The 72,089-nt window shown below is 43.2% G+C and overlaps 3 protein-coding genes across 3 annotated transcripts in view; 1 reads left to right on the top strand and 2 right to left on the bottom strand.

Annotated features, from left to right (window-relative positions):
* The window catches only part of wbp2nl (WBP2 N-terminal like), a 12,127-nt gene extending 9,248 nt beyond the window's left edge, over window positions 1–2,879 (top strand). The window contains exon 8 of the mRNA XM_084328187.1: window positions 1,042–2,879. Within this exon, the coding sequence (XP_084184313.1) occupies window positions 1,042–1,098 (57 nt within the window). The 3' untranslated portion in view covers window positions 1,099–2,879. The remainder of the gene's footprint in view (window positions 1–1,041) is intronic.
* A 3,697-nt stretch (window positions 2,880–6,576) lies between these two features.
* LOC311240780 (heme-binding protein 1-like) lies at window positions 6,577–34,559 on the bottom strand (the record flags this gene model as incomplete). Its single annotated transcript, XM_084329368.1, has 4 exons — window positions 6,577–6,754; window positions 8,735–8,915; window positions 11,736–11,874; window positions 34,482–34,559. The coding sequence occupies 4 exons, from the start codon at window positions 34,557–34,559 to the stop codon at window positions 6,577–6,579; spliced, it is 576 nt and encodes a 191-aa protein (XP_084185494.1).
* An 8,475-nt stretch (window positions 34,560–43,034) lies between these two features.
* On the bottom strand, window positions 43,035–52,842 carry fmc1 (formation of mitochondrial complex V assembly factor 1 homolog). The gene is made up of 2 exons (XM_084328697.1): window positions 52,678–52,842; window positions 43,035–43,764 (listed from the first exon to the last, which is right to left on the bottom strand). The coding sequence occupies exons 1-2, from the start codon at window positions 52,804–52,806 to the stop codon at window positions 43,561–43,563; spliced, it is 333 nt and encodes a 110-aa protein (XP_084184823.1). The 5' UTR covers window positions 52,807–52,842; the 3' UTR covers window positions 43,035–43,560.
* Window positions 52,843–72,089: the final 19,247 nt, after the last annotated feature.

Genomic DNA, 72,089 nt, shown 5'->3' on the forward strand with positions numbered 1-72,089 from the left:
TAGTCAACGATCCCTCCCACCCAGCACATATCCAGTGCATGCCCTCAGGTTGCTACAGGTCTATTTTAACCAGACACACATGCTTCACAAACAGTTTTTTCCGAACACTAAACACCCTGCCCCCCCCCCAAACTTATAGTTTTGATCTTCAATGGGTGGCTACAATGGGGGGAACTCACAGATGGGATCCTCTGGTCTATACGTGCTAGGGCTGGGCGACATGGCAGGAATCAATTCTGAATATACTATCAATACTATACTAATATATAAAATAAATATAATATCAATACTTCTTATCTCTGATCGTGTAACAGTATTTGATGGTATTCAAATGTGAATAATTATACTATATTATTTGGTATAGTGTTTTTGGTGAGTTATTTTCTCATCCAGTTTCCCATCTAATTCTTAAAGGGGAACTATCTTATAAATGGCCTTTTTCAGTGTTTAGCATTGTTTCCTAGCTATGTGGACTTATATTAATATGATCTATGTCTCTAATTCTCATATTGGCGCATTCTTCCAATTCTCCTCTCACAATATTCACCCTCACTGAACTGAGTCATCTGAAAATGTGCTGATTTGTGATGTCAGAGAGACACCGCTGCATGATAATGTTCAGGCGAGGCAGTGGTTTACCATTGTGGTTGGAGCCCAGGCTCAAAACGGCTTAAGATCTTGAGGTAGAAAAATGCTGTTTTTGAGTACTTGATTAGAAATACAAAACAATGAATTAAAAAAAATAAAAAATTACAGAGGTGTTCCATAAACTCACAGGAATTGTGTAAAAGTGCCCAAATAGTGAAAGAAATAGTAAAATAGTTCCCCTTTAATAAAACTGTTGCAATGTGAACATTTCATATTTATAAAAATAAAAAAATACGTTATTTATGATGCCGTTGTAAAAATGTACATCTTTGTATGGATGCGCAATGGTACGTTACACCTTAAACGACGGTGTGCCTCCCAGTCCTAATGCACACATGTTGAAAGAGGGAGTTCTCTTGTGTCTAATAGTCTTTCTCCTTGTTCCTGTGTTAGGAGCAGCCTCCGCCCTACGCTCCTTACCCAAACGCCCCGGAGAAGAAGAACAACTGAAGCTCAAACATCATCTCTATTAGTACCTCATTCCTTCTTCTCTGGCTGAAGTATTCTTCTCAAGCAGTGGTTCTCAACCCGGAGGTCGCGAAAAGATATACAAATACATCACAATGTTTATAGTCTTTGGTGCATGTGCTTTACCCCCCCTCTTATATAAGGAATATTCTTCTATAAGTAATGTTTGAAGTCTGAAAAGCCCTCTTCCAATGATTACTCAAGAAAAAGCCTATAAAGAGGAACTGATAATAATTTTATTATAATTCTGATAATAATTCTTACCATTCTATTTACCCTCGAACATGTTGTTTTTAGGGGTCACGTGTCAAAAAGGTTGAGGACCACTGTTCCAAAACATGTGATAATGATGTTGACTATGATTATTATCACATAACTACTTTATTATAGATTGCAGTAAAAGAAAAATAATAATAATAAATGGTTGGTGAGTGATGGAAAGAAAGAGAGAAGATGAATGATCACAATTCTTTTGGATACCAGAATGTCTTACAAAGTAATCATATATCTTGAAAACCATGGATAATATATTGGTTTCCCCTTTTCCTAAGTTGAATTTAGTTTATATATTGTGGAATTGACTTTTTGAGATCAATATTAACCTTTTTCAGGGTGGAATTCTCTTCCCTTTTGAAATTGCAGTTGCTCTGTATTTAGGAAAAGGGCATCTTATCTTTACTGCTGGAGCTGAGAAGAGGGCAGAACGGGGAATGTATTTTTAAAGTCAAGAGATTTATTACCAAAACATTTTGTAGCAATTTATTGATTGCAATTCCTATGCTTATTAACAATAGTGGTTTATATTCTAACCCGGCATTGTCAAGTATTTTTTTATAGTCACACTGCAAGTCTGTGGTGCGTTTTGCATCTGTATGTTATGTGTCTGTGGTTGAAAAGTGTTAACTATGTTAACTATGATTCCATATACAATACTAGAACTGGTTTGAATAGTGTTTTGTCATTGTTTCCGGTACATGAATTGACTCATTGAGTATGTTTGGTGTAATGGTGTAACTATTAATTTTTTTGGGACCCCTTACACCAGTCTACACTACCCTGGTTTAATTACGCTCAGCTGAATACATCCAAGTACTATCCAATCCAGATCACATCATCTCCAGCATAATTTATTCTAGAGTCATTGCTTTTTATCGATGGATGGTTGTGCATCTTTGACAAAGGGATCAGATGAATTTCTTATACAATGTTAAGTCGATGTGCAATTCCAACATTTCACAACAATATTGATTGTTGACTTGATAACCCTGAATAACCCCGAGCTCTCCCTAGCCTGACACGTCAGACCCATGGGACGTACGCAAGGTAGCTCTTCACTGGAGTCCATTGGAGAGTTCCATTGCGTAAGTTCTATGGGTCTGAAGTGTCACGTTAAACTGAAACCAGAGCTCTCCTCTCTCTGTAATTACACTAGTGTGGGGTTACAAAGCCCCGCAGATGTATCACAGCCACACATTGTTTGACCTGCAGTTGAAACCTGTGAATGCAATCCATTTATTCCTGCTTAAATTGCAGGGGAAGCACCTCACAGACCATGTAATTGCTTCCCCATTTGTGTGCATCGATCAAGAACTGTTTTGGAGGACTTTTTGCACTAGCTTTAGAGGATGGAGGATTGGTGGGTTTGGCTTTAGTCTGCTTGAATTAATTAAATATCTGTGTAATATCTTGTTTGTGATTCTTCTTCCTTATTTTGAGTTCCTTCTATATTGGTTTAAATTCTAATAAAAGTCTATGTAAAAACATTCCAACTGGTTATTACTATTGTGCTTGTGATGACTGGTACTATTATAGACCTTTTCAAAATAATTTCAATGCTATTCTGTTGCTAGGGGAACAGCTTTGGCCCCAGTATTATGTCAGCTATTGTATTAGAAAACATGCAACAGGAAATAAACGTGTGCTCACATAGAATGTTTGTGATGTCAAGTTAGAAAAGCTCTAGACTTTGACAGGACGTTTCAATGGAATTCTGTTGCTAGTGAGCATAGATTTGTAAAATGTGCAACCCTAGTTTCACCTAGTGGTATGAGACGTATTCTTTGTATGGCTGCGCGTGACGCCCGTACCGTAAACTCGCGGGACGAATACACGTACCATTACACTGTAGTTGCTACAGTTTGTTGCTAGGGAACAGCTTGGGCCCAAGTGTATTTCCTGCCAGCTACTGATATTAGCCAACACTGCAACAGGAAATAAAAATGTACTTCACAGAATGTTTAGAGACAGCCAGATAAACGATTTACATTTTGCACAAACAAACCAAGCTCTTTAAGTGGAATAACTTATTTATTATGATGTGAAACACTATCAAATCTCAATGATATCTTCTTCACTATATTTTCACAGAAAATCACACACTATACAGAGGTATTCCATAGTACGGTTTCAAGAATCATAATAAATAAAACATTACATTTTCAAAGACTCCAAACACCAGAGATACTAGGAAATACTCACTACACACAACTGCTTTCTGGAACACTCATAATCATATACAAATAAAACGCTCTGTGTTAATTTCAGGGCTTTTACAGACTGAAGCGTGGCCCCATTAATTTACATTAGTTGTGTGGCTGACTAGCTGGAGCTGTGGGCGTCCCGTATGAAGAACACGTGCTGAGAGAGGACAACATCATTGTTAAGTAGGAAATAGGGTTCCAAAATTCTGAACTTACCCTTTAATGTTCAGGCATTTTACAACACATAGTTAGCTACCTAATACACCCTTTACATCTGCCATGAACTCGTAAAATTAAAACAAACAAACAACTTAACAACTACTAACGACTAATTCTACTTTATGGCTCAAGTCCTATTTATTTCCAGTTCCGTGTTTAGGAAACAGGAATTGTGCTTCACTTTTTTTTGTATGTATCTCATTTTGATTGTCAGTTCTGTACATCTCTACGTAGATTTAACTATATTTCAATAAATTAATGAATGAAGTTTTACGATGTGCAAACTCCTACTTGATGATAGTTACTTAAGGACAATAGGAGATGTACAGGAGGTGAGCAGCTACCCTTAAGGATAAACATATTGTAACTGGAATGAATTAATTAAATGGATTCTGGCTGAAATGAATGACGTTGCATGTTCTTTTCTTTGCGTCACTCAGTGGTTCAACCAGTTTTTTGTATTGTTGGGTTATTCTTAGAGCAAAGGGTTTCAGCACTGCCCTGACAATAATCCTCATCCTGTATCCCCAAAACACTGACTGAACCAAACATCTAAGCTCTTCCTCCATATCTCGTATACTGGTGTGGTACAGTGTTTTCAATCATCAATATTTTCAAATGTACAATACAGAGTACAGGTGCTGAATATACTATGGGACTCAGGATTAAAGGGGAAATATGGCCAATTTAAGAATCTAAGACGGTCCAAAAATATTACCCAAATCACCAATCACATGAGTCAAGACATTGAGTATAAAGTCTGAAGCTGATCCATAGACAATGAATTAGCAACAATGGTGAAGATGACACTGAGAGCACACAGGAGTGTATGGGTAAAATGTCCATTTCATAACTGAGAAAACTACAGTAGAATAAAGCTCATTTAGGTATACAAAATAAAACAAACATTCTGCGGTTCTACAAATTTTGTCTTCCATTAATTTCCTACGGAGCAGCTCCAGACTTGGCTTTGGGAGAGTAGCTCATGTTCATAAATATTTACTGAACTTTCCTTGGCCATGGAAATGTTTGGAGTTCTTAATTTGGGTGGTGTTCCCCTTTAAGGATTAAGAAAGTCCTTATGGCCAGGAAGAACGGTCACAAGAAATCCTTTATTCCATTAGCTGTGTCCATCTTCAATAAAAGCCTGTTTAAATATACCCACACGCAGACACACAGGCACACATACACGCACACACACACGCACGCACGCACACACACACACACACACACTTGCTTGTTTTTTAACCCTTTCTCCTAAGGCCCCTCCTTTTTTTTCTTATTTAAGGCTGCCCTCTGGGACGCCCCCCTCCTCCACCCAACTACACACACACACACACACACACGCATACACACACACACACACACACACACACACACACACACACACACACACCTATTATAATGTAATGTTAATTTGTTTATTGTTAAGTACCGCTGTGTATTGTGTATTGTTGTGAAGGTTATGAAGGCTTTGCATGCCAATAGAGAAACAATCCACTCATCACTCAAGCTGCCACTTGCCAATTTTAAGATCTTATTCTACCTTAATGTATAATTACAATTAGTGTGTATTGTTATGTATAGTGTGTAGTAAAGTGTGTGTTGTCTCATATGCCAGTGCCAAAGAGACATTTCCATTTTATGCAAATCTAATGGACAAACAAATCTGAATCTGAATCTGAAAGGTCCCTTCATTCAAGTTCTCCTCTTACACTCATCTACTGCCCTTTGGTCAATCTTTGTTCCTGCACTAATCCTCTGTATTTCAAACCAAGTGGCTAGCAGATGATGAGCACAATCTAAAAAAAGAAAAATACTGTATATATATATATACTAAATATATACTAACGTGTGATGAGGGGAGGGAGAAAAAGCCACTGTACTAATGTTGAATTCCAAATGGACCCATTTCCTAAATGGCTAATGTTACCCACTGATAGCTATAGGGCTCGGGAAGATGACGTCACATTTCTCGGATAATCTGCCGTTTGTAGAGGATCACTCCCATTGACTGGCTACGTTTCATTAGTCGTTTGCCATGACCTCCTTCACTTGCCCTCGGCACATTGTAATACGTAACACCTACGTCAAACGAGTGGCCACTTGCAGAGCAGGGTTCGAGGGGGGATTGAAATAGAACGCAACCTCAATGCATTCTGGCTAAGATGTACATCTGAGTGTACATCATTGACTCGCTCCCTCTGCCCTTGAAAGGTTGATTTCACAATGTTGCCTTGAGTTGCTCTGAGTAATGGAACGGCCCTTAAGATGGCAGTGGGGATTCCCCCGAGGGAAAGTGTGAGGGGAAGTCAACAAGGGTATGTTACACGACTAATAAAACAGCCTTTTTCATTAGTCGGAGAGGCAGATTCTTGGGTTAAAAGATGGTTTGGAAGCCTTGTAATGTAAAAAGCGGCCACAAGAAATGTCACGACCATCACCAGAGAATCCTTCCCTCAATTCTTATTTTTTGTAAATTTTGCAATTTCTTGCGATTTCTCAATGCGAATTAATGTACCAAAGATGGCAACCGGTGTCCGTAGCAACACAAAACCAACGTCTTAACTTCCCACCCACTCCCAGAGCCCTATATTTGAGAGGATTAAATATGTGGTCTCCATACAGCCATTTAGGGGTTAAAGGTAGACGAAGTGCCATATTGATTATACTAATCCAATCCTTTTAGACTCACAGAACTGTCAACAGAAAAGGAATGGAGTTCAGCAAGAGATTGGATACAGATTTTGTGGAACGTAACTTATGGCTCTTCCTGTAGAAACCACACCTCGTTGCGGCGTCCATAAGGTTTGATTGGCAAGTCGAAGCTGCAGCAGAAGTACTGTTTGCGTTGGTAGGGGGCGGTCTCGCCAAGGGTCTTCGTCAGACGCAATGCCTCCGCTCGGTACTCACTCTCACCCGCAAAGCCTCCAAACTGCCTGTAAACCGAATTAAGACAGGGATTTAAGGTCAGAGTGGACAAAGAAAGAACAGGGAATAATACGGAAAATGGTAAAGAACAGGGAATAATACATTTGCAGAGTTCCTCAGTGGTCAATACAAAAAGGTATCATGGTATTTCCAAAAGATTATCATATATTCACATATTATTATTATGGTATGTGTGGGAGCTATTAACTATTTTCACATTTATTTAATATATTTATTTGTTATGTGATTTTGTAGAATTAATTTGTTTACAGCCATATTATTTAAGTTCTTATGAGTCGCAGCTAAATGCTTTTACTTTGAAGGGGTTTTGGGCAATTGGGAAGCACAGCTGGGTGTATTTAGGTAATTAGAGACAATAGCACAGTGGGCATCAGGGAAGGTATATGGTTTTTACCAGCGTCAGGAGATCATATAGTTTCAAACATAATTTTTCTGTATTCTTTGATTAACAGACAATAAATGCCACAAAACTGTCAAATGCTGTCTGGACAATGGACTTCCTGATCTGCGTGAGATTCGCTGCCCTGGTGCTTCAGTGGCTTTTTAGTTTTTATTAGTTGTTGTTGACAAATAGCCACTACAGTATGTACATAATATTTTGGTCACTGCCAAAAATACAATCATATTACCATCGCTATTATGGTTTAAATTAGATTATACCATGGTATTATTTAAGTACCAAATTGATTCCAATCTAATACATAATGTTTACCATGACCGTAAATTATTTATACAATGGCCAGTATGGTACAACTAAAATGACCATCAACCATGATTGTTTTTTGTAAGAGCTAATAGAGGTCTGTGGTTGCACAGAATGTGTTTGAAGGTGAAACAAGGAGCTTACCTTGGATAAAATATTCACGAGGCTACAGTAACTACAGAAGAAATTTAAGCAGTTTGGGGAGGAGAGCTTTACGTATTCAAATCCTTAGTGTCACAAACGACTGGATGAGCCAGCTATTGGCCCACGTATGTGAAAAAGAGGAGTACATCCCTGAAAAGTCTTAATAGAAATGGTGCTGAACCAAAACTGAGATTAAAGAATAATTTAATCGAAACTGATGTCCCCTGCTTTATTAACGTCTGAGTATATATCATTGTTGACTCACTCCCTACCCTGTCAGCTTACCCCCAATCAAATATTTATGAAGCTAACTACAGGAGGAAACATGCCTGTTTCCAGATATCAGCCACAGCCTGATTAACAGGCACATTTGATCCTACCGCATCCACAAACTCATTTCCACAAATGTCTGGCCATGCTTAGATAAGTACCAATAGATCAAATTGTTATTATAATCAGGAAAGCTTTTAGAATAATAATGTATTGAGAAATTGGTAAAACCCTTTGTATTAATAGCACTAGTATAGTATAATTTACATTGCAATGCCAACACAATCACATCACAACACCGCTTTCTCCGTATTGAAGCAGGTGCACTGCACTTTATGCTTTTGGGAGAAAGGCTGGTCTGTTTGTACTGTATATACACTTATGTGTATACACATTTGTGTGCACAAATTAACCAAAATGTGAGAACGAATTGTATCTCATGCACACAAATTTATCAAAACGTTGGAACGAATTGTATCTTGTGCGCATGCAATAGCATTTAGAGTGCTCAATGATCAGTAGTAAAATGTGGCCTCGATGTATATTTCTTTCTCTGTACATCCTAACCTCTCAGAAGCAGTGGGCTCCTGGCGACCAACTCCAGTTGTAATGCCGGTACCTTGGTCAAGGATACTGGCAGGAGTTTACCTATGCATGTCTTTTGTCTTTATTTATCTGGGAAAGATTTGGTGAGCACATGTACTCTTTTTCAGCAATGCCCCCCTCTAGTAAGCCTAACATCTCCCTTGACCTGAAGCCTAGTAACATCTCCCTTGGCCTGTAGCCTAATACGCCTAATATCTCCCTTGACCTGAAGCCTAGTAAGTCTTTGGCCTAAAAGGACACCCACAGTGCATAGACGGTCATGCCGGGCCGGTCTACGACCCTGATGGAGGGATCGGTGGGAGCAGGGGGGCTTTGCTGGTATGTGGTCGGGATCCGGATGCTGACCATCAAACGGCGGGACATCACGCCATCTTCGCGTGGGTACACTGTGATCATGAGAGGAGATGCTGTACCCATCGACTCACCTTCTCAGATGGACAGTGTGAGAGAGAAACAGATAGAGAGAGAGAAAAGAGAAGGCACATAGAAGAGAAGACACACAACAACACACTGTTACTTTATCCTGCCTAGGAGGAATGAAGGTCATCGGTTCTTAGGAATAGAGAAAAGATAAGTATAGAAACTGTTTCCACGATATGTTTCAGCCTTTATCGGGGTGTAAACTCACAACACTTTTACTTCCCTAACGCAAACTCAACACTCAAGCCCCCCCTTTAAATAAATTTAGCCCCCTAAAAATACCCCCCCCCCCCCAAATATTTTTTTATAAAAACATTTTAGAACATTAGCCAACTTTTGTGGCCTCTAGCATGCTAATTATTTTACGAAGTGGTATCATATGAAACTATAGACAACCTAAGGAATCCATTGGTAACACTTCATGCTACCTTGTTGAGAAGGGGAGACGGGTTCTATGGATATCCAAGAGTCTCACCATTACAGACATGCCCAACTTGTGCTAATCCCATGCAGTTTTAGAGCAGAATCATGTAGTAAAAATTTGTTATTTTTGCCAATTAAAATAAATTATGTATTTGTCTATTTCTGCATACTGTGGTCCCTAAATAGTCGTGGAATTGCATAAACTGGGTATAACTGGAAAGATGGGACTCTTGTAAATCCAATGAGCTCAACTGTGTTCATGTGTGATGATATTAGTCACCATTAGTAGCCATTTAACACATTGACCGCCAGCAGCAGGGGGCGCTGATTCCCCTTCATCGCCAGGTCTTTATTCAATGGATATAGTTTTAGACTGCGACATTTGCGAGTGCTTAAAATATATCTTATATTATATCTATGGGTCTAATAACGCCGTCGACTGTCAATGAGTTGCTTCCAGTCAACATGCCCAAAACAGATTGTTTTTTCATCCGTACATTTCCGTTTTATACCGGTTTGAATAGAGTATGGTTTGGGTGCTTTTGAGTAATTCCAGGAAAAAGAAGAGAAAAAGGCATTTTAGTGTAATCCAGTCATCACGTTGTAATTTTTCGGCTGATTATCTAATCATCCTGAAATCAACGCTAGATTATCATTATTAGGCGGCTAGGTGGTGTAGTGGGCAAGGCACTCGCCACCAATGCAGGAGACGCTGGGTTCGAGCCCAGCTCTCCGCATTGCTATCAGCTTGGCTGGTCGTTCATACTAACACAATTGGCAGTGTTAGGGGTGGGAAAGCTGATGGGTGGGGATCGGACGTTGTGGACAGCGACTCCTACAGGTCGGTTGGTGCGCCTGCGCAGCAGAATCAGGAAGCGACGGGCGCGGCATGTCCCTCCCACGCAGACCCCCACGGCTGAGAGATCACGCTGTGCAGGTGAAAAGATGCGACGGCTGCTTCCTCGAGTACCGGAGGGGACACGTGATGTAAGGCTTCGTCCACATTGCAGCCGGCTTGTGGGAGGCATGGCCTAACAGCGTTCGAGTCAGGGGAGGGTAGAATTGGACTATACGAAAAATTGGGATGGGAGAAAAATAGAAAATGGGAGAAAAAAGTAGATAAAAAAAAAAGGATTATCATTATTATATCTCGTCGTGCATACATGAAATGGCCATTGTAGCGGGGCGCTCGTCGCCCCCCCCCCCCCCACCGCAGTCAACAGTAATAAGCACATACACCTACACACAGATAGCTTTGATCGCGGTAGAAATAAATATCAAATCAACGCAAGGTTTCATATATAGTGTTCTTACCTTGTCTCTGATGTAATGGAAAAAAAATAATCCAATTATCTGATCGCCATTCCAGTTATCCACAGCGATCATGTCCCTGACATTACCAAGCGTTACACACGGACGGGCGGGCGGGGTTAATAAGCCCCTGGCTCGTTGTAACTTGTAAGCCCCTGGCTCGCCTGAGTATTTAAACCCCACCCGCACGGCTCAGATCGGCTCATAAAACACACCAGCCCATTTACAATGGGATGCAATAGCTCCGCAAGGCAGTAGAGGGCGGTGTTGACCGTCTGACACATTCACCAGGGTATACAGAGGCTGCAGACATGAATTATGAATAGATATAGCAAATAAACGAAATGGCAATTATTGTGTTAATGTAGTGAGACAATTATTATTATATATTTTTTTTTACTTGACCTCAATGTATAAAATTACCTATTGCGACCTCTAGGATAAACACAGCCTCATGAAACCTTACTACCACAAACTAGAGCCCTGGGCCAATCAGAGGGTAAATGTCATGCCTAGGTACACTGTAAATAAAGGGAGAGGGGGTTCTGAGACATTTTCTGAATAGAAGTGATCGCCACCATCCAATCGCCAGACAATTGGCATGTTTATGTGGAACCAATTGGAAAAGGTCTTAGGTTATTGGCCTTATGCATTTTTTTAAATAATTTGAGCAAAAAAGGGGTATCCCAGGGATACCACTAGAGGGGCTAAGCCCCCCTGAAGTTGAAACTCTGCCAACGCCCCTGATCATTGTAATGGCTGTAATAAAACACCAATAGGCTAGTGCTATTGATCCAGAATAAAAAAAGTAAAACACATGATCCAAATGCTATAGAAGCCAAAAAAAATATATATATATATAATACAAGAATAATCTAACTTTAGCAGAGAGTGGTGCGTATTCACAAATACTGACTGTACAGTTGGAGTTTTCTGAATTTGCCTCTAATGGTGCAGTAGCTGTGAGAACGCTTTGGCTGTAGATAAGAACTGCCCCCTCTAGCTTTAATCTCTTTGGACGAGACTCATTCTCATCACATAATTCAAGACCGATCCCAGGAACTCCTCTTTCCTATTTCTGATTGGCTCACCATGTTCGTTGCTCCCACCAATGTACATCAGCAGCTTCCTAACCAGCTCTCCTGTCACTTGGTCGAAGGTCCGCCCCTCTGAGTTGACCATGGCACATTTGGTAGCATCATACCGCCGTACCTCATAGCTCACTCCGTCCTGAGGGAGGGAGGAAGGGAGGTCATCGTATTGTTAGAATCAGCCAGCAAGCCTCAGCTACGACCTAACCCCCCTATCCACACACACATACACACATAGACATAAGTGTCACACACACACACGCACACACAGGGCCGCCTGGGAGAAATGCGAGGCCCTGTGCGAGATTTATACGAGAGCCCCCCCCCCTGGCAAGGCCAGAAAGAGAGAGAGAGAGAGAGAGAGAGAGAGAGAGAGAGAGAGAGAGAGAGAGAGACACACACATTGGAAAGAAACAACCCAAAACCAAAGCAAATTGAAATGCTATTTGGCCCTAAACAGAGAGTACACAGTGGCAGAAAACCTGAGCACTGTGACTGACCCAATACTAAGAAGATCCTTGACTAGGTACAGACTCAGCGAGCACAGCCTAGCCATCGAGAAAGGCCGCCATAGGCAGACCTGGCTCCCAAGCGAAGACAGACCCACTGCACACAAGATGAGGTGGAAACAGAGATCCACTTCTTAACAACCTGCCCACTATACCAAGACATACTTCCCACAAATTGCAAACACCCAAAGAGACTTTGAAAACATCGACAATAACTCAAAACTCCCATACCTACTGGGAGAAATACAAGAATGTGAAATAAAGCCCATTTGAATTGAAGAGAGAGAGATAGATAGAGCATGTCTGTGTGTGTTAGAAAGAGAGAGATAGAGAGAGAGCATGTCTGTTTGTGTGTGTGTGTTAGAGAGAGAGCATGTATATGTGTGTTAGAAAGAGAGAGAAATATAGAGAGAGAGAGCATGTCATTTTGTGTGTTAGAGAGAGATATAGAGCATGTCTGTGTGTGTTAGAAAGAGAGAGAGAGAGAGAGAGAGAGCATGTGTGTTTGTGTGTTAGAGAGAGAGAGCATGTCTGTGTGTGTGTGTTAGAGAGAGAGCATGTATGAGAGAGATAAGTAAAGATGAGCCCCTAAAGGATATTCAACTTTTAATGGAAGAACAAAACAGAAGGAAAAGATAACTTCACAAAGGCAACATGAATATACATAGATCCAAAAGGACAAAGATCAACACTTAAATCCAAAGAGAAGAGGGTCTATACCAGAGAAAACAAAGTAGCAAGGAGCCAATGGCCGACATCAGCTAAATAGGCTAACTGCAAATAGAGTAGCCAGGTACTGACACCAGGCCACACACCGTTAGCTACTACAACAGCTAGCCGGCCCGTTTGGCTCAATATAACGTTAGCTACGTTAGCTAGCCGGCCCGCTTTGGCTCAATATAACATTAGCTACAACAGCTAGCCGGCCCGTTTGGCTCCCGAGAGAGAGAGAGAGATATATCCACGGCGGGAATAGAATAGAGTGCATTAAAAACTCACCAAACGTCCAAGAGGATGGAGACAACCGCGTGGAGTTGACGAAGTTCATCTGCCGAATGACCGTCCTCTTCATCTTGGCATAACAATGCTGCACGCGCTCTCTCTAGGTTAGCTAACGCTAGTTAGCCTTTAGCTAAGCTAGCTACTAGCCGACATCATCATGGCTATCCCGACTGAACCACACGTTAGCACTCGATATTATAACGTAGCTAAAGCTAACTAGCTGTCCCTGCCTTTAGCTAAGCCGACATGGCTAGCCTGACTGAACTGTCTAACATGCAACAACTTTCATCTTCAGTCCATCTGCCGAATGACCGTCCTCTTCGTCTTGGCTGGCATAACTAAGCATAACCTCCAATGCTGCACGCGCGAAATAGTCAAACGCAGCTGACGCACGCCGGCGTACACATGATGTAAGCCCTCCCTTCGTTGAAACCAATAGTATGTCTGCTGCAGAGCCCCAGAGCTCCAATAGTGAGTATGTCTGCTGCAGAGCCAGGAACAAGTCAGACACATTCTACAAACGTGTCTAATGTGAAATATATAAGCATATAAGCAAAACTAGATTTTAGGTCTGTGATGAAAAATATATATATTTTTTTTGTGCGAGGCCCCCCTTCCCGCGAGGCCCTGTGCGACCGCACTGCTCGCACACCCCCTGAGGCGGCCCTGCGCACACACATACACAAAGGTAGGCAAACATTTTTGCATGAATGCACAAATGCACAAACATTCGTGTGCATGTATACGTCGTACACACATGTACACACGTACACACACACAAAGGGAGGACATGAATGTGATTCACCTACAACATCCATGTTGAGGGACAAAAGCCACTCACTGACAAATACTTTAGTGTGTGTGTGTGTGTGTGTGTGTGTGTGTGTGTTGGAGGGTCGGGGGTGAGATGGATAGAGAGTGGGGGCAGGAGAGAGAGGGGGGGGGGCACAGTGGGCAGTAGAATGAGCCTCCACTGGAAAAATATGCAAATGAAACATATTTACACTGACTTGATATAATTTGTGCTCTGCTATGCAGCGCCCTGAAGGACTCAGTCAGCCCAGAGAGAATAATGGCCTGAGATGCATGGTCTTACATAACACCGTACACACATGTATGCACACACACACCGTTGCACACAGAGACAGCCCCCCCTCCCAACACACACACACACACACCGTTGCACACAGAGACAGCCACGCCCTCCCCTCACCAACACACGCACACACCGTTGTGTCATATCATATGATAAAGTGAGGTTAATGTGGTGGACATTCACTATACACTGCTGAACAACAACCATGACAGACTATGAGAGGTCTGGAGTGATTCTAAAAAGACACTAAAAGAACCTCGAGGAATGGTGGAACACAGACAAATGAACTCTTGTGTGTGTGTCCTTTTTTTCCTAGGGCAACCAATTGTCCTGACAATGCATGAAAACAAGATAATGTTTAGCTCTTTTCCACCAAATTAGTTCTGGTTCTTGAACCAGTTGCGTTCAGGATTCTTGGAACCTTGGTTTCCACCAGTTTTGAGTTTGAGGTGAATCTCAGCTTGTTTGATCCAAAGACCAACACAGCAGGGTCTACTGAGTAAAGCCATAGTGGAGAGGCCCAATCATTTGCTTTAATGCAATTGGGGAGCTACTGATAGATGACTTTGGCACAACGAGATTGGGGACAGGCAAGGCAGAGACACTACTAAACCTGAAAACGATAGGTTATGTAGATAACCTAGTTATATTAGTATTGGCTAAGCGTCCCGCTCTGAGCCTTACGAGATACTCCTATCTCCTGTGATACCTAATGTATCTCCCACGAACAAAAACACATGCACCCCACCTGTATGGGGCCCCGCCCCTTATGGTGGCTACCGCCCATATAACCATGATCCTGGTCATGAAACACCCTTCCTCGCCAAAACCCGTCCCAGGAAAAGATCCCTCAAGAGGGAACTCAGGGCGCGCAGAGCGGGACGCTTAGCCAATACTAATATAACTAGGTTATCTACATAACCTATCGTTATATTTCGTATTGCATCGCGTCCCGCTCTGAGCCTTATGAGATAATGGGGAAGAGCGGGCGCGAGACCCGACAGATGTACCCCCTGAGGACCCGTAAGCCCACATCAAGGGGTGCGGGGAGCCCTGTCACCCCATCCTTCCTAACGAAGGGGGGGCGCAGTCAACCCCACCTGAATGCGAACAAGAGGGAGCCAGAACCCCTTGAACACACCGTACAGGCGGAACCACGTGTGACTCAACACACTGCGGCCCATACCCATACACTCCTGCTACCCGACCAAAGGACGGGAAGCAGGAAAGGCCACAGACCCCAGAACCGCCTGGGAGACAGAACCCCCGGTCATGTCCATGAGGAAAAACCTTACAAAGGAGCCCGGGGAGGACCATGAAGCTGCAGCACAGATGGCCTCCACCGAGGCCCCACCCAGGAGAGCGGCAGAGGCAGCCACCCCACGAGTGGAGTGCGCCCTGACGCCCCCAGGGGGATCCTGCCCAGCCAGCGTGTAGCAGAGGGTAACACCCTCGCACAACCAATGGGACAGGCGCCGCTCCGACAGTGCCTTACCAGCACGAGCCCCACCGTAACAGACAAAAAGCTGGTCGGTAACCCTGAAATCCTGAGTACGGCTGAGGTAAATCCCCAAGCACGGACTGGACATGACAGGTGAAGGCCCGCATCTAACTCACCAGTGTGAGGAGGAGGACGAAACGCCTGAACCACAATATCCCGGGAGCGGAAGGAACTCCGGATATTCTTAGGCACGAAAGCAGGATTAGGTCGCAGAGTGACACCGCAATCGGTCCGAAAAGACAGGCACTCTGGATGTACCGAGAGAGCACAGAGCTCACCTACGCGTTTAGCGGAAGTGACAGCCAGAAGGAACGCGGTCCTGAAGGACAGCTGTCCCAACGGCGCCCGCTCGAGCGGCTCAAACGGGGCCAAGGACAACCGACCGAGGACCAATTGAAGATCCCAAGTCGGAGCCAAGGAGCGTTGCACCGGCTTAACGCGTCGAGCGCCAAGCAGGAAACGCTTCACAAGAGGGTGGCTGAACAAGACATCCCCTCAAACCCCTCATGATAGGAGGATATAGCTGCTGCATATACCCTCACCGTCGAAGCCGACAGTCTATCAAGGAGAGACCGGAGGTAACTAAGGACAGCAACCAGGGGGCAGGAGACTGAGTCCTGGCCCCCCGCCTTACACCACACTTGGAACATACGTCATCTGCCCGCGTAAGCGCGACAGTGGAGGGAGCATGCGCATTCCAGATGGTAACACCATCAGGATCAAGAACCTGCGCCCCTCAACGTACCCGTCCCAACAACTGACCTAACAGATGTATGGGGAAGAATCCCTGGCGGCACGGCATCGGTCCCAGACCTGCCTGGCCATGTCCAGACGCAATCCTCACCCGTCAGGATGAGGGCCGCCCCGCGACAGTACACCTGCACCCACATTCTCCCTGCCGGGGATGTGGGGAGCCCTTAGGCCGCGCAGATGGAGGACGCCCATAGCCAGCCGCCCGCCGCCTGGTGCAGACAGGGGGAGCGTACTCCTCCCTGTCTGTCGATACACGACACTGACGTCGTATCGTCCGTCCTGATCAACACCATTTGTGGACCAGAAGGACCGCTTTCAACACCAACACATTGAACGTAGCGCAGACCGGGCAGCATGGTTTGCCAGCTGCCCCCTACTGCGTTGGCCCGACGCATCACCAGCGAGGGAGGCGTCGGTGAAAACGCGACGTGAGACAGCGCCGTAACCGTCCTAGGACGGAACCTCCCGAGCGTGTTGACAACACGCTCTGAGATGGATGCCCATAGCCCTCCAACCGTTGACTGGGAAGAGGAATACTCTACATCCAGTCTACAGCAACCCCAGGCTGGTAGAGACCTGCCTGGTACGAGACCTGACGATCCACCTTGACCGCGAAGGACCAGAACGTCATCACGTAGGTAAGCCCTAGGATGGAAGATCGGGGATGCGCATACGCATCCTACAGGTCTATGGAGGAGAACCAGACCCCCACCTGACAGTGTTCAACAGGTAGGAGACGATCCAAAAAATGCTGAACCTTCCCATGGGACAGGTCCAGCCTGGGTCTTACACCCCTCCCTCCCGACTTCTCGGGCAGAGAACACCGGGAGGAGAACGCCACGACGATGGCTTGCTTCGTCCACAGAGATTGGATCTCGTCGACCAGAGCTGTCCCTGCTGGAGACCCCGACAACAGGGTCTGTACCAAACCTGAAAACGGGTGGGGTTGTGTAAACACAAGTCCCCGCCTCACCATTCTCTCCATCTACCTCGACATATGGTACTGCCGTAGTCATATGTGACGACACTCCCAACGCACCCGCCGTCACGTGGCGCAGGTCCGCCAGGAACTGTAGATAGTTGGCCCGGTCCCCCCCGCTGTGCGAAGACAACCCTGGAATCGTGCGAGGAGCGCGTTCCGTGTCGGAACACCTGACCCTGACACCACCCACGAGGCAATCGCACCCAAGGGGGAACCCCGACAGAAAAAGGGCCTGTCTGATACGGGGGGCTTCCGATCAAAAAAGCCCCCCCACTGAACACCCCTCCAGAACATGCTGAAGGAGTTGTTCTGCAGCCGGACATGCAAGGTGTAAGGCCCCCATGGGTTCCTACACACCGTAGCCCTGCAGTGATATCACTACCACCCCAAACCATGTGAGCTGCGACCACTTGCCAATATTCCAGGAGTGGGAGCACCAACATGATACCTGGCCTGGCGAAGGCGAGGCCGGGGAAGCCCGCACTGTGTGCCTCAAAAGGTTTCGAGCCCCCCTGCTGACAACACTTAAGTTGACAGACGTAACACCAGGCTCAACCAACACAGTTCAAGGTGTGGGAGCCGCTTGACAGCACAACATTCTCACGGACAGACCCAGGCTCAGCCATCAACTGGGTGTCAGCCCCTGTCTCCATGAGAAGCGAAGAATGGGGCTGCATACGCTTCAAGAAGGTTCGCGGCCCGCAGCCAAAGGAACACACCCAGAGCCCCGCTTCTGAGGGTAACAGAAAGCGGACTGAGCGGGGAGCGGGCTGCTCGCGGCAAAATGACGACGGAGTGGTTTACCAACACCGAAATCACCCAAAATGGCCGATCCCTCGGCCGCCAAGACTGTCGGCCTCGCGATACCCTGTCGATTCTCCAACCAGGGCACCACTGGCGGGGGAAACATGGCCGCCTGTCGAGGGCCCCGTCATCGCCGCTGACGAGGCCGTGCTCTCTCTTCTTCTGGCTGCGCGGTGTGAGGCGGTGTAGGGCCTAGGACAATACCGCCCGCGCTCCAGCAGAAGACCAAAATCCCCTGCGGAGAGGGGAACCCTGAGCGGTTATAGCTTGCGGCTGGGTCAAAGCTAATAACGTCAACAACCTTGCGCGATGTGTCGACGTCGGCTGGCCCCAAGGCCCCTCCACCAGACACCATTTTTTTTAATAGAAAAAACACCAATTCGAACACAGTTCTAATCGTTGCCAATTCCATACCGTGGCGGTACAAGCCTTAACAGCCCACCAGCCACTCGCCAGGCCGACCCACCCAAGGTGTCGGCCGGGCGGGGCATTGTTTCAATATATCAAAAACAAAGGACTGACGTTAACATGGAGCACCAGTGGTGATTGCAAACAGCACCCTCCACTGTGGTGTGCACCATGAAAAGGTTAAATGAATAAAAGAGCTAAACCACAAAACTGTAGAATGAGCAAACCCATACACACAAAGTTAAGGGGAGACGGACCAGACCCGTCTTCATTCAAAATATTCACAACAGAACACCAGCCCTAGTTTAGCCCATTTACCAAAAAAGGTAAACAAAGCCCCCCCCCGCACTACTCCCCCAGTATACCGATTGACCGTCAGTATGAATGGTTTGAGAGGAGAGAAAGCTGTAGCAAGACAGACCTTCTCATAGCAGAGTGACAAAACGAAACAATAGCCCCCTACACAGGGCCGCCCCAGGAGATGGGGGGCCTCGCGTCTAAAAACGCACAGGGCCTCACATTTCTCCCAAGCGGCCCTGCCCTTATACTACTGCAGCCTAACGCCAGGCAATGTGGAACCCAAGACAACAATTGCCTGTGCACAGACACGCAACATGTTTACCATGTCGGCTGGACCCATAGCCCCACTACCCGACGCCAACCCAGATGGGAACACCGTTCAACAAACCCCGCCGGAACACAAGGTAATACCTGGCTAGAACCTAGCCACGACCTACCCCGTTGTCAACCCATTTACCCGAAAAAGGTAAATAGAACTCAAAACCCCACAACAGCTACCGACTGACCTTCATTGATGAACCGGGCAAGAGGCGGGAGAGTGACAACATCTCACGGCGGAGACATTAAAACAGCATAGCAATTAGCAGTAGTGATAGCATGCGGCAGTAGCGATAGCATGTTAGCATAGCTTTAGATGTTTTAGCAGCACGCCCAAGACAGCTTGGAAACCGTTCCCTGCAGAGAACGTTCACCAAACCATCTTGCCCCTGGCGCCAACACACAACAAGGTTGTGTTAACAACACAAACCAGCATTACTAACACTAATACCCATGCCTGAAGACACAGGGCCTACCTGAGTACAAGCTGGCCCGACAGCCAGCCTTGTACAGCTGAACCTCGATGTGCAGTCATCAAACGAGGAACATCACAGGCCCGTCGTGTCGCCGAAAACATGCGTCGAAGATGCCAGGGGCCAGCAACCTCCGGTAAGCTTCCAACATTATTAATCTTCCTTAATCTTTTCATTCCGCTAGCTCGTATGGTGCACGCATCCAATACGCTGGGACGAAAATAGAGGAAGGGTGTTTCATGACCAGGATCATGGTTATATGGGCGGTAGCCACCATAAGGGGCGGGGCCCCATACAGGTGGGGTGCATGTGTTTTTGTTCGTGGGAGATACATTAGGTATCACAGGAGATAGGAGTATCTCGTAAGGCTCAGAGCGGGACGCGATGCAATACGAAATATAACTGGATGGTCTGCAGCAGTAGTCCCAAGTGGACAGTTGAAATGGATTTGTTTATTTCTGATTGAAATGCCAACTGAAATGCTCTTTGATGAAAGCTTGTCATGGGATGAAGGGCTGAAAGTACACTGTCAGCTGGTGAATGTTTCAATTTAAAAAAAAATTGTGAAGTGAATTAATATGTGAGAAACAGCACTAACCATGACATCTCCCTACCCAGTAAAACTGTAATAGGAAGTGTACAAAGAGTAATAATAATACATACGATTTCTATAGCACTTTTCTCAGTGCTCAAAGACCCTTTACAGTGAGGGATAAAAAGAGAATGAAACTAAACTAAATGTGTCAAAAGCGGGGAAACATTTAGAAAAAGTGGGTTTTGATGGCAGATTTAAAGGATGGTAGGGCGTTGGCATTGCGGATGTGGCTGGGGAGGGCATTCCGGAGGGAGGGGGCAGCTGCAGCAAAGGCCCTGTCGCCCCAGGTCCGGGGCTTAGGCCCAGTCCACACGATCACGGGTATTTTTGACACTGTTTTTTTTTTTATTATTCAAAAAAATAAAACTCTGTCTACACGACTGGTTTAAACCCTGCACAGAGTGACGTCATATACATGTAGTACAATGCCAAAGCAGTAGGTGGCGATGTAGTTCAAACATGAAGGCCATTTCAACCAATCAGAAGAGGGTTTATCGTTAATACCGGAAACTGAACTGAAGTGTGGAACACAAACATCCCTCCTTGCTCACAGCCAAACAATTCTACAGTTTGCAGCTAGAACAACGTGCAATAAACAAAAAGGGATACATTCACTGTGTGTTCTGCCTCATTTGTTGATGAAACAAAACCAACATCAACACAATTTACCACCAAGAGCGGAGTTTAGTCTCACAAAAAGATCGCCGATTTTGTTAGCTTACATTACATGCTAACGTAATAATGTAGTAATGTTAACGCTAGTAGAATGAATGGATGAAAACATTAATTAACACATTGCAGAATGGGTACAATACAATATGGCTCAATACAAACAATTGTTAAGGGGATGCAGTCTGTTGTAATTTGGACTGGGTTCCTTATAACAATAACTTGACAACACGTGAGCTTTCAGTTTAGCCGCAGCTACAGGTTTACTCTGGTCAGGTCAGGAATGCGACAACAGACATCAGTCGATCACAACACTCTTCAACACAGACGATACGTTTCGAACAAAAGTTTGTTACAATCATTTTCATATAACGCTACTTGGGACAGCTCTGCTGTAAACACTGGAAATAACCTCGGTTTCTATGCCCACACGCAACCACTGCAACCGGGGATGCGCGCAAAACTTCACCCTGGACTCCGGTTTTCAAAGACCACGGTTGCAGTGTAGCAAAACCCCGGTTGTGTGTGGCCGAACAGTGCAACTGCGCACATACAATCACGGTTACATAAAACCCAGCGTTCGTGTGGACAGGGCCTTAGAGTGACAGACTGTTATCAGTCTACTCAAAGGAGCAGCAGGGGAACATGGGAGGTGAGAATGATCAGCCGACCTCTGACCCCTGAACTGTACAACAGCGGAAAACAAGCCTAAAGCACACAGTGAGATCCACCAGTGAACCTGTATCACTTAACAAATGAACACCGGCTGTTGACACCGGGTTTAAAAAAAAAAACCTGTCCACACGACTGGTTTAAACTCCGCACCGAGGGATGTATACATGTAGTACAATGCCAAAGCAGTAGGTGGCGATGTAGTTCAAACATGAAGGCCATTTTCAACCAATCAGAAGGGTTGAACCATCACTACACGTCCTGCTCAAAAACAGAAACCCACCATCTTTAAATTACCTCGCGTGAACCATTTAGGAACATAGCATTTATTTGCAGCAAGAAACAAAGTGCAATAAAAGTGCAATAAACAAAAAAGAATACATTCACTGCGTGTTGAAGGATTTGGGGTGCTTTTTCAATGTATGTGATGTATAGATTGGGGGGAGATGACCACAGCTAAAACGGTGAGATCGAAATGTGCATGGAAGACGGTGATAGAACAGTGGTCCAGTAGCCAGCAGAATGTTTAGCAGCCAGCCGAATGTTGACATTCCTTGTAAGAACAAATTGATAAGAGCGAGGGGGAGGGGTGACATTTTTGATGAAACAATAGAGAAACGTTTTGAAATGTGTGAAAGGTTATTAGCAGTTGTCATGAGCGTCGCATGACAACCAGGAGAGGGGCGGGGGGCCGTCGTTGCTATGGCGAGGATCTATAAGTCGAACGGTGTTTCCGGGTGTAAGGCAGACAAAAATCTGACTGAGACTAAGAGGGAAGAAACCAGGAGAGACTCTCTCTCCCCTCATCACGAAGGGGGGGGGGGGGGAGGAAGAATGACACATCATCATTAGCTTCGGCTAACGCGAGGAGGGTTTTAGGCTAAAGACCAGGCCTGACCATTAGATAGACTGAACACACCGAAAGGTCATTAGAGCTGAGGTTCCTGTTTATAGCAATAAACAATGCTTTTCCTCATAAGGTATTTCACGTTGTCGAAGTGTCGAATTCTTACGGAGGTGGAGAATTATTATGGTTTGCGGATTGTACTAACGGGGTGAGATAAGGATTTAATCAACCGGTATCGGAGACGTCAGGACCATTAAAATGACACAACGCAGAGGAATTGGATGGAGAGCCAAACAGACGAAGACGTGATACTGGCCAAATTGATCAGGATCTAACAGTGTTCTGCCTCATTTGTTGATGAAACAAAACCAACATCAACACAATTTACCACCAAGAGCGGAGAGTTTAGTCTCACAAAAAGATCTCTGATGTTGTTAGCTACATGCTAATGTGATTGGCATTTTCCATTATATAGTTAGCATTGAGGCTAGCGTACATTAACGTAGTAACGTTAACGCTAGTAGAATAAATGGATGAAAACGTTATTTAACAGATTGCAGAATGGGTACAATACAATACGGCTCAATACAAACAATTGTTAAGGGGATGCAAACTGTTGTAGTTTGGACTGGGTTCCTTATAACAATAACTTGACAACACATGAGCTTAGTTGGTAGCCGCAGCTACTTGGGACAGCTCTGCTGTAAACACTGGAAATAACCTTGGTTACTATGTCGTCCACACGCAACCATTGCAACCGGGATGCGTGCAAAACTTCACCCTGGACTCCGGTTGTAAAAGAACACGGTTGCAGTGTTCCAAAAACCCGGTTGCGTGTGGACGAACAGTGCAACCGCGTACACATTAAGGCTCGGTTATATAACACCCCGCATTCGTGTGGACAGGGCCTAAGAGAGGAGTCTGAATCCACATGCAGGGAATCCTTGATGGCCTCGGGGGAAATGCTTCAGTGTTGGACCTTGATGGCCTCAGGGGAAATGCTTCAGTGTTGGACCTTGATGGCCTCAGGGGAAATGCTTCAGTGTTGGACCTTGATGGCCTCGGGGAAAATGCTTCACAGCGTTGGACCTTGAGGGCCTCGGGGGACTATGGACTGTGTGACTACTATAGACTGTGTGACTACTATAGACTGTATGACTACTATAGACTGTATGACTACTATGGACTGTTTGACTATTATGATCTGTGTGACTACTATAGACTGTATGACTACTATGGACTGTGTGACTACTATAGACTGTGTGACTACTATAGACTGTATGACTACTATAGACTGCATGACTACTATGGACTGTTTGACTATTATGATCTGTGTGACTACTATAGACTGTATGACTACTATGGACTGTTTGACTATTATGGACTGTGTGACTACTATGGACTGTTTGACTATTATGGACTGTGTGACTACTATGGACTGTGTGACTATTATGGACTGTTTGACTATTATGGACTGTATGACTATTATGGACTGGGTGACTACTATGGACCGTATGACTACTATGGACTGTATGACTATTATGGACTGTGTGACTACTATGGACTGTGTGACTACTATGGACTGTATGACTACTACGGACTGTTTGACTACTATGGATTGTGTGACTATTATGGACTGTTTTACTACTATGGACTATCAGACTGTGACCCACAATGGTTCGCTTCAAGAACTGTACAGACTCCTAGACTCTGTTACACACACAGCTTCATGGACTGTTACACACTCACAAAGCTTCATGGACTGTTACACACTCACAAAGCTTCATGGACTGTTACACACTCACAAAGCTTCATGGACACACACACACACACACACACACACACACACACACACACACACACACACACACACACACACACACACACACTACACACACACACACACACACACACACACACACACACACTCACACAGCTTCATGGACTGTTATACATACACACACACACATGCACATACAAATGGATTGGCTTACATAGCGTTATGGACTGCCATTGACAGCCTTGTGGACTGATATGGAACCAGTCCAGCTGGAACAAACTGTAAAAAAATAAAGAGTTAATAATAATAAAGAACATGTTTTAACTTAACTGAAATATTGTTACTTGCCTGTTGTTGTAACATCGTATCCACTTGCCTGGTGATGAAACTCTACTTATAATCATCTGTTTGAGATTTTACTTGATAATGGAACTTGACCTATAAGATGTGTGTAAGAAGTGAAAACGGGCTAATTGAGAACAAGTTTAATAGAATGTTTTAAAGTAATTGAAGTACTTATATAACACGCCAACATTATGGGAAATGCACGTACCGTCTTCTCCAGAGTCAGACAAGAAGATAGATACCGATTTCCTCTGTACATTTTAGTAGAAAGCTATCTGGCTGCAAGCTAGCCTAGCAGAGCCTACACTGCACCTGGAGAGCGCAGTGAAAATCATGTTCTTCAATTTATCCAGTGCTTTTAACACCATCCAGCCTTTGCGGAAAGCGGAGAAGCTCACAGTGATATGGCTGGGCCATGGCCCGCCTGGTGGCCTGGATCACTGACTACCTCACCAACAGACTACAATATATCAGACTGCAGAGCAGCCAGTCAGATGTGCTGGTGAGCAACACTGGCACGCCTCCCCCAAGGAACTGTGCTGACTGTCACCCTTCAGTTCACCCTCTGACTTCTGCTACAACTCGAGTATGTGCCACCTACAGAAGTTCTCCGATGACTCCTCCATCGTCAGTTACATCAGAGATGACAATGAGGATGAGTAAAGAGGTAATAGTAATAATAATAATAATAATAACTCATTACATTTATATAGCGCTTTTCTAGACACTCAAAGCGCTCCCCACAAGCCACAATGTAGGGTGGAAATTGCCTCCTTCACCACCACTGGTAGCATCCAACCTTGGGCTACGCAGGCTCAATGGCTGACATACACTGGCACCAGGCTCCAGGCACACATCACACTACACAATGGCTGAACGGCTCAGGAGACAGGGATTGGTACCAGCCAGGTGGAGAGCTTTGTAGGGTGGAGCGACAACAACCACCTCCAACTCAACATCAGCAAGACCAAGGAGCTGGTGGTAGACTATCGGCGAAGCAAGAAGAGGCCCCCAACTCCCATCACTATCTCAGATAGTCTGGTTGGTTTTTGGTGGTGTGAAAGTTCATTCGAACTCTGGTGCCGACCAAACAAGCTAAATCAGGTCCATCTGAAAATGTGGTGCGGTTCGTTTGAGGTGTTGAATGCAAATTGGACCAAAGGCAGGAAAAGACCCGGACAATCTTGAAATTCCCTGCATATTTTCCAAATGATGATTTGATTTTTCATCATCATAATGTTATAATTTTTGTAGCTGGAAATTTTTAAATAGCCATATAATGTTGTGATACTAAACAAATACCTTGCATGTATGATTCAGGTGACAGTAGCCTACAGTGGTGCATAATTAATTACTGACAGTGAATTGGATAACTGTATTTCATAACATTTGTGCAAGCCAAGGTTGCGCAGTCCACCTCAGACAAAAATGAACAAGGACAAAACGACCAAAATGAAAGAAATATTTCTGCAAGTTTAAAGCCCCTTGTTTAGAAGGTTTGGTCCGCTTAACAAAGTGTAGTATGAAAGCTAACCAAACCAAATGAAAAATGCAACAATGTTGCAACTTCACCCCTGAATCACACTGAGTCTAGCAAACTATAGGTGTGAAAGCGACCATAACAAACTGAACAAGCTGGCGAGGAAGGCTAGCTCCATAGTGGGAGTCGAACTGGACAAACTAGAGGTGGTTGCGGAGAGTAGAATGAGAAAGAAGCTGGGTACTATCCTCCTGGAGAACCCCTTCCACCCCCTCTATGAGGAGCATGGTCAACACACCACAAATCGCCTTGGTCAGTCCTTTGTGCCAGTAGCCAGCAGGCTCCACAACCGTGGGTAAGGACTGACTTGGCCAACGGCCAGATAACTAACGACTGGAGAACTTGAGCACTGTTAGAACTGTTTGACTCATAGCGCATTGCATTATTATTATCGATCGTGTATAATTACATACATATGTCTCGCCTGTCTGGCTGACCAGACACTCTGCTTTATTTTTTATTCATATTTTACCTTGTTCTCTACCTTCTATTCTGATATGTTTATTCTCTATATTTGAATGTAATTTCTCTTACCCTGCCAGACGTAGATGGACAGAGAAAACGGATTAATGTAGCCGGGCCCCTTAGCCAAACACTTATCCCATGTATTCATTCTTTAACACACTAGATAATAGCATGCTATCATGAGGATTTAACTTGTGACAGGTAGCCAAGTCCCTACATAGTAATTACGGTGGCTTTGCTCTACAGAACATGTCACTGGGACAACCATTAACATTGCATATAGGTGGCAAGCCAAGACAGCAAGCATTGTACACCCTGTTCTCCAAGTTCAGTTTAGAAGTGCAATTATTACGCTTGTCCTGTGTGTGTGTGTGTGTGTGTGTGTGTGTGTGTGTGTGTGTGTGTGTGTGTGTGTGTGTGTGTGTGTGTGTGTGTGTGTTTATGTTTCTATTGTATGCCAGCCTCTGGTATATTTAATAATAATTACTCTGTTCCTAAACTGAGTAGACAAGAGGTATAATCAACATTGATATTCGTAAAATTGTCTTGTCACTTACATTTACATTTACATTTAGTCATTTAGCTGACGCTTTTATCCAAAGCGACTTACAAGTTCTGTACGACAAGACAGCAAGAAGGGTACAACTCTATCAGCTGAGTAACAATGTTCATCAAGTGTTGCGTGTTACAGTGTAGGTTAGTTTATTAGGACAAGTGCATGACAGTAAGGTTAGTCAGGGTTAGATTTTTTTTTTTTTTTTTTTTTTTTTTTTTTTATCATTTCAGATAATGGTTGAAGAAGTGAGTCTTTAGTCGGCGGCGAAAGATTGGACGGGATTCGGCTGTCCTAACTGGGATGGGTAGTTCATTCCACCATTGTGGGGCAAGGACTGAGAATAGGCGGCTTCTCTTTGATGACCCTCCGGGAGCTTGGATAGGAGTAGGTCTGAGGCGGCCAGAAGATGCAGAGCGTAGGGGTCTTGAGGGTGTGTAGTTAGAGACCATTGACCGGAGGTAGGCGGGAGCGGTTCCCTTTGCTGCACGGTATGCTAGGTCGAGGGCCTTGAAGCGGATACGTGCAGCAATGGGGAGCCACTTAGCCACTTAGTTTACTGTGTCAAAATCAACTCTCACTCGGTTTGATTTTCACTTCATCAAGACAGATTAACATAGCTAACTACATACCGTTAACATACTTGTGAAATTTAGTTTAGTTTAGTTTTTATCCCAGGGCCATATGTGCACTAAACTCAGCTCAAATTTAAAACAACAATCTCCTTGCACGCCCCCCCCCCCCCCCCCTCCCCCTCCCCACGCACACACACACGCACCACTAAGGGATAGTGCAATTATCTTTTATACCCCCCTGTTTATGTTTATGTTATGTCTATTATGCCTTACTCTTGTTTTTATATTTAATACTGTGTTTAGGACTGTGTTTTTATGATCTAGGACTGTGTGACGGCTAGCACCTAGGGCTGCATTTAAAATTTCGTTTTTATAACACTGTAACAATGACAATAAAGATCATTCTATTCCAGGGGTGGCCAACCAGTCAGAGCCACAAAAATTACTGTGGTACCACAAAGAGCCACACCATATACCAGCGTTTCTCAACCTTTTTTTTCAGTCACGGCACCCTTCATGTGTTTATAGGTCTCACCCTCTGGCCTCTGAAGTTGCTAATGTCTTTTTTATTTGGGCCTCACAGGGTTAAAAGTACCCTGTGAGACCCACGGTTGCAAAATTACAAAATCACTTTTAGCCATTTAAAAAAAATAATGTTTATTTAAAAAATAAGCACATGTATAGTCAATTGGTCCTGTTGTTCAGCCTCACAATGCTATTAAGATAGTAAATGTGTTTATATGTCCCACCCTCTGGCCTCTGAAGTTGATAATGTCTTTTTAATTTGGGCCTCACAGGGTTAACCTCTTAAGCCCGAGATATACAGTAAAAGTGTATATTTTCAGCATTACGTTTGTTTACCAATTATTTTAACTGTTATTAGTGAAATATAAGATTATAGAAATCTCAGGGCATTGAGTCGGAAACCGGCGCATATTGACAGGAGGAAGTGGCACATCCAAAATTGAGTGTAGTCTTTTGAAGGAAGAGACTCAGGGCTTTCAAATTTCGAAAAACGACCCTACCCAGCTCACACCAGCCCCTGTCAATCATCTGACTTCTGGATTAACTTTTTTATTTCTCTTATTTTTTAGGATTATTTCCCACAAACCTGAACGTTATTGCCATAAAACAGAACGCAGTTAGTTTCTCTACCTTTCTGTGAACGTCTTGCAAAAAATGGTGTTGCAATATGATGAAAAATGGTGGAGAAATTTACATTATAAAAAAGATGGCAGAATTCAGTACTGTATCTACAAAACCTTCTGTTTAAACATCTTCCCTTTATTCATTTGCTTAGATTTTTCAGGTCTGGTCAATTTTAGCATGGTGTTATTCACAGTCAAAGATAATTTTTTTTTTTAAATAGAATTGATATTCTCCTTTGGTTCATTACAATTTACTCACGTCTAGTAACAGACACACTATTTCTGACACTGATCCATATATGTCCCTAGATTCAGATACCAAGAACATGCAAATGGACCATTTAATTTTTTTTGTAAATGTTTATTCTACGTCCTTATGGAATGAGTGACATAAAAAAATTGTTAAATTTTTTTTTATGGATGGAAGAGCCGCACATTGACGGGCAAAGAGCCGCATGCGGCTCACGAGCCGCGGGTTGGCCACCCCTGTGAATCTATTCTATAAATTAATTACATGTTCATGCACTTATCTGTATATGCACAACTGTGAGTTTGCTGACTTGTGTCTATGCAGCAGGTCCTGCTAGACAGTTCATTTGTATTCCATGTCAGTTTTAATTAAGAGTGTCTAGTGTCAGAGCCCATCAGGCAACATATCACATGACATGCTCTGATTTCAACACCTGTCCTCTAGGCACCATTCAAGTTTAGAGATTTGACAAACCTTAAAAAAAGACCTCACTATCAATCTATCAATTGTTGAATCTTCGTGCTGTCTCTCCTCCTTTTCAAATCTCAATTAAAAATGTTATAGTGGACCTTAGTATAGTGGACATTAACCTGAGCTAAATAGGAAATAAAATTATTGTGAAATGTTCACAGGTGGGCTTCCTCAATGAACTTGCTTCTATAGCAAACTATTCTGTGTGCAAGGTCCCAAGTGAACTCCAAAACTTTCAGTATTTATCCTCCATAATCAGGATGAGGATAAACACACGTTTTGGCTCTGCTGTAATTCTTCAAGACACGACCACTGAGGACGGCAGCAGAGCTGAAACATACCTGGATGTTGTTATTTATACAATAAATACTAGGGGTGGGAATCACCAGAGGCCTCACGATACGATACTATCACGATACTTGAGTCACGATACGATAGTATTGCGATACTAAATATATTGCGATATGCTGAGTATTGCGATATTAATATTGCGATATATTGCGATTTATTACCTTTTTTCAACTGCAAAGTAAAACTTTGTCAACATGTTTTATCTAATAAAATAAAGTTCAGTCTGTTCATCTCACTTCAATCATTTCTATTGCAGAACATGGTATTTTCTCAAGCAGACAGATGTAAACACTGTAGGGCTGTCCCCGACTAAGGATTTGGATAGTCGACTATGATTAAAAAAATTAAAAAAGTATAATATTATTATTATTATTTTAATTATTTTTTTATCATTCCATTTGGGCTGTGGGGGGTGCTTAATGTCTGAAGGAGTCGACTGAAGGCTTCTTGTCCTCTGCAAAAGCATGCAATTGGTCCACTGATGGATACATCTTGATATTTGTCTAGTCTAGTCACTCTAGTGCAGGGGTCAGCAACCTTTTTGACATGAAGTGCCAGTTTGAAATATAGTTGTAACTAGTGTGCCTGTGCCATATCAACAATATTACATGCATCGTAATTTTTTTCTTCTCATAATCAGGTATTTTTAATGATAATTTTTACATTATTACATCATTATTGTTATTGTTATTATTAACAATATTATTATGATGGTTGTATCAACCCTAAATCTGAGTTGGGGCGGGGGTGCAATGCAGACAAACAGTTTTTCTTTACTGAGCTCCGTTATGTGGGGGCTGTAGTTGGTCACTTTAAGCTGCACACCGGAGCATCTTTTAATCCAGCTGTTTGCTGTTCTCTGATATTTTCTGACATTTCGTTGATGCGTCGCTCGACACTTCAAGCTGACATGGGGATATCTTTTATCCTTGATTTGATTGTCTCTTTGTTTGGCAAGCCTTCAAACAAAACATCTCAGCTACAGAGAAAAACCTCCTTGATATACTCGCCATCAGTGAATGGCTTTCCACATTTCGCAATGAGCAATGCGATAGCTTGCTTCAGTTGCGTGGTTTTTAGCAGTCGTGAACACTTTGAGGGTGCTGGCTTGCTTTCCATACCTGGCCACGGCACGTTTAATTGATTCTGCCTTAACTTTTTTGATGCTTCGTCTCAAAATGGCGTTTCACACCTGACGTTCTGCAAACTACATTTTCTAAACATAAAGTACACACAGCACGGTCCTTCTGACACACAAACCTGTAGTCGTCTGTCCACGAGGGCTGGAATGCCCGAATTTCCATTGCTTTAACTTTCTTAGCAGGGGTTGCCATCATGAAAGACGGCACATACAGAATGCAACCGCAGCACTGTGTGATTACCTGGGAACTGCGCTCGGGCGCGGGAGGCCAGCTGACTGCTGACAGCTGAGCACCATGGGAACAGCTGTATAGCTGTCATAAACAGTCGACTTACAAAAAAGAACCTGTGGGAGTATTTCAACAAGAGAAATGCGACAACAGTGCAAAATATTTCACTATAATATTTCAAAGTGAAGTAAAAATAAATAATAATAATAATATATATATAATATATATTTTTTTATGCTGCCCCCGCGTGCCTATGCGGGCAAGCGTGCCTAGGGTTGCCTACCCCTGCTCTAGTGTGTTCATTAGATGGGTGAAATCCTCTTTCAGTGCCTCTGTGCCTGTTTTCGTAGGCAGTTAGCCTCTGATATGCGTGCCATTAGCGTTAGCCACGCTTCTAGGCCTATTTTCTTTGGGAAAGAATGATAAAAAAATATATATATTTTTTTTTATAAATTTTTAATTTTTTTTTGTATTTGACTAAGAGGTTGGCAGTCGACTACGGCTCCTTTCGACCGATTAGTCGACTAATTGACTAATAGGGGTCAGCCCTAAAACACTGTAATCTGTGTTGCATGTACCTGACAAACTGAACTGTTACAGTGATATTCCAACTTAACTGAATGCACATGTGTGCATGTGTGTGGACTACTGTACTATTACAGGTATTGAAATGAACAATGCAACTTCCTTGTACAATTTTTTTTATTAAATATCGATACTTGGCGTCCCTGTATCGATACAGTATCGCCACGTAAAGTATTGCAATACTACTACGTATCGATTTTTTCCCCCCACCCCTAATAAATACCGAGTGTGTTCATACCTACATACAATTCAGTTATTGCCCATGCCATTTCTTTTTGTCAACAGCCTCTTGTCTTCCATGGATCTCTTGATGGGCTAACTAGGGCTGGGAGATATCGTCAACATATGATGTCACTGTATTTTTCTTATTTTGATTGTATAACAGAATCTTTTAGAAATCCGTCTTTTTTTGTAATACAATTGTCATGGTGCTTTTTCATTAAATGTAATAATTTCTTTACCTGTGTATAATTGTACAATTTGTATGCATCGTTGATGCCGATATAAATATAATCCATACCTTTGTATGGATCCATGACGGTTTACCTTAATATTTGGTATACCTCCCAGCCCTAGCTACAACATTATATTTTTGCCTTTCTGTTTCAGACAATACTTGTTTGTATGTCATGTCAGGAGTGATCTGTCTCACTGAGGGAGTGTGTGTAAAAGTGTCAGTTTGGGTCACTTGATTGCCTGGTCAATTGAGCTGGTCAAGTCTTTGCTTCCGTCTGTCTATCTTTGTCACACTTCAAAAGTTAAGCCTCTATCCCTTGTGATTTTCTTTTTTAGCATGGTATTTCTAAAAAAGTATCATGATGGTAGTGACCAAAATATGATGTAAATACCATGATATATTACCATGGATATCATGGTTTAAATTGGATTATACTATGGTATTATTTAAGAACAAAAGTGTTACCATGATGATACATAACTTTTACCATGGAAGTACCATATTGCGATATGTTACGCGTCGATATTATAACAATAGTGACGGCAAGTATATTTTTAATTTTTTGCTTGACAATCCCATTTAGCTGTAATAAAAATTGGAGTGAGGTGAACAGAATTTTATTATCTTATTAGATAAAACAGATGTATATATATTTACACAAGGTTTTCTGTTGGGGACCTAATTTGCAGTTGAAAAAAGGTAATAATTCACAATATATCACAATATTACAATATTGTGACTCTAGTATGGTGATAATATCATAGCGTGGGGCCTCTGGTGATTCCCACTCCTGCTATATGTACGGTACTGTTGCAGTGACTACATGCTGTAGGTTAAAAGAGTGCATAAGCATAATCTTGAAATGGCAATTAGGCATTGCTTCAGTAAACAGTACACATCACTGGATACACTGGAATCTTCCCAGAGTGCATACACACTGACTCACTCACACACACACACACACACACGCACGCGCACGCACGCACGCACGCACGCACGCACACACACACACACACACACACACACACACACACACACACACACACACACACACACACACACACACACACACACACACACACACACACACACACACACACACACACACACACACACACACACACACAAACACATGAGCAGGACAGAAGAGAGAGAGGGGACATGGCCTTACTTCTTCCTGACCTCATTGTTCTGTCACTCTAATCACCAAAGGTCAACGTATCAGAATACACACACTCCTTTTATCTGAGCTAAATCTTAGCTCATGGCTTGACCACACATGCGCGCACACACACACACACACACACATGCGCGCACACACACACACACACACACACTTTTAAAGTGGGGTTGTACTTTAGTAGTAGTATAGCCTATGGTAAACATTACGTTTAGGCTAATTTACTCAGAATGGAAAAACCAAAGGTATGTTTCTATGATCATTACTGCAGGACCAATAATAAAATGAAAAACACAATCTTCCTACCTACTACCTAAGTTTAGGCTCATCATCAGCACCTTTGCTTTTCTAGATATTGTTGATAGATTGCATGACCTCCATGAGCAGGAACTCCTGTTGATATGACCCCCACTGAGATATAATGAGTGCCTTATAGGTCACACGTAATTGGACACAGTCTGTCAATCAAAGGTTACAGAGGTTGTAGTTACTCAGGGGATAACATTATTGAATAAAATAACTGCCAACCATTCGTTATTCGTTTTGAATTAAGCATGCATCCAATTATTCAGGTCTTGCTCGAAAAAGATATCTTTGATCTCAAGTGACGTCTGGTAAAATAAAGGTAAAAAATATTCAATGGTAATGTAATGAGAGTAATACAAGGTGGACCTTGCACGCTGGACACAATTAATCTGAATGACAAACTACGTGATATTAATTATTAAATTGAAAAAAACGACCTACCTTCATTTCACTGCTCAACAATTTATATTCCGTCTCCTCGGTGTTACCGAGGAGCGAATTCTTTAACATTCCAAACATGTCGCTCTGGCCAGGTCACTGCTGTCCGCGCTGTCCTCTCGTCACACCTTTCACAATGTTGCTTCTGTAGCTTTTGTAACAAATAGGTTACGGGGTTTCAAATAGGCAATCCTATCTATGTTGTCTTTGCCGTCCGGATAATACCTTGACTGACCCGGGTACTAATCTGCGTCTATCCAGATGTTTCAAAGTTTCTCCTAACAATCGTGCGCAGTCCCCGTGAAACTGTAGCCTACTGTGCTTTTGTTTGCATGATACAGAAGTTGGCCAGGTTGACTCTCACTCTGACCTCTCACTCCTCACTAACCGGACTGAAGATTATCAGCATCCAGCAGCAGACCTAACCAACAGTATGTCTCCGCCCTCCCCTTCCCCTCTTTATGTTCTCCGTATCCACTTGATAGCCACTTGTCACTCATCTATACGGAAGGAATATCTGTCTGCGTGTGTGTCTGTCAGACTGTCTGTTCTTGCATTATGATATTATATATCTCGAGAACCGTTCATCCGACCGGCTTCATGTTCTGCGGGTGTATTCCTGATGACCCATGGGAGGGGGTCCTGTGTCGAATTTGGTGCCAGATGGTGGTGCTATAGTCAGTATAGTGTGTGTGTGTGTGTGTGTGAGAGTGTGTGTGCGTGTGTGTGTGCGCGTGCGTGTGGCTTCAAGCTAGGTGGGTGTTTTGCTGCAGACCCATGGGATCAAATGTCGAATTTGGTGCTATTTAGCCAGATTGTGGCGCTATAGTGCCTGTCTGTCCTTAGCATATTTCAAGAACCATTCATCGGGTAGGGTGTATTGCTGATGACCCCAGTGTCAAATTGTGTGCCATTTGGCCAGCTGTTGTCGCTGCCTAGTGTGTCTGTCCTTCCCATATCTCAAGAACTGTTCATCCGATTTACTTCACGCTCGGCAGGTCTATTGCTGAGGACCCAGGGGAGTGTAGTGTCAAATCTGGTGCCATTTGGCCAGATGGTGGCGCTATAACAACAAACCTTATGTTTCAGTTTGGCAGGTGCCGAGGACTCAAGTGTCGAGTGTGAAGTCGATCAGATGAGCTGTTCTCGAGAACACTGGGGTCAAGCCAAGTATGGTAAGAGACGCTTCCCTTAACACATTAATTGCCAATGACGAGTATACTCGTTATAGCCCGCCAATCGAATTCTGCCAACGAGTATACTTGTTATTATGATCGTTATTTATTTTATTCGCTATTTCCATTCATAATTCATCCTGCTGTGCTGTGGAAATGTGTGGCACTCTGTCTGAGACCGCAACGGTGCGATACCACCGCCTATTGCATTCCATTTGAAACTATATGGCTTGGTGTCTGGGCCGAGCTGCAGCGTGGGGGCGGGGTCTAAACACTTGGGCAGGGCAAGCGGTTCTAACAGATGCACCTACGAGCCCCCCCCCCCCCCCCCGTTCATATTCACGGCTGGATACCGTTGGACACATGAACGCGATCAGTACTTGGAATGGCGATCAGATAATTGGATTATTGTTTTTGCAGTACATCATAGACAAGGTAAGGACTATATGTTATCAATCTTGCGTTGATCCGATAATTCTTTCCCTGCGATCGCAGCATGTGTCTGTGTGTCTGCCGGTGTCCCGTTGGTTGCGATCAAAGCACGGAGGGGCGACCCCCCCCCCCACCCTTTCTTGCATGCATGATGAAACATAATACCGATAATCTAGCGTTGATTTCAGATTGATTATTGATCCAGGCGAGAAATGGCACGATTTATAATGAAATGCAGTAAAACGCTGTTTTGGCGTCATTTCCCGGGATTACACAGTCACTCTAAAACTATACTCATATTCACCACGGTATAAAACGGAATTATCTGTTTTTTGCATGTTGACCGGAAGAAACTCACTGACAATCGACGTTGTTATTAGATCCATAGCTATAATATTTAATAGAGTTTTAGCACTACAAACACCGGCATCTACCCCCATTTAATTACAGCCCTGGCACAAACGGCCATATGCCCACAGCGACCTCTGGCGTCCAATGTGTTAAGAACAATATCTATCTTATAAGGTAATTAAATGATAACAGACTACACCTTTGTTATTATAAAACTAAATGTAAACTGTTATATAACATACTAAAGGTAAGGGGGAAATATAAAAATCAGATTATAATCAATACTGTCTCATTAGCCAAATGCATCATATAAAGAGTTCAGCTTTATCCAAAGCCTTCTCACTATTCTCTTTATCTCAGGAGGTGAATAAATTCAAGTTATAGTGATGCTACAGCAATCTAATAGTGCTAGCAACTATATTCTCAACATAATACTTTTTAAAACTGAATACATTTGTGCATCCTTTAAAAAAAAAGGCACAGATCCTTATTTCTTAATGTTGATATATTATATACAATTACCTCAAAACAGTTTCTTTGATATACCTTCCACTACTAAAATGGGGTGGATGCTATTCAAAGATGAGCAAAACCATAAGCAAAAACTATCCAAGACATGATCTGAAATTAATTTGTTGTGGGGAAAATTACATGGGGTGGGGGGGTTCTTACCTCGTGGTGGGGGAATCTCACCCCGGTTTACCCTACTCACTCTATGTAACAGTATGCAAACAGACAGAGAGGCATTTTTCCAGGGCTTAGTTTATTTAATTGGCATTAATTGCTCCCCAACAAGTTCAGGTTACACTAACATTAAAAATACATTGTCTGAATACCTAATGTATTCCCTTGGTCTGTGATGTTTGTTGGAGGGTCACTCCTCCTCTTTCAAATCACCAAAACATGCAGAATGTATCCTCCTAGGCCCTCGTGGCACATAAATAGCCAATGTAAGCGGTTTCTCTCACACCCTGTTTGTCAAAGTGTGAAGTCTTGGTGCGTGTAAAACAGTGGGGTGTAAAGAATCGTGTTTATTTTCTGTTTTTATTCCAATATCATTTGACACTGACCATTGGATGTGTCAGAATGCATTGGATGTTCATCCTGTGGCTGTATGAATGTGCGCACGTTAGTTTGAGCTGCGCATGTGTGCACTATGTGTCACTGTGGGTTGCTTAGGGTTAGTCCATTTAAATTCACACTGAAGGCCACATTAGTCACCACCACTGGGGAGCAGGGGGGAAACAGGGAGTGTTTCTAACTGGGGAGAACCTGGGATGGATGGCAGTGGGCGAGCATGGCAGAGGTAGTGATGCTACTGGATAGGAGGGAGCTGAAGGAGACCGAACTGCGAAAAGTAACCTCAACCCAGTGAGTTTAACCTTAATCAAGACCTCATTTGTGCCATTTGTGATTAATGTCATCAACATGCAAGTGGGGGTAATTGTGGGACTGACTACCCAGGGCCCTGAGCTGGGGGGGGTCCTCGACAAAAAGATATTTGTAATGTTTTTAGTAAAATGTATGTATGAGTTATGGCTGGGGAGGGGAGGGGTCCCAGAGACACATCACGTGCACCCAGAATGTCTTGGTACGATTTCTGATGTATTCCATTTGTCCCTCTGGAACTCTCACCCCCAAGACATTAGAGACTCTCAGAGTCTCCTCCAGTTTTCCAATCCCGCCTCAAGACCCATCGCTTCTTTACTGCCTTCTCTTAGCCCCCCCCCCCCCCATCCTTGAGCTGTGTCAAACTAGCTTAATTAATCTTAAATAAGACTTCCTGTTAAGCACAAAATAAAAGCACAGACATTAACACAAATACATTATTGCTTTGCTCTGGCAGTAAAGCAAAATAAACACCATAACAATAGTGAGGGTAACCTCTACATTAACTATAGGGGAAAAAAAACATAATTTGGTATGCGTTTTAACAGCAACTGTTTTTAATACAAATTTTACCAGGCCATATATATGGCCCATAGACTATAGGCAGGAGGAAGTGAGTTGAGGGTACAGTGTAACATTTCAGAGGTGAATTTGACACCACTTTGAGTTTAACCCCCATTGCTAATGAAATAAGAGACCTTCCTTTATCATTTGGTATATGTGTTGTAATGACTTTACATTAGGGCCTGACACGGGAGTGGACTTTCACCTGTCCCACTCCTGTGATTCAATGACTCCTGTCCCGTCCTGGGGAATGTTTGGTTCCAGTCTCAATTTTGTTCAGAATAAAGAAAAGATCACACATCCCATTCCTGTTGATTTTTATTCCCATCCTGTCCCATTCACGTGATTGATTGTGAAATTGACTCCCATCCCACCAAATGTCAGACTCTACTCTACACGTGGCCCATAGGCTAACCGTGAGCAGGAAGTCCTACAATTCTTACTCATTCACAACAGTCACAACCTTTCAATCACAAACTGTGAATTTGTCGAGGGTGCCCTTTAAGCGCATTACTTTTTGATTTGACCAAAGAGCCGATAGCAATTGCGCTCAGGAGATTGTAGGGATTTGGAGGAAAGGAGTTTAACATAAAGTGTGACATATGTGGACAACCTTCTGATATATATGTCAAGCCCAGATACCTCTCATGCTGTCATTATCCATTCAATTTAGCCAGTTTTCAGGATACAAATTAAACCTACACAAAAGTTAACTGGGGGGGGGGGCACATCAGAGTACACCAACCTCCCTTTTAATGTTGTGGATAACAAATATACATATCTTAATGTTACAGCTACAAGAAAAAAAAAGTGTTGTTTTAAATAAAATGTCCCCACTATATAAAAACATGTAAAACAGTACCTAACAGAGTGGTCATCTCTATCTACATCCTTCATAAGTCAAATTCCTAAATTCTTATATATCTTTCAATCTATACCCATCTTTATTCCCAAATCCCTTTTTGCTCGAGCTAAATAAAAAGATGCATCAGTCATCTAAAAGCATTGGAGGCATGGGCGGCACAGCCTAATTTACACTTTCACTACTTTGGCGGCTAATATCCGCTGTCTCACGTTTTGATTACACGTCCATAACCAAGCTGACTGTCCGTCATGGGTGACAATGGAGGTAAACTCAGTCCAAAACCTTTCCATTCCAGCTGAATCCAGCACTGCTTGGATTCCCACTCCCTCTTCTGGCAAATAACCTGATTAACCCAGTGGTATGGCATACATTGAGTATGGGCTCAGTTTGTCTTTATGAAGCCCTATCTTATATAACCTTCCATACTCGATTCTGCAGTTCAAGAATGGCACAGATACTTGCAAATCAGACACTTTCTCCACTCTGAAATACCTAGGTTCCCAGAGGCACCTGGTATGAACACTGCTGGTGTGTTTTTTATGTTTGCATCCAACGCACAAAGGGTTGATATCCGATATGTATGATAGGCTAACAGGTATGGAATTCTCCTACTAAATTAAGAATGCATGGGAACAAGATCTAAACCTTTGACTCTCAGATGACATATAGGATTTAATCCTTGAGCTGGTTAATTCAACATCTCTCTACATCTGTCATTGTCTGTTACAGTTTAAAGTAGTGCACAGAGCCCATATGTCTAAAGCCAAATTATCTTGTATTTACCCAATGTCAATCCCTGCTGTGACAGATATAGAAATGTTGAGGCCTCCCTTGTCCATATGTTTTGAACATGTCCTAGTCTGGAAATATACTGGTAATATGTTTTTCAAACCCCATCTCTAATCCTGAATTTTGAACTAGAAACCAATCCTCTGGTTGCCCTTTTTGGCACCTCTGGAGATGTGCGCCTGACTCCAATCAAACATCACACATTGTCCTTCGCCTCTCTTGTGACTAGACGTGCAATATTACTCAAGTGGAGATGCTGCCCCGCCCACATGAAGGACATGATGTCCTGCCTAAATCTAAAAAAGATCAGATACTCAGTATGAAACTCAAAACAAAAAAGTTCCAGAAGGTATGGGGACCTTTCCTGAAACATTTCAGTCTGATTTATGCTAATATTCATAATATATACATATAGAATAAATGTATAGCCTATATTTATCCATTTCTGGGCTGTTTGTTCTGACGGTAGAGTGAATCAACAGTGTTATTTATTTTTTGCTATTTTGATAAATGTACTTTGTGAATTGAACCCTTGACAGCTGATGTATTTGCAGTTGTGATGTTAATATAGATCACAAGTGTGAATGTGGTGTATGACAAGAGACTGCTCCATCTCTACTGTCTTTTACTATAGGTGAACACAGCTTACCATCTTTGGGACGGTGGAGTTGGAGAGCATCGTTACTCTGAAGGCGTGGGACGGAGCTATGTGGTTCTTCATCTAAGGTACAACAACTACAGTGTACAACCCCCCCCCATCAACAAATGCACTTTGTAGAAAGTTCAGACCGGCTGTACAATATACAACTCTGAACAAAACATATTGAAGTGTGTAAAAATATTTTTGATACAAGGAAGTCCTTAATTAAGCTGGCTTGAGACTGCAATTCTAAAGCTTCCAGAGATCAATTTGAACTGCTATGGGTTTAAACCAATTTGTTTATGCAAGAAGAGAGCTTCCTTTAGGTACAGTATAATGTGTTGTAACATCAACTTATTATCTTTTTATCAACATTTTTAATGTGGAAAATGTATCAGGCTGTATGTGTAGCCTATAGGCTAATGACTGGGGGTTACTTAATATACAGTATTTAATATAATTAATATATATACACTTAAATGATTGTTTGACATAATATTTACCAATTACTATGCTCCGTCTTAACTCTTTCATTAACATTTTATGCAGAAAACCTTTTACAGTGGAATTACAATGGGAACTTTCATTTTAGTCCATTTCAGACCGTAAGTCGAATTCCTTAATTAAGATGGCTTGACACTGTTCCATCCTTGCGTTCGTGTTACGCTTGTCCGTTTGTCTCACTACTACCGCCCCTTAACACATTCAGTGCCACGCCCCTTTGACCATATTAGGGCTACCGTGCCAATAAGGAAGTCAATGGGAGGTCGGGGAAATTTGCGAAGGCTTAAACTATATCTTAAATTATGGCTATGGGTCTAAAACACCCCTCGCTTATCAATGACTTGCTTGCAGTCAACATGTACGAAACGGATTGTTTTTTCATTGGTACATTTCCGTTTTAAATAAGAGTATAGTTTTGGAGAGTTCTAGTAATTCCAGAGAAATTCCGCGATAATAGCTCTTTAGTGGAATACACAAAACACGTTGTCATTTTTCGTCTGATTTCGGTTTTCAAATAAATGCTAGATTATCAATAGTATATGTGTACTTATGCACGCTAGAGAAGCGGGCTGAAAAATCGATTATCCATGCCGTGCTTAGCGCTAACGTTACGCACACACGTTGTGATCGCTGTGAAAAAAACATCTGATTAACCCAAAACTGGTAAAATAGTCCTTACCTCACATAAAATGTTCTGCAAAAAGATTAATCCAATTCCTGATCGCCATTCCAAATATCGCGTTTATTGATCCAACATTATAGTCCAAAACACATAATCGAAAGCTGCTCCCAGCCTCCCCAGTGAATGTGATAACGGATACTGCTTGCCAGAGAAGGGAAAACCCTGGACCGGACTTTTTTTCTGATGCACATCCCCACCCAATCCAATCCAATGATGTGCAATACCATCCGGGAGACGATATGTGGCGGTATTTGCCCTTTTCGAGCTCAGACCCATTCCCAATGATAACGTCAGGCTGGATGGATGAAAAATGAATGGATATTGCTAATAAAAGAAATAATGATTAAAAAACGAGTTCTCGTTTCTTCTCGGACCTTGGCCCTCAACGCATGGCGAGTTAAGCCGACTAATCTCGTCGTTGGCACTGAATGTGTTAATGTAAAGTGACTGAGTTCTAGAAAAGCACTATATACATTTAATTTATTATTATTATTTGACAGCACATTAAGAGAAAATAATGTGATGCTTATACCATTACTGGTGATCACACAAAGTATTGTTTTTTATGTTGTGAATATTTTTCTTTTTATCCGTTGTCTGCAGCACAAATTTCCCCTGGAGGATAATAAATATGCTCACTACTTATTTCAGGGCATTTTAAAACATCAGTGTAATTCTCAGAGGAAAACGTATCCATAACAATCACTGAAAATGTCTCATAATTGTTCCAACTTATGTAATCATTCAAGTGCAGAGAGATTGTTAATTGTAAATTTGACTTCTGATTTTTATTACAAGGTCAAATCACTTGCTTGTCATTGTTTGCAGTGTCACACAGTTGTGCCCCTGGTGAGAAAGTGTGAAACAGTTAAAACCCTTTTGACCTTCAATATCACATTGCCAGTAGCTTCTTACAAAGAGTTCTATTATATGCTTCTTCCAGGCACATTGTGATAACCATGTTAATTTTGCCATTAAGCAAGTTGTGGAAAATGTGTTCTTGTTACTTTCCTAAAAATGTGTACATCTTGTCGTTTTACACCCTGCTTGGTGTACTTAAATTTCTCCAAGAAAAGACAAATAATAATAAATAAAGATAAGCTCTCATCGGTAATGTAATATAACTCACAGTCCCAGATCTTAAAGAGAACAAAAAAAAATGACATTAGTGATCAAAACTTTAATTGAAATAATGAGTTATGTGAAGAATGTATTTACAAACTTTTTCAATCACAGCTATTGCTTGAATCAGTTAGGAGAAAGACAGAAAGGGAACAGGTTTGGGTTTCAGAAAATGTTAATGACCGATATCTTATAGTACAATCACAGCTCACAGCTTTGATCCTCCTTTTAGAAAAATGTCACTTGAACAGTCCGAAAGTGAAAGAAAATAAATAATATATCACTAGATCCATTTCTTCCCTCATCGCTGCTCACGCTGGCATCATCTTCCACTCTACCAGACCTGGGTCAACTAATCATTTAAATAGCTCCTCAACTACTGTACCTTAATCTTTTGTTTTTGTCTGCATGATCAAGATCAGTCAGGTGGGGTTAGGGCTTGCACTTTATGGACAAACGTATGAATTCCATCGTCAGGCAAAATCAATCGATACCAGAAACACTACAGAATCTATTTGTAAAAAGTAATTTGGCCCAGGTCTGTCATCTCACACCTTCTCAACCACATCTCACTTCTCCCAGCCTTTGCCTCCAGGTTGGGTGGGCAACCTGAGCCCCACTATGCCAGCCGCCTCTTCTATGGAGCGATCCCCCTTGCCGTGGTACAAGGTGTGGAGGGCCAGGTGGCTCCTGGTTGAGGACAGCAGACACAGATAGGTGTGAGAGGCGTGGATCGCCTCCTGCTTGGCACGGCAGTACCTCTCCCCTGTCACCTGAGAGGGAGAAGGGAAACTACCTATTAGACCAAGGTTATTGTAGGATATATTAAGTCATCGTATATATAGCCTGTGTCACAAACAACAGTCAGTCAGCTACTCTGCTATCTGAAGGACATTGCGCTGTTTATGTCATGTATTTCCTGTCAATATCCTATAAAGCTAATACCGTCTACTATCGCTACTGGAGAATGTCAAAGATAGGACTATTCCCATGTTAAGATTCACAAAGCTGTCAGAATATGACCATGTTATTAGAAATGCCCTATTTAACACGATCCCCACACAATCTAATAAATCAAACCCAACTCCATCTGCTGTCCCGAGTCTCTCTTTTGTAAATTCTTCTTCTTAAATTTGTTCACCAGAAAGTACAAGACAGAAAGTTGAGTACATTCGGAGTGGCTGAGTAGTGTGTAGAGTAGACCAGGGTTCAATTCCCGGCAGCCAGGCATGCAGTCGTGCACACACGCGGTTACACGGCGTGTTAGTAGGTCAATGATGTGCACGCGCGCACTCGTCGCGCTGTGCGATAAGTACCCGGCCGTTGTAGAAAGCAATGAAGCTACCCGCCGGCACTTATCACCTAGACTTTGCATAATAATAGGATACCGATAGCATAACAACGAGAATACAAGCCCTGGCTGTAGGCTACCAATTGGTGGGGTGCTGCTTGATCTCTCGACTGGAAGGATGAGACAAGTTGTGCTTCAGTCTGAAGGAAATTCCTTCTGTAAACTAACTCTAAGTTACATTGTTAATTTAGTTTGTATTTACTTTTCTAGTTTAAGTTAATTCAATTAAAGAAATTGTAACTACAATTACATTTAAAACATTGTTATGCATAATAATCATCTGTTCTGTGCGCAACTGAGGGAACATGTATGCGCGTGCACGTGGCGTATGGGCAGTTCCCATATTACGACTGCATCACTGCCGGCAGCGGTACTGCAGGCTTGGTCAGTCGTTCCTACGAACACAATTGTTTGCGGGTGGGAAGCCGGTGGGTTATGAGCAGTGTTGTGCTAGTTACTGAAAAATAGTAACTCAGTTACTTTACTAGTTACTTCATTTCAAAGTAACTTCGTTACTGTACTAGTTACTTACACCCAAAAGTAATGAGTTACTGTGAAAAGTAACTATTTAGTTATTTAAAAAAAAATAAAAAAAATAAATTGCTCAAGTCCCATGCCCCATATACTCAAAATCGGTTGATCAACTTGACAGTTTCCATTCACATCACCGAACTCTGCTAAGCAATGTGGTCTAGAGCGTTTCATTATATATTCCCTCCCCGCTGTATGTATATTTCTCTCCCACCCACCCACCCCCTCCTAATGTACAGTCCCCTCCCCATCATATGTATATACTCTGTCAGGATCTAGGGGTAACAGTACTGTATATTTGAATACCGCTTATGTCACAAATGTATCAGTACTAAATACCTATATGTCCCTATGCCATAAATGTCATGTATGTTGTGTATGTCATAAATGTCTATATGAATTGAAAATGGGGGACCCTGATGGAAACAAGACAAACGTCTTTCTCAGGTCTGCATCCCCTTAACAATTGTATGTATTGAGCCGTACTGTATTGTACCCATTCTGCAATCTGTTAAATAAAGTTTTCATTCATTCATTCATTCATCCATTCATTAATTCATTCATAACCATCTTGCAGCGTTGTTATCAAAGCATTGCAACGTTAGAATAGTTAGGATATCAATTGTGCATGAAAGGACTATATTTATATTGTTTGATTAGTATTATGAGATTCCCTGGCAGATTAAGTACAGTCAAAATCCGTTGATCTTGAGTTTCAGTGAACACATTGCACTCACCGTCACCAGTCTGCGGTGGTCGAGATGTAACGTTAGTCCAGTTGACTCCAGCAGCCCTTCAAACATGTTCTTTATCTCGTTTCCATGTTGTATATTAATTATCTCTCCAAGTAGTTGCTAAATGGTTTGTTAGTTCGTTATTATTACTGCGTTCTTATTATGTAGATTCATAGCGAGCGTCCTCTTGTTGTTTACTGTAGAGAGCGCCTATTTCTTTCAGAACGTCAGTGGCCAATCAGAAGTGCGAAACCAGAATGAGGCTACGGAAAGAAATAATAATAATAATAATACTTCGTTTTATATAGCGCCTTTCAGTCTACAGTAAACAAAACAAACGCAGGCGAAATAAGGACGCTCGCTATGAATCTACATAAAAAGAACGCAGTAACGAACTAACAAACCATTCAGTAACGTAAGTAGCGTTACTGAATTTCAAAAGTAATGCGTTAGAGTACTAGTTGCGGCAAAAAGTAACTTCGTTTCTGTAACGCGTTACTTTGTAACGCGTTAGTCCCAACACTGGTTATGAGACCTGGTCGTTGCATAGCGACTTCTACTGGTCCGTCCTGCCTGTTCAGCAGTAGGGTTGGGCACGGAAACCGGTTCTAATAGGAACCGGTTCCTAACTTCCGGTTCATCTTTGCATTTCGATTCTTAATTTCGATTCTAAAAAAAAAAAAAAAAAATAATAATAATAATAATAACTATAATTATAGTTACAGTACAGTAACCAAATTAAACTGTATCAAGTCAACAAAAAATTTGAATAGTATGAAAACAAATTAAAAAATTTTAAAAATAAAAAATTCTCCTGCGAAATAAGCTGTGACCTGTTTTAACCTGCACCTCAAAGAATCGGAACCGAGAATCGTTTAGAACAGGAATCGATATGGAGAATCGGAATCGTTCAAATCCAAACGATGCCCAACCCTATTCAGCAGGGAGGTGATTTGGGGGAGATAGCGTTATGCGGTCCCAGTGAAACTCCTAGCTGTCAGGTGAAAAGAAGTGGCTGGCGACTCCACATCTATCGGAGGAGGCATGTGGTAGTCTACACAGTACACCCTCCCCAGACCGACAGTACTATGACCAGGAAGGTAATTGGCATAACGACTAAATTGGGGGATGAAAAAAATGTATAATAAAAAAGTACATTCATGTAGACAAAAGGCACTGGAATGAGAATCGTGTGGAAACAAAACAGAAAGACAATTCAGCCAAAACAAAAACAGAGCTTGCATTAGGGCTATCTTAAATACTTCAAAGCTTCGTTCGATGGCACAAGCTTCGAACATTAAAAAAAATCGAAGTAAAAAAAAATAAAATTCGATTTTTTTTTCTCAAATTTTGTTTTACTTCGATTTTTGTGTGTGTGCGCATGTGCGTGCGTGCGCACATGGGGCCATTGGGTGGGGCCGGGGGACAAATACACTGGAGGAAAGTAACCCAGCTCAGCACTGCCCAAATTATATCATCACTATTGCCTGTTTGAAGGATATCATCCTCAAACACATATACACCTACTACATGCCTTGTAGACTTCCACACATAAGAAAGAAAGATACTGGGATGAATAAACAAAATAGGAAATAAAATGTAGAAATGCATGCAATACATAAATAAATATGAATCTCCATATATGAAATAGAACATTTAGATAAGGTGCTACTGAGATGTTTTGGTGAGTTCTTTGTTTTTTTGTGGAAGTAGCCCTTCTTAAAAATGCATGGACATTCACTGATAATTGGTCTGTAGTGGAGTCTACAAGGTCTACATTGCCGGACCATGTAGAATCCGGACATTGTAGACTGACATAATTCTGTGCATAGTTTAGTCTACACAGGCCATATTTCAAATAATCAAAATCTTACTTCATTCATCTTAAACATTCTTGATTTGGGGGATTGGTAGTTCCCATGAAATCTGAAGTTGTTCAAACGACAACAGCGATCCACCTTGAATTAAATCACACAGCCGAGTGAAACCTTGTTGGCTGCGTCACAGTCACAAAAGGGGCTACTTAATTCATTAATCAAATCCACTTTATTTATAGAGCACATTTTAAAACAACAAAGTTTACCAAAGTGCTGTACAAGTCCCACAACATAAGATATAAAAAAAAAAAAGAAAAAAAAAAAAATTCTCTCTCGAAGCTTCGAATTAAAATCGAAGCTCGGCCCCGAAGCTTCGATTGCCAAAAAAAGCTTCGAAGGTCAGGCCGCCTTGCATGTAAATACATTACAGAATTAAAGACATTTTTTAAGGAAATAGCACCACCATGACAATTATATTACAAGATATAGAAAAGAAATATCATATCACATTGGAATTTGTATTTGGGAACTAAATACCAAATATTGTAATACCGTCAAAAGTAAGAAAAGTATTGTGATTAAGGCTGTCAAAGTTAACGCGGTATTAACGCGTTATCGCCCGATTCTATTAACACCACTATTTCTTTTAACTCACGATTAACTTTTAAGAATTTTTTATTTTTACTAGACTTCACTCAGGTGTATTATTGATGCTCTCATTGATACTAAGTTTGTTTCTGAAGTGTGTGTGTGTGTGTGTGTGTGTGAGATATAGAGAGAGAGGGGGGTGAGAGACAGAGGAAGGGGCAAGAGAGAAAGAGAGTTGGGAGAGTGTGTGTGTGAGAGAGAGAGAGGGGGGGTGTGTGATTAATCAGCCCTTGTGTGGGTGAATGTAACAAGTTCCTAACGTTTTCTTTCCCCTATTATTTCATGCACACTTTATTCATATTTTTAAATTATTATTTTCTTTTAAGTTATTTTGTGCATCACTCTGTTTTGAATTTGATGCAAATTTGCAATGCATGAGGGTCATCCTTTTGTGTTAAATGGCTGCATAAAGCAAGCATTTGTTGACTCATGTTGATAAGAGTATTAAAACTTGGAACTTGAAAAATATCCGTTTAAGGTAGATAAAAATAAATAAAATAAAATGCAATTAATTTGCGATTAATCGCGAGTTAACTATGGACAATCATGCGATTAATAGAGTTAAATATTTTAATCGATTGACAGCACTAATTGTGATATATTTGACCGTATCACCCAGCCCTAAAACACATGCATAATTATATACACTATCAACTCTGATCTGTTAGTGACTTCTCTGATTTACTAGACTTGTCAAATGTTTGGCTCTGAGGCTTTCTGTCTGACTGGGTTTCAAACCACAAAATAATCTACAATCTCCTCTACATTATCAATTTAGTCAGATAACCGTCAGCCCCAATGTAAAATTATATGTGCAGTATTGTTTTCATAATAACTTAATGTTCTTTTTGTAGCCACATCTATGGCTTCCCACATACATCCTGATTAAATCAAGGCTACAAAATGTGCTTATTTCTTGAAAAGAAACTCCTCAAGACTCACTCAAAGCTCTAGGCAGTAGAGGACAGCGGAACAAAGACACAAGACGTAATAAACATCAACAAATGTCGTACATAATGATCTTTTACACAATAATGATGTTGTTTCTCCATTATTCATATAAGCTATACAGACAATAACAATTTGGTTCATGGCCTGTAGACCTTTTCAGTAGAATTATGTTGCTAGAGAAACAGCTTGGGTCCATGTGTATTTCCAGCCTGCTCGTGTATTAGCTATGATTTTTGTTATTCTAGTGTATTAGCAACCACTGCAATGGGAAATAAACATGGTCCCATTTAGAATGTGTATGTTGTCAAGTTTGTAAAGGTCTATAGCATCTGACATACAAGTTGCCTTTGGGCTGTTTCCATGGAGGGAACAATAAAATCTTGTAGGCAAGAATTCCCCCAAGCTGAGTCTCCCCCCGCACAAATGCATACGTTTTTGCTTCAGTGACTGCACAATGCATTCAAGCACCCTGGTGAACTGTGCTCCACAGAGTGTAAAGACTATTATGTGGCCTATATACTGAAATCACGTATTTACATTCTTAACTAGCTATTACATGTCGCCATATAATTAACGTACATTTTTTACTAGCCTTCATCTCAACTAGCAATCATAATATGGCACTTAAATGCACTAATTAGATTAGATTCAAATGTATTGTCATTATACAGCACAAGTACAGTATAATACAAATAAGTTTGGCATCCAACCAGAATGCAAATGAAACAGTAAGTACAATAGTATATACAATGTCTGTGATTAAATTGGGTATAAAATATATTAATTGTAATAGATGTATGTAGAGTTTTAGTATTAATATGTACAGTGATATGTACAGTTTAAATACACTGGATTATATGCAGGTTTGTACAGACCGATGTGGATAGATATATATACGGTAAGAATAAATATATACGGTATAGAGCATTATTGTACATGCTATCATATAGCCTAGAGTTATATGGGTTATACTAAATGGATGTATTATTAAATATATATTTATTGAATGCTATTTAAGCAATACAAATGTTGATTCTCTAAAAAAGGAGTTAGTTGTTAATTTTAAGAGACCCGTCTAATTTTCTCTTTTGTATATTTACTATTGCTCTCTAATAAAGCAAGAGTATTTCTTATGCAATGAATCAATGGAATAATCGGTAGAAGAATACTCAATTACTAAAATAATCTATAGCTGCAGCCCTATACTTCAAAAAGTACAATATTTCCTTTGAAATGTAGTGGGGTTAAACATACTTGGTTACTTCCCTAGTCCATGGAAGTAACATATTTGAATTCTTAATTTGGGTGGTGTTCCCCTTTCACTCTGTCTGTGTTCCACCATGGAAACATATAATTCACGGTCACCTTGGTAAAGTTACGTGTATTATGACCGTCACTACTAAAGTTGACGACCTGCCCACAGCTTGGGGCACAAGTCTGACTTAGTCTGCCAGTAATTTGTAAATAAGTACCAAGTTAAACTATTGAACCTGGGCTCATAGGATCCACAGGCGGTCGCACTAACAAGCTGAACTAAAGAGTCAAGACATGATATATATATGTTGCGTATGTCATTAATGTCATTATGAATTGAAAATGGGGGACCCTGATGTAAACAAGACGAAAGTCTTTATCTGGTCTGCAGGGTACTACAACTATGCTTGCACCTCATGGTACCAAAGCACCTCAAAGGCGCTAAAAACTAAATTACAAACATCAAAACAAACTGGTCAGACTACTACTTTTTTTTTTTTTAATTATCTTTCTTCCCCTCCTTTTTCCCGATTTTTCTCCCATCCCACCCTTCCTGGTTGTTGCGTACTTTCCCCTACTGTTGGTCCGGGAGACCGGAGACTGTCACATGCTTTCCTCCGACGCATGTGCAGCCTGGGGCAGGCCAACCTGGCCGCGCAGGTTCTCACCGGGGAGAGTGTAGCGTGTGGGAGGCCACACTATCTCTCCTCAGATCCAACCCTCGCTGAGCAGGCGCCCCGACCGAACTGTAGGGGTCGCTGTCCACAACGCCCAGGACCCACCCTTCAGCTTCCCACCCCCTGATACAGCCAATTGTATCAGCGTGAGAGGACAGCCAAGCTGATAGCAACGCCGGGAGCTGGATTCGAACAGGCGAATCCTAGTGTCTCCCGGTGTTGGTGACGAACGTAATCTCCGTGCGCCACCTGCCCCCCCGTCAGACTACTACTTGACCTTACTCCTAGAACCCACCTCACCCCTGCCCACTTTGACAATCTAGGATGGCTTAGAGTAGACGACAGAGTACAGCAACTTGCAATGGGCCTGGTCTACAAGATACACTACACGACTAAGATACCCATGTACATGTCAAAATACTTCCCAAAGGTCAGATGCCACCACTGTCACCAATATAACCGATGAATAGTCCACCTATAGTAAAATAAAATACTTTGTGCTAATCAACATAACGGGTTCTCTTTATTCACATCCCCGCTCTCCACTGTAAAGGAATGTGAATCCCTACCCACATTCAAAACCGCTCTTAAAGAGCACCTACGGGAGGCTGCAATTCGAAACTGGCCACCGTAAATGCCCAAACCCCCCACCACCTCCTAATAGACAGTCTCCTCCCCACCGCATGTATATATTCCCTCCCCGCCGTATGTATATTTCTCTCCCACCCACCCACCCCCTCCAAATGTACAGTCTCCACCCCACCGTATGTATATTTCTCTCCCACCCACCCACCACCTCCTAATGTACAGCCCCCTCCCCATCATATGTATATACTCTGTCAGGATCTATGGGTAACATTACTGTATAATTGAATACCGTTTATGTCACAAATGTATCAGTATTTGCATAAATGTATAGATGTAGCAGTACTGTCTATCTGTATGTTATATATGTATATATGTTATGATGAATTGAAAATGGGGGACCCTGATGTAAACAAGACGAAAGTCTTTCTCTGGTCTGCATCCCCTTAACAATTGTATGTATTGAGCTGTACTGTACCCATTCTGCAATCTGTTAATAAACTTTTCAATCAATCAATCAATCAGTACTAAATACCTGCTATATGTCCCTAATCTATGCCATAAATGTCATGTATGTTGTGTATGTCATAAATGTCGATATGAATTGAAAATGGGGGACCCTGATGTAAACAAGACAAACGTCTTTCTCAGGTCTGCATCCCCTTAACAATTGTGTGTATTGAGCCGTACTGTATTGTACCCATTCTGCAATCTGTTAAATAAAGTTCTCATTCATTCATTCATTCATTCACTCCAAAATAACAACAACGGAACTGGGACAGGTGCGCGCACCAACTCTTCCCCAAATCAACCCCTCCCCAAGAGAGGGCGCTCAACTCTCTCTACCTAATAACTTAACTTCAATATCAATAATAACATAGAACACACATTAAATAGCTTACACTATCTTAAACACTTGGGGGGGGGGGGGGGGGGGTTCAGAAACAAGCGTCAGCAATCACAAACGATAACGTTACTCCATACTGTTTGCTACTTGTGACCCTTGTGACTGGCAGTGGCAACAACCCTAACAACCTTGCCTGGTGATGGTCGTCGCTTCATTACGTTACAGCAACGCTATAAAGCGTTAGCTAGCTGCGACACTGTGTTAAAAACATATGGTTAACGAGCAACTCACCTCGTTTTTCCGAAACTGATCCATTAGATAGTTGTATGCCAACGATTTCTTATAATGTGGTCCTTGGACCGCACGCAACTCCTTCAATATTCCTCGGCAAACCCGAAGAGGCGACGACAGCGCTGCCATCTTATTGCTGTTGTTGGTATCGTTCTGGTAGCACAGCACTAGCCTAAGTATATGGCACTAGCAGTAACAAGACTCGCTCAATCGAATTGAGGCAAAGTCGATCAGACTATCCTTACAGCAATACAGTAGTAGCGACACTACCATCTAGTGGACACTTGTACACATCGATCAGGCTATCCTTACAGCAATACAGTAGTAGAGACACTACCATCTAGTGGACACTTGTACACATCGATCAGGCTATGCTAAACCACTACCAGGTGGCGAAGTCAGATACTAACCCAGACTAACCCCTTGGATCAAATCTGAGGTCACTAGTCTTGGGGTTATCATAGATTCAGAACTGAACTTCAAGACGAAAACATCGTTCTTCCATCTCAGAAATATAGCAAAAGTACGACCATTTATTAATCAGAACGATGCTGAGAAGCTAATTCATGCATTCATATCTAGCCGGTTAGACTACTGTAATGCACTTTTCACAGGTCTCCCTAAGAAAACCACAGAGAGGCTTCAGCTAATCCAAAACTCTGCAGCCCGACTGCTAACTAGAACCAAAAGGAGAGAGCACATTAGTCCAGTCTTAGCTGCTTTACACTGGCTTCCTGTAACATTTAGAATTGACTTTAAGGTCCTTCTCCTTACATACAAAGTTCTAAATGGACAGGGACCTAGCTACATCGCCAACACTCTAATAAATTACACACCAGCAAGAACACTGCGATCATCAGCTGCTGGACTACTAGAGGCTCCCAGAAGCAGTCAAAAGAGGATCGGTAATGCAGCCTTTATCAACTATGCCCCAAAACTATGGAACAAACTACCCCAAAACATCAGGGAAGCCAACTCGCTAGACATCTCTTTGCTCAGGCATTTCACTGATAGATATCTGCTACCACCTAGTGGCAAGAGGAAACATCAGGGATATCCTGACACAACTTGTATTTACCTGCACTATTCTTACCCTGCCTACTCTTATACACTGCCTATCAAATTCATGTGTCGGTTATTGCACTTTTTACTTCTTACTGATGACTATTTTTAAACTGAATCATTTTAAACTATTTTTATTATTTTCTAGATCCAAATGTGAAACACTGTGATTATTTGTATTACTGAATAGAGAGCCTATTAGGATGCTAGATCCTAATGTGAAACACTGTGATTTGCCATACCTTGCTATACTCGCTCATGCCTGTATTTTTTATGTCCGTTCTATTTTATAATTTTTTGACTATTTTTAAACTGAATCATTTTAAACTATTTTTACTATTTGTGTTACTGAAAACTGTAAGCGGAGAGCCTATTGGGATGCTAGATCCTAATGTGAAACACTGTGATTCTACCTGTCTATCTTTTTATGCTCGCTTATGCCTGTATTTTTTACTGTTGTGAAGCACTTTGAACTGCAACCTCTGTATGAAAAGTGCTATACAAATAAAGTTATTATTATTATTATTATTATTACTGTCGATTCTAGAGAATCTCGGCAATGGAATAATAACCTGACTATTGTATATCAATCATCTCTCAAATACACAATTCCCAACTAGAATGTTTCCCGAAGAAGGTCTAATACTCGAAAATTGTGTATAGGAGTTTGATTGATTGAAAACGTTATTACCGGTACCAGATTGCAGAATGGGGCGGCTAGGTGGTGTAGTGGACAAGGCGCTCGCCATCAATGCTGGATACGCGGGGTTCGAATCCAGCTCTCTGTGTTGCTATCAGCTTGGCTGGTCGTTGGAAAGCTGATGGTTACAGGTTGAAAAAACCCTCAGCTCAGAACTAGGCAAAATCTGCATATGGCTCGCTGATAAAAAACGATCATTACACATGGGCAAAACAGAGTCCATTCTCTTCGGTTCAAATAACAAACTCAGCAAGACCGACGGCTTCTCAGTTACAGTGGGTGACAATATGGTCACAAGGAAAGAAGATATTACCTACCTGGGTTCCATCCTAGAGGCAAATCTTTCCTGTGACAAAATGGCATCCAATGTAATAAAAAAAGTCAACCAACGAACACGATTCTTGTACCGGATCTCCTCACTGGTAAACAAGAATACCCTGAAGACTCTGGCAGGAGCACTCATTCAAGGGTACTACGACTATGCATGCACCTCATGGTACCAAAGCACCTCAAAGGCGCTAAAAACAAAATTACAAACATCTCAAAACAAACTGGTCAGACTACTGCTTGACCTTACTCCTAGAACCCACCTCACCCCTGCCCACTTTGACAACCTAGGATGGCTTAGAGTAGACGACAGAGTACAGCAACTTGCAATGGGCCTGGTCTACAAGATACACGACCAAAGTACCCATGTACATGTCAAAATACTTCCCAAAGGTCAGTGAATACCACGATCACAACACCAGAGGGAGCTCCACAAACCCAGATTCGGCTCAAACAAGGGACTAAACACGTTTCGCAATTATGCCACATCAATGTGGAACGCCCTACCCAAAGCTGTAAAGGAATGTGAATCACTACCCACTTTCAAAAACACTCAAAAAACACCTACAGGAGACTGCAATTCTAAACTGGCCCCTGTAAATGTCCTAACACAACCCCCCCCAATGTACAGTAAATTACCAAGTATGGTCTTGTCAATATTCCAATGTACAGTTTTGCTTGTTCAGTTGCAGTGTCCCCCACCCACTCCTCCTACCCAACCCCCCCCCCCCCCAACCTCCTCCAATGTACAGTTTCTATGTCAAATGTATATACTCTCTTTTCTGGACTCTTTTCGTATCACAAACAGTACTGTATTTGCAAATCTGGTATGTCATAAATGTATAGATGTAGCAGTACTGTCTATCTGTATGTCATGTATGTCATATATTGTTATGGTTTGAAACCGACCCCAAACGCAAACGGCACAGAGAGAGTTGTTTCAGAGTTAGCCAAAATCAAGGGCCTGTTTATTTACTGAGTAACAAGAATGAATTAGGTGGTGAACAGAACAAACTGGGAAACAGGCATGTGAGGAATGTTTGCTGCTCTGCAGCTTCTCCCAGAAGGTGATGTTGTGGAATTTGTCCGTGACGTCTGAGCCGCTCTGCAGATCCTCCCAGCATATACTCCGGATGGAGGCGGAGAGGGAGAGAGAGAATCCGAGTTAGCTCAGCGCACAATTGAAACTGACAGGTGACTGGTGAGGTGAATTGTCCAAACAAATAATCCAAGTGACAGATCTTCGGTGTGAAACACACAGTGAGCAGTGTCCAGCCAAGTGACAGATCTTCGGTGTGAAACACACAGTGAGCAGTGTCCAGAGTGAAAACAATTAGGTAATCCAAACGTGTAATTCCAACAGACAAAAAGGTGAGAACAGTATGAACAAAAACAGGATCTCTTCGGTGCTTTACAAACACACAAAAAACGATAGATCCAAAAGACTGTTTACAAAAACTCACCAGAGCGCAACGCGTAAAGCGGGCAGATCAAACGAGGCGGCCGCTTCGTAACGGGGAAGCAGGTTCTCCAAACGGAATATTTCTCGAGAGTCCTGGGAAGCAACAGAACAGGGAAAGCAGCGACGGGAAGGAACAGGCAAATGCAGGGAATGTTTCAAAACAATCCAACATCGATACTAGGGGAATCAGAGTCTATAAAGCCTCTTGGGGCGCTGATTAGAACACACATCAGGTGCGTGATGGTAATTGATACTTGACTTAGAAGTGTGTGTTCGGCACGGACCAATCAACAAAGAATCCTCACAGTACCTTAAAGGAACGGAGCGAGGCAGGGAATGCAATAAATCAACAAGGTACCTTAAAGGAACGGAGCGAGTGGGTGGGGAGCGGACCAATCATCACAGTACTTTAAGAAGCCCGTGGTGGGGAAAGAACCAAACCTCACAGTACTCCCCCCTCCACGGGAGCCACCCGGCGACCCACTCAGCCCCGGCCTGCCCGGATGGGACCGAAGGAAGCCGGCGATCAGGGGCACTGGAGAGGGGGACAAAGACAGAGGACCGGCGAGGGAGGCCGGAGACGGGGACTGGGGCCCGACAGCGGAGGCCGGGCACGGGGACAGAGGACCGGCGAGGGACGCCGGAGACGGGGACTGGGACCCGACAGCGGAGGCCGGGCACGGGGACAGAGGACCGGCGAGGGAGGCCGGAGACGGGGACTGGGCCCGACAGCGGAGGCCGGGCACGGGGACAGAGGACCGGCGAGGGAGGCCGGAGACGGGGACTGGGGCCCGACAGCGGAGGCCGGGCACGGGGACAGAGGACCGGCGAGGGAGGCCGGAGACGGCACCTGAAGACACTGGGCACGACAGGAGGAGCTCCACCCCTTGATGGTACCGGAGGACCAGGCGATGTGGGGCTCGTGCAGCGCGAGCCAGGGCCTGCCCAGGACCACAGGGACAAGAGGAGAGCTGGTGACGAAAAACTGGAGCCTCTCAACGTGGTTACCAGCAACGGTGAGAAGGACTGGACAGGTGTGTTGAGTGACGTCAGCCAGGCGGCGATGATCCAGCGCGAAGACCTCCAAGGGCCTCTCGAGGTCCTCAAGTGGAATGTTGGCCCGGGTGGCAAACCCAACGTCCATGAAACTCCCATCAGCACCAGAGTCCATGAGTGCACCCACCGTCGCCCGCTGGTCTGCCCAGGCTAGGGTGACGTCCGCCAGACGGTTAGGTGGTGCATGGGTGGGGGAACAGGAAAAACGGCTCACTAGGATCTCCCGGGGTCCCGGCGAGCCTGGTCTTCTTGGCCGGGTAGGGCAATTGGAGACACGGTGTTCATACCGGCCACAGTAGAGGCAACGGTCGGACCTGAGCCTGGACTCCCGTTCGGCCGGGCTAAGGCGGTTGCGTCCCAGCTGCATGGGTTCCTCCTCGGTCACGGCTCGGGAGGGAACAAACCCACCAGTCACGGAGGGGGCAGGACGGTCAGCACCGTAGAGGCGGCCGCCGGGAAAGGGAGCCCCTGAGCGGAGGTCGATGGCACAGTCGAAAGGCCGGTGAGGCGGAAAGACCTGAGGCCTGGACTCACTGAAAACCTCCTCGAGGTCGTGGTACTCGGGGGGGGTACGTCTGGGGTACTGAAAACCTCCTCGAGGTCGTGGTCCTCGGGGGGTACGTCTGGGGTACTGAAGACCTCCTCGAGGTCGTGGTACTCGGGGGGTACGTCTGGGGATCCCCGTCGTGCTCGCTCATGCCTTCCCTCCCGGAGGCGTCCGTCGATGCGGATAGCGAGGCTGATCAGGTCCTCGAGGGACTCAGGTTCCTCACGGGTCGCGAGCTGGTCCCTGACTGCATCGTTGAGCCCCCTCATGAAGGTAAGACGAAGTGCTTGGTCGTTCCAACCGCTCTCCGTAGCCGCCAGTCTGAACTCCAGCACGTAGTCGGTAACCCCGCCGCTGCCCTGCCGGAAGGTACCCAACCGGGCTCCAGGGTCCAGACCACGGGCTGGATGGTGGAAAACCCTGTGGAGCTCAGCCACGAAGTCTGGGTAGGAGAAACAGAAGTCTGCCTCCATTGCCCAGGAGGAAGTGACCCACTGGGCTGCCCGGCCTGAGAGCAAGTTAGTCATGTAGGCCACTTGGGCTCCCCTTGAAGTGAAACGACTGGGTTGATGACGAAAAACCAACTCACATTGCATGATGAATGTGGCACAATCCTCGAAGTTACCGTCGAACAGCCGTGGTTCGGAGAGACGGGGCTCCCGAGGTGCGGGATCGGGAGGCGCGGGGCCTGCCAGGGCTGCGGGTGATGCTCCAGCCGAGGCTCCTGAAGGAAGTGGGGTTGCAAGCAAGGTGTTAATGGTTTCACTCAGTGCTTGTAAGTGGAGGAGAATACTAGACTGCTGGCTAGCCAGAGCCCCCAGGGACCCCTGAATAAGCAGGACCTGCTCTCGGAGTTCCTGTACAGCAGCCGCAGCCGCATCTAGCTGTAGGCTGTGTTCCTTGGTTGACTCTAGCTGGACTGCCAATGCTGTGCTGACTCTCTCTGTGTCGGCTGGGGTCGTCATGGTTGGATCGTAATGTTATGGTTTGAAACCGACCCCAAACGCAAACGGCACAGAGAGAGTTGTTTCAGAGTTAGCCAAAATCAAGGGCCTGTTTATTTACTGAGTAACAAGAATGAATTAGGTGGTGAACAGAACAAACTGGGAAACAGGCATGTGAGGAATGTTTGCTGCTCTGCAGCTTCTCCCAGAAGGTGATGTTGTGGAATTTGTCCGTGACGTCTGAGCCGCTCTGCAGATCCTCCCAGCATATACTCCGGATGGAGGCGGAGAGGGAGAGAGAGAATCCGAGTTAGCTCAGCGCACAATTGAAACTGACAGGTGACTGGTGAGGTGAATTGTCCAAACAAATAATCCAAGTGACAGATCTTCGGTGTGAAACACACAGTGAGCAGTGTCCAGCCAAGTGACAGATCTTCGGTGTGAAACACACAGTGAGCAGTGTCCAGAGTGAAAACAAATAGGTAATCCAAACGTGTAATTCCAACAGACAAAAAGGTGAGACCAGTATGAACAAAAACAGGATCTCTTCGGTGCTTTACAAACACACAAAAAACGATAGATCCAAAAGACTGTTTACAAAAACTCACCAGAGCGCAACGCGTAAAGCGGGCAGATCAAACGAGGCGGCCACTTCGTAACGGGGAAGCAGGTTCTCCAAACGGAATATTTCTCGAGAGTCCTGGGAAGCAACAGAACAGGGAAAGCAGCGACGGGAAGGAACAGGCAAATGCAGGGAATGTTTCAAAACGATCCAACATCGATACTAGGGGAATCAGAGTCTATAAAGCCTCTTGGGGCGCTGATTAGAACACACATCAGGTACGTGATGGTAATTGATACTTGACTTAGAAGTGTGTGTTCGGCACGGACAAATCAACAAAGAATCCTCACAGTACCTTAAAGGAACGGAGCGAGGCAGGGAATGCAATAAATCAACAAGGTACCTTAAAGGAACGGAGCGAGTGGGTGGGGAGCGGACCAATCATCACAGTACTTTAAGAAGCCCGTGGTGGGGAAAGAACCAAACCTCACATATATGTTATGATGAATTGAAAATGGGGGACCCTGATGTAAACAAGACGAAAGTCTTTCTCTGGTCTGCATCCCCTTAACAATTGTTTGTATTGAGCTGTACTGTACTGTACCCATTCTGCAATCTGTTAATACAATTTTCAATCAATCAATCAATGGGTGGGTCCTGGGCGTTGTAAACAGAAAAATACTCCACAGTTCGGTCGGGGTGCCTGCTCAGCGAAGGAAGGATCTGGAGGGAGGTAGTGTGACCTTCCACACGTTACACTCTCCCAGTGAGAATCTGCGCTGCCAGGTTAGCTGCCGGCTGGCTGTGCATGTGTCGGAGGATAGCATATGATAGTCTCCGGCCTCGTGTATGCTTTCCCCAACGCAGTTGTGTTTCCGCGTTGCCGTTTTTTGCGCTCTGATTGGCCGCTGACCCTACTTGACCCCACGCTATTACGCCCCCTTATCTGACGCTCTACAGCTCTTTCCGTAACTTCCTCGCAGAACAGCTGTTTCCGTATTTATAATATTGGAAACGCCGCGCTGTGATAACAACATTAACGAGCGTTGTGATAACAACATTAACGAGACTCTCGTTGTGTCTATTCTGCTAACGCTAACGTTACCGCTAATGTTACCTCTCATTGTGTCTATTCTACAAGCTTTAACAAGCTGTAACGTTACCAGTCTTGCGTCTATCTGCTAACGTTAGCATTAGGTAATAACCGGTTTAAAATGGATGGTGATTACCTCACGTTGTGTCTATTCTACTAGCATTAACGTTACTAGTACAAACAATCAAACCAAAACATTGACATCTAACTTATCTTTAGATATTTACTCAACCTCTAATGTCTAACTATGAATGAACACAACACTTAACTTAACATCTTTAGCTAATAAAGTACTCAACCTCTACTATCTTTAACTATGAATGAACACAACGCTCTAACTCACCATCTTTAGATAATAAAGTACTCAACCTCTACTGTCTTTAACTATGAACAAACACAACACTCTAACTTACCATCTTTAGATAATAAAGTACTCAACCTCTACTGTCTTTAACTATGAACAATAAAGGAATATCTTATCTTTCACTACCACACTACAGAAGGTTAACCTTTCACTACCACACTACAGACGGTTTAGTGAAAGGGTTAACCGTCTAGTGGTTATGAAAGGGTGATGAATTGAAAATGGGGGACCCTGATGTAAACAAGACGAAAGTCTTTCTCTGGTCTGCATCCCCTTAACAATTGTATGTATTGAGCTGTACTGTACTGTACCCATTCTGCAATCTGTTAATAAACTTTTCAATCAATCAATCAATCAACACCTTTGTTGTGTGGCAGTGAAAGGGTTAACCTGGATTGTCACAGTGAAAGGGTTAACCACTTGGTAGTGAAAGGGTTAACCTGTATTGTCGCAGTGAAAGGGTTAACCCTTTGGTAGTGAAAGGGTTAAAGGAATGTTCTCCCAGCAGAATGCCAGCAGGAGCTGCAGCCTCAGTAAGAGACACAGGGACTGTTCTGCAGAGCTGAGTGATGTTTATGGTGGACATTGAGAATATCATATTCTTTCCTTCAGAAATTGCTGTACAAGTAGAGGTTGAGTACTTTATTATCTAAAGATGGTAAGTTAGAGTGTTGTGTTTGTTCATAGTTAAAGACAGTAGAGGTTGAGTACTTTATTATCTAAAGATGGTGAGTTAGAGTGTTGTGTTCATTCATAGTTAAAGACAGTAGAGGTTGAGTACTTTAGGCTATTAGCTAAAGATGTTAAGTTAGAGTGTTGTGTTCATTCATAGTTAGACATTAGAGGTTGAGTAAATATCTAAAGATAAGTTAGATGTCAATGTTTTGGTTTGATTGTTTGTACTAGTAACGTTAATGCTAGTAGAATAGACACAACGTGAGGTAATCACCATCCATTTTAAACCGGTTATTACCTAATGCTAACGTTAGCAGATAGACGCGAGACTGGTAACGTTACAGCTTGTTAAAGCTTGTAGAATAGACACAATGAGAGGTAACGTTAGCGTTAACGTTAGCGTTAGCAGAATAGACACAACGAGAGTCTCGTTAATGTTGTTATCACAGCGCTCGTTAATGTTGTTATCACAGCGCGGCGTTTCCAATATTATAAATACGGAAACAGCTGTTCTGCGAGGAAGTTACGGAAAGAGCTGTAGAGCGTCAGTTAAGGGGGCGTAATAGCGTAGGGTCACGTGGGGTCAGCGGCCAATCAGAGCGCAAAACGGCAACGCGGAAACACAACTGCGTTGGGGAAAGCATACACGCCTCCCGGACCAACAGTAGGGGGGGTGCGCAACAACCAGGAAAAGAGTTGGGAATAGGCATAACGACTAAAGAGTGGGATGGGAGAAAAATCGGAAAAAAAGGAGGGGGAAAAAGATAAAAAAAAAACAGATTGCAGAATGGGTACAATACAGTACGGCTCAATACACACAATTGTTAAGGGGATGCAGACCAGAGAAAGACTTTCGTCTTGTTTACATCAGGGTCCCCCATTTTCAATTCATCGTAACATTTATGACATACACGACATACAGATAAACAGTACTGTTACATCCAGACATTTATGACATACAAGATATACAAATATACAGTACTTTTTTAACTCATTCAGCACCAGAGGGCGCTGTTTACTGTTACTGTTGAAAGGCCAGCGCTCTAAAGTATAGGAATACGTGGCTGTGTTCGCAGGGCTAAAACTATATTATATATTATAGCTATGGATATAATAATATTGCCCATTTGACATCGAGTATCTATCGATCAATTTGTGAAAAAGAAATAATTTTTTCATCCATACATTCCCGTTTTATACCCTGGTGAATATGAGTATAGTTTTAGAGTAATTCTGTCTAATCCCAGAAAACGACGCTATGCAGCAATACGTGCATTTCACTAAAAACCATGCCGTTTCTCGCCTGTACACGCTACTATTTCGAAATCAACTCTATATTATCGGTATTATGTTTTTATTTTTTTTAAACAAAATTTTTTATTTTCATTTTTGATTTACAAACATACAGGTACAAAATACAAAATACACAGACAAAATTTACAATACTATTAAACAGACAGAAAAAATAAAGAAAAAAATTATAATATCAAAAAGAAAACTGAAATAAAAGCCAGGGTGTGACATGGGTTCATTGGTAATTTCTATCTAAATTTTTTATTTACATTTCAATAAATCTTCTTGTTTCCTTTTCATCCTTCTGTGATGTCGTTCCTTTTCTTCCTATATTCCTCCCACTTTTCCCATTTTTACTAAAATGTCTCCTCTTGCAGCCTCAGCATATGCGTGATTCTCTCCATTTCCTGTATCCCCTCTATTATCTCTGTCCATTGTTCCTTCGTCGGTGCTTCTACCCTGTACCACAGCTTAGTCAGTGCTTTCTTGGCTGCTACTAATCTTAATCAAATATTTGTCTTCTCCCTGAATGTCTTTCTGTGACAAGTTCCCTATGTATAGTACTAGACCTGTCTGGGGTATTTCATATCCTACTATTTCATTTATTATCTCTCCTATCTCTTCCCAATAGTTTCTTATTTTCTGACATCCCCAGAATGTGTGTGTGGTTCGCTACTTCTTGTCCACATTTTCTCCAACATGGTTTCTGTGCTGGTGTGTAATTGCCCTGTATTTCTGGTGTTATAAAGAATCTAATTATGTTTTTCCACCCAAACTCCCTCCATACCCTTTATCCTGTGGTTGATTGTTGTATCTTACATGTGTTATACCATTCCTCCTCTGTTATCTCTATTTCTAACTCTTTCTCCCACTTTTCTTTTACATACACGGTTGTAATTCCCTTACTGTCCATTGCCTGATATAGTGCTGATATAACCCTCCCCTTCCTTCCTTCATATGATTTGACCATTATCCTAATTACCCCATTCTGTTCTTTGTCTTTGTCTTGTTTTATTTCTTTGTTATAGTAATCTCTAATCTGTAAATATCTAAAGTGGTCTCTATTCTCTAGTCCGAATCTTTCTTAACATTTTTGTAGAGTCTGCATCTCCCCTCCTTCTATCATTGTATTGCTGTTATCCCCCCCCGTTCCCATCTTTTGAACCCATGGTCGTCTATCCCTGGTTTGAATTTGTTGTCGTGTGTTATCCATCTCAGTATCTTGGATTCTTTTTCTAGCTTGTATTTCTTTACTATTGTGTTCCATATGTTTATAGTGAATTTGGTAATTGGGTCCAGTAGTTGTTCCTGTCTTCTGAACATCTCCCTATCTCCTATTTGTGCCTGCACTTCGAATCCCTCTCTTTTGGTTTCTATATCTTTCCATTTGGCTTCATAATTCACATTGCACCAGCATGCTACTGTCCTAAGCTGTGCTGCATAGTAATAGCCTTCTAAACTGGGTACTGCCATTCCTCCTTTCTCCTTTGGTAGTTGTAGAGTAACATATCTGATCCTTGGTCTTTTCCTCCCCCAAATGAATCTTGATATCTGTCTATCCCATTCCCTGAATTGTTTTTGTGGTATTAATATAGGTAAAGACTGAAATCGGTATAATAACCTTGGTAATGTGTTCATCTTAATGATTTCGATCATTGAGCTAAAATCTAGGGGCATTTGTCATGGTTCTGGCCAGGGATCCTGTCCCAATAATATGAACAGTGGTTTTCTGCCGCCCTCTGGTGGCCAAACGCAGCAGCTCCAGATATTGAGCCTTCTCAGGCCTTTAGGTCTAAGGCCATGGTTAGACTAGTGTATTTGTGGCGTTTTTTTATACGTTTTTGAATATGTTTCATGTCCCTATTACACAGAAATGCGTTTTTTGGCGTTTTTTTGTGGATACGGCTGAAACGCTAAATTGTGTTTGCGTTTTGGAGAAACGCTAAAATACGCGCCGACAACAGCGTGTAGTCTGCACGGAGCCGTTGTTGCGAAAACGCCCATGCGCAGTAGATACCATCTGCGTGCCCTTCCGGTGACACTGTCCCAAACCAAATAGCTGCAGCTACTATGTGTTGTCAAGTTATTGTTATAAGGACCCCAGTCCAAGCTACAACAGTCTGCATTCCCTTAACAATTGTTTGTATTGAGCCGTATTGTATTGTACCCATATGCAATATGTTAAATAAAGTTTACATCCATTCATTCTGCTAGCATTACCGATTACATGAGCAGCTGGCTAACGTGAGCTATCAGATCCTGTTAGCTCAAAGCTCCTCTTTCAACTTAACAAGCATTAAACAAAATGGCCCAGTCATCTATTCACCTTTGTTTAATACACACAGCATTGTCTCTAATGTTATCTAACCACTGATAGCTCCCGATATCATCAGTTTGGTGCTGGCTAAGTAGCGTGAGCTAACGTTAGCTTCTAGCCACAATGCTATACTGTTATAATGGCAAATTCCATTGACGTTAGCATGCAGCTAACAATGCTACCGATCTTTTTTAGACTAAACTATCCGCTCTTGGTGGTCACTTGTGTTGATGTTAGTTTTGTTTCATCAACAAATGACAGGCAGAACACACAGTGAATGTATCCGTTTTGTTTATTGCACTTTTATTAGGCTTTGCTGAAAAATAATTGCTGCATTGAGTAAATAGGCAAGATGGTGGCGCGGCAGGCGCCTGCCTTGTTGACATTTTCTTTGCTGGAGCTTCCAGGAAGTGTATTGGCACATTCAAGTTCTGATTGGTTGAAATTGCCTTCATGTTTGCCACCTACTGCCACCTACTGCTTTGGCAGTGTACTACATCAGTGTGCTCAGGTGACAAAAACGAAAAAAAAACAAAAGTGTGACTCGAGGCGCACGACGTCGCGGCGAAACGCATATGACAATGATACGAAAATGAAACGAAAGGTGTAACCGCAGCCTAAGTTTGCTGGCTGTGTTTAATTCCTTTAATTTTTGCCAGCTCTGCTGTGTATTGTTTGTTTTCGGGTTTTACAGTTCGCTTTTGTTTTGCTACCGTTTGTAACGTGTATCCTTGTCGCAACTGTTCAAGTAAAAGCCTGTTCACTTTCATCCGTCGCCTCTGCCTTTTACTCTCTCAGCTCGTGTTCTTGCATTTGGGGTCTCCTCTCCTATTGCCACACCGAACCCTCACAGCATTACTGTCCATCTTTCTAGGTCTCTCTTGATTTTCTGATTAATCTGTGTATAGTTTGCCTCCACCCCTCTTGTAATGTTCACCCCTAAGTACTTGATCCTGTCCATGACCCATTTAATTTTGTATTTTTCTTTTATCTCTATCGTTGGCGTGTAGTTCAGTGCTAAAGTCTGTGTCTTCGTCACGTTGAGTCTATACCCTGAGTAATATCAAGAGTCAAGAGAGTCAAGAGTCAAGAGTTTTTATTTGTCACGGCATACGAGTATACAATGAAATGCGGGTGGTCTTGCCCGCAACGATGTGCAATACAGTGGGTACAACATATAATAGAATCCAATACAAAAAAAAATGTGCAATAACAGGTAACAGGTAACATGGTGTGACATCAAAATCGGTATCTGTACATAGTTATTTACAGAGCATATAGGGCATGCTAGGTAGCTTTGGTAGTGCAATACACTGTTACTGTTGCTAATACTGATTTAAAGTGGCCTTTCCTTTTGGCAATAAGTGTGAGTGTGTGCGCATGAGTGTGTGCCCGCTCATGTTGAAGTGTTAAAGTGGCTGCTAGTGTGTGAGCGTGCACAGCGTGCGTGTCGTGTGTGTGCTCATGTGTGCTTATGTGTGGATAGTTCAGTGTTCTGTGGTACTCAATGTTCATTGTTCAGGACTCTGATGGCCTGGGGGAAGAAGCTAAGCCTAAGCCTCTCTGTCCTAGTAGCTGGGGTTCGCAGGCGTCTGCCTGATCTCAGCAGCTGAAACAGGCTGTTATTGGGGTGGTGGGGATCTTTCATTATTCTGCAGGCTCTGGATTTGCACCTCTTGTTGTATAGAACCTGCAGGGGAGGTAGTGCAATACCCGTGGTACGCTCGGCTGAGCGCACCACTCTCTGTAGGGCCTTCTTGTCCTGTGCCGTGCTGTTTCCATACCAGGCAGTGATGTTTCCGGTCAGGATGCTCTCTACAGCTCCTGAGTAGAAGGACTGGAGTATCTTCCCCGATACTCTGAACTTCCTTAACTGTCTCAGGTGGTAGAGGCGCTGTTTCGCCTTCTTTACTACTGTGTCTATGTGTGTTGACCATGTCAGGTCCTCTGAGATGTGGACCCCCAGGTACTTAAAGCTGCTCACCCTGTCCACGGTAGCCCCGTTGATCATCAGTGGTGTGTGCGTCTCCTGCTGTCCTCTCCTATAATCCACAATCAGCTCCTTGGTTTTACCAATGTTCAGGAGCAGGCTGTTGTCCTGGCACCAGCGTTCCAGTACCTCAACCTCCTCCCGGTAGGCCTTCTCGTCGTTGTCCGAGATCAGCCCCAACACCACGTGTCGTCTGCGAACTTCACTATGGAGTTGGAGCTGAACTTGGCCACACAATCATGTGTGTAGAGTGAGTACAGCAGGGGGCTCAGAACACAGCCCTGGGGGGACCCGATGCTCAGGGTGATGGTGTTGGAGGTCTGACCCCCCACCCTGACCGCCTGGGGTCTTTCGCTCAGAAAGTCCAGTACCCAGGCGCTCAGGGCGGAGCTCAGACCTAGCTCAATCAGCTTGTCCACCAGTCTGGTGGGGACTATGGTGTTGAACGCTGAGCTGTAGTCAATGAACAACAGTCTCACATAGCCCCCCTTCTGACGGTCAAGGTGCGAGAGGGTGCTGTGCAGTACCTGGGAGACCGCGTCGTCGGTGGACCTGTTTGTCCTGTATGCAAATTGCATAGGGTCCATATCACTGGGGAGGGAGGCACAAATGTGGTCCTTGACCAGCCTCTCGAAACATTTCATGACCACAGAGGTGAGTGCCACCGGTCTGTAGTCATTTGGACATGTTGGGGAGGGTTTCTTCGGTACAGGGATGATGGTAGACATCTTGAAGCAGGCAGGGACCACTGACTCCGCCAGGGATTGATTAAATATGGCGGTGAACACTGGGGCCAGCTGGTTGGCACAGGACTTGAGTATGCGTCCTGTTATGCCATCTGGGCCAGCAGCCTTCCTGGTGTTCACCTGCATAAATGCTCTTCTCACACTGTGTTCCGACAACGAGAGAGCGTCCCCGCCCCCCCGCGGTTGCCCCCCCCCCCCCCTCCACAACAGCCGGCGTGCCAGTGACGTCACTAGCCGGAGAGCCAGCAGCGCCACTGTCTACACCAAACCGAGCGTAGAAGGTGTTGAGCTTGTCCGCGAGGGAGGCGTCGTCGCTCCCCATTGAGGGGGCGCTGACTTTATAGTCAGTTATTGTCTTCAGTCCCTGCCATAATCCTCTTGTGTCGTTTTGTGCCATTTGTGTCTCCAGTTTGTCAGCATATGTCCTCTTAGCAAGTTTAACAGCCTTGCATAGAGTATAGACTGAAGCCTTATACTCCTCCATGTTTCCTGACTCTCTACCCAGAGAGTCATATCCATATTCTGTCAGTAAATCCATCAGTGTCGGAAAGCTTATGTCTGGTTGCCTCATATATACTATCACGTCGTCTGCGAACAGTCCCAATTTATGTTCTGTTCCCCTTATCTCCACCCCTTTGATGTCTTTGGTCTGTCTAATTAGTTGAGTCAGTGGTTCGATGAATACATCGAAGAGCGTCGGCGAAAGACAACAACCCTGTCTGGTAGCTCTCTCTAGTTTAATCCGGTCCGTCAGACTACCATTTACCTTAATCCTTGCCGTCGGTTCTTGATATAATGCCCTAATTGTTTTCATAGCGTTTTTGTCTAATCCAAATTTCTCGAATACTTTATATAGAAATATCCAGCTTACACTGTCGAATGCTTTTTCTGCATCTAGGCCAGGGGTCTCAAACTCGCGGCCCGCGGGCCAATGGCGGCCCGCTGGATGATATTTTGCGGGCCCCTACTTGACATCAAAGTAAAAAAATATATATATTTTTTTAATATATATATATATTTTTTTTGTTGTGGGACTTGTACAGCACTTTGTTCAACTTTGTCAGTGCTGTAAAGTTTAAACCTTTTTAAATCTTAGACAAACAAAATACTTTACTTTCATGAAATATTGTAAGCCGTCATTTGAGGCTTTATAAAAGCAGCACAATGAACACAAATCACAAACATGAAGGATTAGCCACTTCATAGTCGAAAAACTCAAGCAAAGACGGGCGAGCTGGACTTCAAGATAAACGAGGAAACTTGGACCCAGGACGCGACCAGCTACTGGATGGAACCTCGGTTATGAATGAAGGCTCGCTGCTTGTTTGATGTGGAAAAGGAGGATGACGCGACCACTATCACATGAAGGGCGGTCGTGAGTAGTAAACAAACCCAAACAATGGATTTATGAATGAATTTGATTGTGCTTTACTTCACGTATGGCGAAGCCAAACACTGTTATGCAACGCATTTCACAACTGTGAATTCCATAACTGGAAGCGCATTTGCGCGCTAAAGACCACATAATTGTGGGTTTGAATGGAAACCTGTAACGGCGCATAATAAGTATTTAAGGCAAACGTCTGTGTATACAAGTGCAACGCAGTTCATAACAGCCAACGCTGAAGTCCATTGTTGGAAGCGCTTATTCGCGCTATGGAACAATTATGTGTTTGAATGGAATCATGCAGAACGGCGCATAATATGTATTTAAAGGCAACGTCCGTGCGTCAATTACAACTCTGTTGACAACGCTGAAGTCCATTGTTGGAAGCGCATATTCGCGCTATGGAACAATTATGTGTTTGAATGGAATCATGCAAAACGGCGCATAATAAATGCAACACGTATAGAAGAGGATTAAGGAGCCAATGGACAGGCTATTATTTAAAATGACGTCAAAGGCTATGATGGCAACTTGTGGATAAACAATTTGTGTATAAAAAGTGCCAAGTGTCAAAGTTAGAATCATGTCTATCAGCCCACCTGCAACCGCAGAGGAAGCAGAGGCTCTCCTAAAGACTCTGATTGCAACTCGCAAAGCCAAACTTGCAGCATGCACAAGGAGATTAAATGAAACTAAAACACTGCTTGTAGACGGTGGAAATGTGGAGTCTGTCAATATACATGTGGAAGTGTTTAACCAAGTTGTTGATGAATTTGACCAGGTACATCAGCAGGTGCAACAGCTGCTATCAGATGAAGGAAAGGTGAAAGATCAAGTGGAGTGGTATGAACCCAAAAATATGAATTTCACAAACTTTTTAAAGGAAGTTCAAGCATGGCGCATTGAACAACATCACCAAGCCAATGTTTGTCCACAGGACAGCGTCTCCTTTGTAAAAGCATCATCAACAGCCAGAACCTCCCACTCATCTAAATCTTCAAAAACCAAAACATCAAAATATTCTAAATCATCTAGAGTATCCTCTAAGGTATCTTCTGCAGCTAAACTGGCAGCCGCTGAAAAGGCATCACTGCAGGCCAGGTCTGCTGCTTTAAAGGACATACATACTTTAAAAATGGAAGAAGCGACGATCAAATCAAAGGCAGCAATGGAAGAAACAAAGATCAAATCAAAGGCAGCAATGGAAGAAACAAAGATCAAATCAAAGGCAGCAATGGAAGAAACAATGATCAAATCAAAAATGGAAAAAATTGAGCTGGACGCACAAATTGCAGCAGCAGATGCCAGGATTAAAGTCCTTCTAAGCAATGATGAGCCTGGATCACAGATGGATGCTATGAATCAATATTATGATGATGGAACTGTGGAACCTGCACAAAAGGTGGAATCTACAATTAATACTGACACTTCATTGGAATTCATTCAACTGACTGCAATACCTAAGACCCCACTGCAGAGGGCAGTGGAACACATCAGCAGTAGTTCTCATGGAGCCACAAATCCATCTATTCCACAGCTGGAAGAGCATGATGTCAGTAATGTCTCTCATGGAGATCTCAGTGCAATGGTACAAAAACAAAATTAAATAGCTGATTTAATGATCAGACAGCAAAATCTCTCCCTACCTCCCAAAAGAGAGGTCCCAGTGTTTGACGGAAATCTGCTATTTTACCAGTCTTTCATGCTGGCTTTTAAACATGCAATTGAGGACAAGACTAGTTGTTTCCAGGATAGGCTCTACTTTCTTGAACAATTCACATCAGGTCCAGCCAGAGCCATAGTGAGCAGCTGCATGCACATGAATGGGAAAAAAGGATATCCAGAGGCTATGCGACAATTAAAGATACATTTTGGTGACGAGATGAAGATCGCAAATGCTTACCTGGATAAAGCACTGAATTGGACCGCTGTTAAAGCAGATGATGGAAAATCACTCCATTCATATGCCTTATACCTGAGGGGATGTTGCAATGCTATGCAAGACTTGGAGTACATGGATGAACTGGATGTGACATCCAATTTAAGGCTGATAGTATCCAAGCTCCCATACAAGCTCCGAGAACGATGGCGGACTAAAGCTTATGAAAAGTTTCAAAAAACAAACGTAAGAGCTCGATTCATACATCTGGTGGAATTTATGGAAGCACAGGCTAATATCTTACTGCACCCTGTGTTTGGAGACATTAAAGACCCAACTCCGATTAAAAGCTTAATCTCAAAGAGCAAAACATTCGACTTGAGAGCACAGAAAAGGGGCAGTAGCTTTGTTACCACGGTAGCAGCAGCAGCTGAAGAGTGCAGTACCAAACAACAAACGGCCAAAGTACAGCAACACATAAGCACTCAGGTTGCTATTCCGGCCCTATGCAGTCTCTGCAAAGGCAAACATGCAATATTGGATTGTTTGCGGTTTAAATCGGAGCCACATGAGAAGAAAGTGGAACATCTAAAAAGGAATGGCCACTGCTTTGGATGCTTAAAGAAGGGTCACATGAGCAAAGAGTGCAAAAGGAAACTAGATTGCCAGATATGTCAGAGAACACATCCAACATTGCTGCATATTGATGGCAAAGGCTCAAAGCAGGAAACTGCACAACACCTGATTCCCACAGATTCTAATGGAACAAGAATCAACAGTGCATTAGTCTCAGCAGATCAAGGAACAGGGGCCGGTAAGGAATGCGCACTAGCAATTGTGCCGGTTCAGGTAAAAGTAGCTAAAGGCAACAAGACTATTTTAACCTATGCTTTTCTTGACCCAGGAAGCTCAGCTACATTTTGCACCGAAAACCTCATGAATCGGCTGAAGGCCAAAGGACGCAGGACCCAAATTCTTCTACGAACAATGGGACAGGAAAGACCTGTC

This window comes from Notolepis coatsorum (assembly GCF_963971535.1).
Source record: "Notolepis coatsorum genome assembly, chromosome: 14".
Taxonomy (NCBI): domain Eukaryota; kingdom Metazoa; phylum Chordata; class Actinopteri; order Aulopiformes; family Paralepididae; genus Notolepis; species Notolepis coatsorum.

Bases quoted from the DNA above. Each gene is read 5' to 3' on its own strand.
- fmc1 (XM_084328697.1), bottom strand. From the start codon at position 52,806: ATGGCAGCGCTGTCGTCGCCTCTTCGGGTTTGCCGAGGAATATTGAAG. The intron at 43,765-52,677 runs GTGAGTTGCTCG...TCTCCCTCTCAG, and splicing joins ATCAGTTTCGGAAAAACGAG to GTGACAGGGGAGAGGTACTG.